Source organism: Spermophilus citellus, assembly GCF_964194105.1.
Source record: "Spermophilus citellus genome assembly, chromosome: 2".
NCBI classification, from domain to species: Eukaryota; Metazoa; Chordata; class Mammalia; order Rodentia; family Sciuridae; genus Spermophilus; species Spermophilus citellus.
Window position 1 is genome coordinate 193,915,250 of NC_138183.1, and position 58,416 is coordinate 193,973,665.

A 58,416-nucleotide genomic window follows, 5' to 3' on the forward strand; every position below is an offset into this window, starting at 1 on the left:
CTGACCCTTGATCGAGATCAACTTCCAATGCTTTGCATAATCTCATTCCAGGCACACTTATCAGTTATGTAACCTTTACCTGAATACTTATGTCAAGTCACTCACTAACCCACAAAGCAATTTATTTTGTGTATGAACAGACCTCAGTTCCATATGGAGAATTTTTCCATATACAAAGCCAAAATCTCCCTTCCCATGACTTGTACCCATAGAGTATGCCCTAAAAAAATGTAATGATTTAGATATGGTTTAAATGTGTCTCCCAAGGGTTCATGCGCTGGAATTGTGGTCTTCAGTGTGTGATTTTGAGAGATGATGGGCCCTTGAAGAGGTGATGCCTAGTAGAAGGTGCATAGGTCACTGAGGGCTTTGCCCTGGGAAGGGATTAATATAGTTCTCTTAGGACCCTTTGAAAGTGGGTTGTTATAAAAAGCACAAGACTAGCCCCTCTCCAATTGCCTGTCTTGCCATGTGGTTTCTCCCTTTCTTATGTGCTCCTGAATGATGTCTTTTGCCATGTTGTGACAAAGCAAAGGGGGCTCTCACCAGAGCTGAGCTTATGCTGGTGCCATGCTCTTGAACCTTCAGAACTGTGAGCTATATAAACCTATTTTTTAAAAAATCCCTGCCTCAGGTATTTCATTATAGCAATAGAAAACAGACTAATACAGAGAATATCCTCATGCTATCATCCCTACTTCACTACCGGACTGCATGATAGATTGCTTTAAAGGATGAGTTCACTCTAACTAAGGACATATAGAAGGGATACATGCATCTATGCTAAAGCATCATCAGGCAAAGAGAAAACAGAATCTCTTAGTTAAAAATATGCCACAGGATAGCAGGTTGACATTTCTCCTCTTACCCTCACCTCTCACATACACACACCAGCAACAGCAGTAGCATGTTTTTATTAGAGGATTCCCTGTGTTATCACAAAGATATGTGGTAACAGCTGGCAAGTGCAGCCATGCTACAGAGGAGAGGAAGAACTCTTCCATGTGAGAATGGGTACTTATGAAATCTAAGGGTCTGGGTCTCCTGCTTAACCCTGACCATCTGGAAACTCTTCTCTTTGGCGCTCAATATCACCAGTGCTGGGGCATGAAACAATTGCAATAACTAGTTCAACTTGGCCAACAGTTCTTCCAGTTCTGGCCGAGCTTTGAACCTTCCCTTGAAGTCTTCTTCAGTGTGCTATGGAGTAGAAAAGAAAATAGGTAGTAAGTACTATGGAGTTTTTAGTTATTTTTACATGCGCAACATCCAAAAAAGAGTCATCAGCTAACTCTGCACAGAATGATTCAGATTTAGCCAACTATTATTGACTTGTATTAGGTACCAGGGATTCAAATTTGAATCAAACTTACTCTTTGCCTTCTATGTACTTAGAGTCTGTTGCAAGAAGACATAATAAAAGGAACTAATGTTATAGATACTACAAACATAACAATAGAAGTGTGTGGTGTATATGTGTGTGTGTGTGTTTGTGTTGCTGGGAATTGAACCCAGGGCCTCATACATTCTAGGCAAGCACTCAACTACTAAGCTATATCCCCAGCCTAGAAGCATTTTTTTTAATGTAAAAATTATCCTTTAATAATAGGAAATATCAGCTGGGCACAGGGGGTGGGACACACCTATAATCCCAGCTACTTGGGAGGCCAAGGCAGGAAGATCACAAGTTCAAGGGCAGTCTCAGCAACTTTAGCAAGACCCTATCTCAAAATTTAAAAATAAATACATAAAAAGCACTGGAGATGCAGCTCAGTGGTAAAGCTCCAATGAATTCAATCCCTAGTACTGCAAAAATAAATAAATAAATAGATAGATAAATAAAAATTACAATAACACTCACAGGATTGGAATGTTTTAAGTTAGCATGACCAGCACATTCTCTCTGTGGACTATGTGCAACCTAAATAACAACCAGAAGCTTAACAAGTATAAGACAAGGAGAGCTGGATGAAGCAATGCCACCAGTCTAACATGACCTGATGTGTCTGTATCATTAGAAGAAACATAATGGTGACTGGACTTGAATATCTAGTTTTCAGGTTAAGGTTCCTGATGTTTTGCTGCAAGTTTTCCATGCCCAGTCAAACCTCCTTCTGACTAGCATTCTTTACTAAATATATTCAATCAAGCTACAGTCAAGCCTTGAAGGTCAAGGATACTTCTCTCTAAAGTACATTTTCCTATTTGTTTTCTGATTTATTATACTATACATAATATCATTTTTTGGTGGTGGTGGTACTGAGAATTCAACCGAGGGCCTCAGGCTTAGAAGGTAAATGCTTACCACTGAGCTACAATCCCCAGACCTTATTATTATTTTTATTTTTGAGGCAGGGTCTTGCTAAGTTGCTGAGGCTGGCCTTAAACTTGTGATCCTCTCGCCTTAGCCTCCCAAGTAGTTGGGACTATAGTCATATGCCACTATGCCCTGCTGTATATAATCTTAAACTATGTTCTTTCCACTATACAACTGCCTGAAAAGAGTTAATTTTGAAGTGTAATGGGTTCCCCAGTAACATCAGGATGATGTGATGGAGATCAGTTCCTATGGTCCATAAAGATCATCCCTGATGCCTCAGAAGAGCCAGAGTGATGACCACAGTTCCTTCCACCAGACTGCACTCCTTTCCTGGTTATTATCTGGGCTACATTACCCACATTATCCACATCTGTTGCTTCTAAAGCCACGAAGTTCCCCCCCACCCCCAACCACCTCCTTTTTTCCCACTGCTGGGAATCAAACCAGCACTTTTACATACTAGGCAAACACTCTGCAATTGAACTATATTCCCAGGCCCATATGTTCTTATCTTTATTTTGGGCAAAAGTAGACCACCAGGGGGCCTCTTTCCAAACTAGCACCTACCTCCCTTACTGACAATCTGACTCCTTCAGGAAGATTGCTTTGGAGTATTTCCAAGAAAATCTCTGCAAATGTAGCACTCAAACCGCTGATCTGCAAAATGAAAGAAGACACTTTAAGGAAGGGTGCTAAAAGCCAGGTGATTGGGCACATATGGCCCAGGCTCAAATGCCAGCTCCAGTAGGGTAAAGATGAACACCCAGAGCTAGTTCTGAGCATGGCCCCTGTAAGATCTTTCTTCCCATTTGCCAAGGTGTTTGCTTGTTTGATTGCTGAGATGGCCAATGACAATATCTGTTCCAATAGACAATGGACGTCACAGCTGGACCAAGAAGTTATCAAGTCAACGCTAACTTTCTGATGCAAACCCAGGTTTACCCACACAGACTACTGACTGGTATCAATACTTGTGCCAAGAATCTAGAAGCAAATCAGATGTGCAGTAGGAAGGACTGAAGGGTGCTGTGAGAACCCACAAGAGAAATACCTACCAACTCAGGGAAGGTTAAAGGAAGCTTCAGGGAAGGTGACATCTGGGTGAAGTCTTGGAAAAAAACAGGATTACAACTGGGAGAATTCAATAGTAGTATGGAGAGTTGTTGAGACAAGGAAAACAACATTCTGCAAATGTGGAGACATACAGAGTCAGGGAATGAAAACCAGTTCCTTGGAGCTGAGATTGTGGCTCAGTGGTAGAGCGTTCACCTAGCATGTGCGAGGCCCTGGATTCAATTCTCAGCACCACATAAAATAAATAAATAAAATAAAGATATTGTGTCCAACTACAACTAAAAAATATAAAAAAAAGAAAAGAAAAAGAAAGAAAACCAGTTCCTTAAAGGCTAAAGCAATGAGATATGAAGAGGAAAAGCAGAAGAATCATAAAGTCACCTGAATGCTACAGAGTTCATACTTTATTCTATGAGTCTCAGTGGCAAGTAAGAGCTATCATAAGTATGCTGCAAATAACTTATTCCTGCTAATCTACAAAAGAATTCTAAATGCTTTAATTGTTTTTTTACATTAGCATATTTAGAATTAAGAAGTTGCCCCTTAGCATTCCTTTTATTACTTTGCTGATACTGGTATGTTTCTTCAGTAGCTTAAAAAGAAAAAAAAAAAGGGAGATGCCATAGAATGGAATATTATTTGGCAATAAAAATGAATAAAGTATTGACAAATTACAATATGTATAAACCTTTGAAACACTATGCCAAATGAAAGAAGTCAGACACAAAAGGCTGTATATTGTACAATTCTATTTAAATGAAATGCCCAGAAGAGGTAAATCTATAAAGACAGAAAATAGATTCGTGGTTGCAAGGGGCTGGAGGGACCAGGAAAGAGGAGTGACTGCTAATCGATACAGAATTTCTTTTTGGGGTGATTAAAATATTCTAAAATTGATTTAGTGATGGATGTGTAATTCTTTGAATACACTAAGAGCAATTTAATTGTATACTTTAAATGGGTAAATTATATGATATGTCAATTTTATAAAAAGGGAGAGTGATGTTAGAGCTGATAAGCTGTGAATTTTTTTTTAAAGAGAGAGTGAGAGAGGAGAGAGAGAGAGAGAGAGAGAAAATTTTTAATATTTATTTTTAGTTCTCAGCGGACACAACATCTTTGCTGGTATGTGGTGCTGAGGATTGAACCCGGGCCGCATGCATGCCAGGCAAGCGTGCTACCGCTTGAGCCACATCCCCAGCCCAGCTGTGAATTTTTAATAATTCTGGGTACCCTCATGGTGGTGTGGGCTGTCACACATCTGTCTCTGCAGGAAAAAACAAACAAACAAACAGGATAATTGCTAGAGTTAAAAGGAAGCCACCACAAGAGGTTTTAAACAGGAAAATGACATGATCACATTAGTATGAGGGTAAAGTAAATGGTTGGATTTGAAAGTTTTAGGAGGTAAAAGCTAAGAAATTTGTTGAATGAATGGATATCAGAGGACAATGAAGGGTCAAGCATCAGGCTCAAAGGTGGGGAATATTGTAGAAAAAGAAAATTTGTCTTTCTACAATTACTTTTGCATACACTGGGACAGAGAGAGCACTGTGGAACATCTAAGTGGAGAAGTCTGGTAGACAATTGGGTATCAGGTATGAAGCTCAGCCAACAGACCAGATGCAGACATATACATATATATCTGAAGGTTATCAGTGCATTATGATGATTGCTGAGGCCAGGGCAATGAGACTACATAAAAGGAAAGATGGAGGGATCAAGAACTGAACTCTGGCGTACATCATTATTCAAGGGCAGGTAAGAGTAAGAAAAGGACACAACAGAAAGAGAAAAAATGAAAAGAGAATAGAACCAGAGAGGTAAATACATTCAGGTCCTCCTAGATTGCCTACCTGAACCACTCGCTCATGGACAGTAAGGACTGAGTCCAGGAACATTTTGCTGCTTTGGTCTTGCACCTGCAATATCTCCATGGTTTTAGTGGGCATCGCATAACTGTGGGAAGAAGAGTCACTGTTGGGAGCATTCATTTATACCAGCAGCACTAATTCAATCAGGGTTGTCTATGCATACAGCCACCTCTGCATGGAGTAGTTTATAGAATCTAGGGGATGCTTATCTTCGCCCAGAAGCAAAGTAACCAGATATCCTTTACCTCTTCCAGAAGTCCCTAAAGGAACTACACTAATACCTTTCTGCATCCCAAAGTATATTTTAATACAACATTATAATGCTATGGATGAATCCTGGTGATAAATAAGCATTCACTGCCACACACGTATAGCTAATTCTAAAAGAATGAAATCTATCATTAGGTATGCTTTGGAGACTAACCTTGGGTATTTCACTTATCCTGGAGAAAGAAATAAGGCATGAAACCCAATTGTTCTAGAATAGGATTTTTCAACCTGAGCAATACTGATATTCTGGACAGGATAATTCTGTGTTGTGTACCCCCACTCTTCTGACTGGATGTCATTAGTGAACCCCAAATAATGACAAAATTATCTCCACACATTATCTAAATATCCCAGGTACAGAACCACTGTTTTACCTTTGATATAATCATCTTCAGCAGACCTACATGCTGCAGTGAAAAGAACACTGGACTTGCAGTCAAGTGTTGGCCTTGCCATTTATAAGCAATACTTACTTAGGTAAGTCATTCTCCAGATTCTTCAGGTATAAATGCAATTACAACCTGGGCTATATCAATACACAATTGTGAGGAATGGGTGTGGTGATGCAAATAGGACTGACAGAACAGGTTATGCAATAATATTGTATTAGTGGTGTTTTCATCTGATCAAAAAAAGTTGATCAAATCAATGACAAATAAAATAATAATAATGATAGTAGGAATCCTGGTTTTTCATGCCTCACAAAGTTTCATCACTTAACAGCAAGGGGCATGGCCCTCTGTAGATAGACCTGCAATGATTTAATAAGATTAAATAAGTAATTTGCTTGGCATACCACATCCATATTCTTTGCCCACATAAACAGTCAGCAAGTGCTGGGTATTGCAACCCCTATCAAGTAGCTTCTCTAAATAACATCCCCTCCCACTTTTCAATACAATTCTGATCTCCTCTTCTCATGATTCAAATATAGTAATTACTCCTGATATGAAAAAATAGGGATACAATCATAGACTACTTATGCTTATAGAAGACCAATAAAATAATTATGTGGAAGCTTTCAGAAAGTTTTTTTTTTTTAAGTACTCTAAAATGCTATTTTTCCTTTATGGCATTCTGCAGACAGGGCTGACTCAGGGCTACAGGTGTAGCTCAGTGACAGAGGGTATGCCTAGCATAGGAGAGGCCCGGGTTTGATACCCAGCATACACACACATATAAAAAAAAAAAAAATTAAAAAATCAGATTGACTAAAGCAGGTGTTATCTATTCTTGTCATTAATCATGGGTTTCATTCTTCAATACTTAACGTAAGATTTCCTTGATTTTTTATTTATTTGATTCAAATGTTTAATTTACTAAGTCTGTTCTGTCCTAGACACTCTGGGGCAAATGCAATCTATGTTTTCAAGGAGCTCACTGAGCATTTCAGAGAGACAGATAAGCACATACATTGGCACTGTAGAAAGACAGAGGCTGTCACAGTATGTGAACAGTGTAGGGACAAAAGGCGGAGAAGTGGGGCTTGTGCAAGGCTTTATCAAGGTGTAAGGAAGGAGCACAGGTGCTTCTGGAGGGCATTCCAAGAAGGTACTGGCAGTATCTACAAAGGCAAAGGACAGGAGAGGCCCTCAAAGAGAGTCAATAGAAAACCAGACATACTTTGATAAAGAAATACTGGGAACTCTGGACATTTCAAAGTAGAACAGACTGTAAGTAAACAGAGTACAGGTAATTTTTCTTCAGGATCTATATATTTCCATACTCTCCACTTTTTCTGCAATAAACTTATTTGGATGATCAGAGAGTAAAAACAGAAGGGAAGAAATGAAATAACAGAATTTTAAGAGTCAACCCAACATGACAAAACCATGCTACCTTTGGGAAATATTACCCAAGAGGGACTCAGGGAACCTACTGGACTGCTGGGCACTCAAAATCTGTGCATTTTATATATAAATCATACTTACATAACAATTTTGAAAAACATAAGTGGATTTTAAAAAAAATAAAAGAGGGCTGGGGATGTGGCTCAAGCGGTAGCGCGCTCGCCTGGCATGCGTGCGACCCGGGTTCGATCCTCAGCACCACATACCAACAAAAGATGTTGTGTCTGCCGAGAACTAAAAAAAAAAATAAATATTGAAAATTCTCTCTCTCCCCTCTCTCACTCTCTTTAAAAAAAATAATAAAATAAAATAAAAGAGGAAAGAGTAGCGTCACAATGAGTGATGCTGAGGGATGCTTCATTCACCACGGGGCACTGGGCTGGTCAGCTTCAGGCATGGAAGCTGCTCCCAAGTGAGAGAGATTTCCATTTCTCCAGGCTGCCCCCAGGAAGGGATGCAGGCCAATTAAGAGGCCCACAGGAGAGGCTCTTCCTCTCGCCTCCATGAGTTGCAGCTGTCACAGGAAGACCATGGATAGAACAAAATCCAGCACACTGCTCACTCACTCTTTAGCCCCATCCCAACTCAAGGTCATAGCTATCATCCCCACCACCACCACTCTCAGCTCCAGAGGAAAAAAAATGAACCCAAATGAAGTGAAAATCAGAAGAAAACAGTCTCATCTCTGAAAACCTGAGCAGTGAGAATGACTAACAATACAATAGGCTGAAAATCTCAATCAATCAGAGGAGTTGTTAAGAACAAACAGTTCTTTATGTTCCAAGCCATTTGGGGCAAAGACAGGAAAGAGGCAAAAAGAGGCGTATCAGTCATTCTACTGTTCTAGGAAATGTCTATGCCAGTTAGAACTCAATCCAAATCAGTAAGTATTTATTCAGTGCCTAAGTGTGTCAGGTACCAGACTAGTTCTTAGGGTTAGGCCAGTAATAAAGATAGAAGCAGTCTTTGCCTTACAGAGCTCAGAGTCTAATAGGAAAGACCAATCATAGTCAAACAATTACAAGGTTAGAGAATGCATGTTATGAAAGGGTAGTTATATACCCTTTATTTCTCCTAAACATATAACAGTGAAGACCTAACTTAATGAGCTTCCCTGAAGAAATACTATTCAAGATGATGCCTAGGAAAAATGTAGAGATGAAGGGTTATAAAACATATTCAAAGGCCCTGAAGTAGAAATCAACAAAAATCAAGACAGTAACTGGAGGCAGAGAGAAAAGGGAAGAGAAAAGTAAGGTAAGGTAAGGGGGCAAACCCAGGCCATGGAGCACTAGCAAGCCAGGGGAGGAACATTTATTTTGATACTAAAGGAGTGGGAAGCCATGAAGTGGGAAGGGAGTGGGAAGCATTTTAAGTAGGAGAGACATTATCACATTTCCATTCTAGAAAGATTACCCCAAATGCTTTGTGGAAAATTTGTTAGAAGAATTGAGTACTATGGGGAGAATGGGGAAGTGGGTTCAAATCCAGACTTTACCACTAATTAGGTATAGGGGGACAATGGACAAGCTTTAATAATAATAATATTAGTAGTCAAGAGTTGCTGGGCAGGGGCTGGGGATGTGGCTCAAGCGGTAGCGCGCTCGCCTGGCATGCGTGCGGCCCGAGTTCAATCCTCAGCACCACATACAAACAAAGATGTTGTGTCCGCCGAGAACTAAAAAATAAATATTAAAAAAATTCTCTCTCTCTCTCTCTCACTCACTCTCTCTTTAAAAAAAAAAAAAAAAAAGAGTTGCTGGGCATAGCCGGGAGCGGTGACACATGCCTGTAATCCCAGTGGCTCGGGAGGCTAAAGCAGGGTAGTGAGTTCAAAGCCAACCTCAGCAACAGGGAGGCACCAAGAAACTCAGCGAGATCCTGTATCTAAATAAAAATACAAAAAAGGATGGGGATGTGGCTCAGTGGTTGAGTGTCCCTGAGTTCAATCCCCGGTACACCCCCCCCCCCGAAAAAAAAGAGTTGCTGGGCATAGTTCTAAGCACTTTAAATATGCTAGTTCCCCCATACTCAGTAGGCTGAGGCAGGACAATTGCAAGTTCAAGGCCATCTGGGTAACTTAGCAAGACTCTGGAGATATAGTTAAATGATATAATATCTCTGACTTCAATCCCTAGTGCTGCAAATAAATAAAAAATAAACAAATATTTAAATAAATGAATGAACAAACTGTTTCCCTTAATTTTCATTATATCCTTTTTTAAAATATTTATTTTTTAGTTGTAGTTGGACACATTATCTTTATTTTGTTTATTTATTTTTACGTGTGTTGAGAATTGAACCCAGGGCCTGGCATATGCTAGGTGAGAGAGCTACAGCTGAGCCACAACCCAGCCCTTCATTATATCCTTTTTAAGTAGGCTCTTTTATTTAACCAGATGAGGAAATTAAGGCAAAAAGAGGTTAAATAAACTGCCAATGTCACCCAGTAAGAATGCAGTAGAATAAGAATAAAACCCAGGCAGGTTGGCTCCAGAATTGATGCTTTGATAAAGTAGGTACAAGGTGCTTGTTTGAATTAAGTAAGACAATAAAAATATTTAGTCTTTTCAAGTGTCTGGATGATATTAGTGCTCATATTCAACATATGTTACTGCCTTCCTGCCTTCTACTCAAATGCAGGCAGGGCTTCTCATAGATGTGTTTTTATTTATTTATTTTTTAAGAGATGGGATCTTGCAATGTTGCCCAGACTGGCCTTAAATACTGGGCTCAACCTCTCCAGTAGCTGTCATCCTAGTGTGGATTAGTTCCCTGAAATATTTTTATTTATTTTTTAATTATAAGTGGACATGTGTCCGCCAAGCACTCTACCACTGAGGTAGAGCCGCAACCTCAGCTGAGTTTTTAAAGGTAACATCTTTTTTTTTATTTATTTTTTATTTTTTTAATACTGGAGGTTGAACTTGGGCACTCAACCACTGAGCCACATCCTAACCCTATTCTGTATTTTGTATTTTATTTAGAGACAGGGTCTCACTGAGTCGCTTAGCATCTTGCTTTTGCTGAGATTGGCTTTAAATTCTCAATCCTCCTGCCTCAGCCTCCCAAGCCACTGTGATTACAGGCATGAGCCACCACACCAGCTTAAAGGCAACATTCTTAAAAAGAGTCCTGATAATTTAAAACAATATTTCAGGGAACTCGGGGCTGGGGTTGTGGCTCAGAGGTACAGTGCTTGCCTAGAATGAGTGAGGCACTAGGTTCAATCTTCAGCACCACATAAAAATAAAATAGAGATATTGTGTCCACTTATAATAAAAAATAAATATTTTAAAAAAACAATATTTCAGGGAACTAATCCACTCTAGGCATGACAGTAACATACTATGAATAACACTTCATGCTTCTTTGCCACCACCACCTCTGAGTAGCTACCCCTAATCCTTGTCAGTTGAAAAAACCCTTCATTAATTATGAATAACAATACATTATTTAGAGTGTTTACAATGTGTCAGTATCTGTGCCAAGTACTGTAGTGTACTATCCTATTGAACTTTCAGAACTCAAAGAAACAGAAAAATTATCATCCTCAATATATAGATAAGGAAACTGAGGTTCAGAATTTCTCAAAGTCATTTTACTAATAAGTGGTAGAGCTAGAATTTGAAGGCAGACAGTTTAGTTCTAGACCTTGTTATTCCAACCATGGCCCATAGACAAGCTGCCAGTGAGCAAACTGTCATCAGTCCACAACAAGAAGTACCAGCCACTAAACACATGTTAATTCAGGTATATTTTAAAATTTATTTTATTTTATTTTTTTGTGGTGCTGGGGATTGAACCCAGGGCCTTATGCATGTAGGCAAGCATTCTGGGCTATATCCCCAGCCCTCAGGCATTTTTTTTTTAAACAGCAAGTCTTTCTTGATGAAGGAAGCAAAGTATTAATATACATTTTGGCATAAACTCCTCAGATCTTCTTGAAGTGGAATTTTGAGAATCATCATTCTAAATTACTATGCTACTCTTCTACTTTGACTGACAATACACTTTATCTTCCATGTACAACCTGCCATATTATAAATATTTCTCGTTGTGTACGTATGCATGTATGTGTGCATTGTGTGAAATCACCCTAGTATCCATCCCTCCAGTGAGAATGTCTAGTGTAGTACCCACCAGGTAGCAAGATTTTTAAAGTAATTAAATCAATCATTTCAATTAATTAAAAGCACTTTCATTAAACTTTAGGAAATGTATACCCCACAGCTGGACAGTGTAGAAGTCATATGCAAAAGTCTGAATGACTCCCACGTGGCAGTCCTTGTACTAAGTGCTGAAGAAACAAAGAACACAATCCCCATCTGGAAGGAATGCACAGTCAGAGAGAAGGGGAACTGACACTTGAACAGATCATTAGAGCCCAGAGCTCTGAGTGACATGACAGAGGTACATGTCAAGTGCTGAAAGAGCAGCCAGCCCTCTGGGGCATCAGAAAGAGATAAAGTACATTTTTAGGCTTACGAGTATTGAAGTACTGTCAGCTGTGAGAGCTAAAGTCACAGCATATTATCAAATCTTCTGAAGAGCACTTTTTGCACTTGCACTCTAAGTTATAAAGGTTTTAAAAGTTCAAATTGGGCTTAAAGACGTAAAATAAGACCCTATATAATTAAAAATATGAAGTCAAGTAGACTCCCATAAATCCAAACAACTTAAGTGGTTCTGTGAATTTTGGCCTTTTCAAATCTCTGGTTTACCCGTCTATAAAATAGGAATATACTAATATTTTAGGTATAAGAAAGTGTAATTTTTGCATATAATTTTTACACATACCATGCAGTGTACTACCTTTCCAGATTGGCAAACTAGATAAACTATTATTTATTAAACATTTTTTAAAAATCAACTCACTATTTTTTAAATATTTTTTTAGTTGTAAAGGGACACGATATCTTTATTTTTTATTTATTTGTTTTTATGTGGTGCTGAAGATCGAACTCAGGGCCTCATGTGTGCAAGGAAAGTGCTCTACCACTGAGCCACAACTCAGCCCAAATCAACTCACTTTTTTTTTATTTAATTTTTTTTTTGTTTTCAGTGGACCCAACATCTCTTTATTTTTATTATTTTTATGTGGTGCTGAGGATCGAACCCAGCGCCCCGCACATACCAGGCGAGTGCGTTACCACTTGAGCCACGTTCCCAGCCCCTCAACTCACTTTTTTAATAAGAAACTTGAGAAGTAAAACAACTTGGAACTTTATGTATTCTTGATGAGAAAGTAAAATGGTATAGCCACTTTGGAAAAGTTTGGAGTTTCTAAGAAATGCAAACATATACTACATTTGCCCCAGCAATCCACTTCCAGAGAAATTACTTCATTCATAATTACAAAAACTGGAAACAACACAAATATCCTTCATTTAGTGGATGGATAATTTGCGGTACATTTTTCAGTGAAAAGCTACTCAGCAACACAAAGGAACAAATACTTAACACAGGCAATGACATAAATGAATCTCAAATACATTATGCTAGGTGAAATAAGCCAGACTCAAAAGGAAAAATGATGTATTTTTCCATTTACATGACATTCTGGAAAAGCAAAACTATAGGGATAGAAAGTAGATAGTAGTTAGCCAAGACTAAGGGCAGAAAAGGGATTGACTACAGAGGCAGGAAGGAACTTCTTGGGGTGATAGAACTTTCATCATATTTTATATTTATTATCATATATTTCATATTCATAATCTTGACTGTGATGGTATTTATTGTGTACATTCGTCAAAGATGATAGAACTACTTACTAAAACACTGAATTTTACTGAATGTAAATTATACCTCATTAAGCCTGACTTTATATTATGACTATAAATGGAAATCAGCTGCTATAAATTGAAGGTTAGTTAAAAATAAATACACAGGGCAGGGGATATAGCTCAGTTGGTAGAGTTCTTGCCTCACATGCACAAGGCCCTGGGTTCAATCCCCAGCACCACCAAGAATAAATACAACAAAAACAAAATAAAGTTGTGAAATTCTAGCTAGATACTAGTGCTTGCCAAAAGATTCCAAGCCTGAAGTCCCATGAGTTACAAAGATTTTGAAGGGCTAGATCACTGTTCAGGACATACCCCCAAACACTCTGGGAATTTCTCCTTGATACAATTAGATTGAATGAGAATTAAAAAGGGAAGAAATTTCTAACCATGTTATTTAATGTTATTTGAGGCAAACCACAGTACATCCTATACCGTTTGAAACACTGAGATAAGATATGTAAAGTCCCTGGCCTGAAGGAAAGAGTAAATATTAGTTCTCTCCTACAGTTTCTTAGGAAATCCAAAGCATACATGAAAAGAAGAACTGGCAAAGAGTACCTAAATAAATGGAGAAAAATACCACACTAAGATTTCAATTCTCCCCAAATTGATTTAAAGATCAAGGACAATCCTAACAAAATTCCATCAGGCAGTTAGTAGAATGAATTGGACATTACATTTCTATGTTCATATATGAATACATGACCAATGTAATTCCATATCATGTACAACCAGAGAATGAGAAGTTGTACTCCATATGTATAATATGTAAAAATATATTCTACTGGAAGGTATAACTAAAAAGAACAATTTAAAAAATTCTATCAGGATCTTTTTCTCTAGAAATCAACAAGTTAATTCTAATTTTAATTATTTATTTATTTATTTTGGTACTGAAGATTGAACCCAGGGATGCTTAACCATCGAGGCAAGTCTCCAACCCTTTTTTTTGTGTTTGTGTGGGGGTTATGGGGATTGAACTCAGGGGCACTCAACTACTGAACTACATCCCCAGCCCTATTTTGTATTTTATTTAGAGACAGGGTCTCAGTGAGTTGCTTGGCACCTAGCCATTGATGAGGCTGGCTCTGAACTCACTATCCTCCTGCCTCAGCCTCCTGAGCTGCTGGGATTACAGGTGTGTGCCACCATATCGGCTCCAATCCTTTTTATTTTTTATTTTGAGACAGGGTCTTGCTAAATTGCTTAGGGCCTCACTAAATTGCTGAGGGTGGCTTTGAACTTGTGATACTCCTGTCTCAGACTCCCAAGCCACTGGATTCTTCTATGGAAAATTAAAGGACCTGGAATAACCAAAATAATTTTGAAAAAGAACAAGGAGTTTCAGTAATCAAGCCAGAATAATCAAAACAGTGTATTAGTGTAAGCATTGATGTATAGAGCAATGTAACAAAGATGTATAAAGCATGTCCAGAAATAAACCTGTACACATATGGTCGATTGGCTGCTAAGAAAGGTGCTAAGATAATTCACTGGAGAAATCTTTTTTAAAAAAAATTTTTACTTATTTATTTTTTTCAGTTGTAGATGGACACAATACCTTTATTTTATTTGTTTTTATTTTTATGTGGTGCCAGGGATCAAACCCAGTGCCTCACGCATGCTAGGCAAACGCTCTACTACTGAGCCACAACACCGGCCTGGAGAAATCTTAATTTAAAAAAAGAAAAGAAGCAAGTGTAGTGGTGTATGTCTATAATCCCAGAGATTCCGGAGGCTGAGGCAGGAGGATTTCAAATTTGAGGCTAGCCTGGGCAACTCAGCAAGACCCTAAGCAACTTGGTAAGACCCTGTCTCAAAATAAAAAATAAAAAGGAATAGGGGTGTGGTTCAGTGATAAAACACCTATAAATTCAATCCCCAGTACCACCCCCCAAAAAAGAAAAAAAATATTTTCAACAAAAGGTGTGAGAACAAGTAGATAACCATATGAAAGAAGAAAAAAGAAGAAGAGAAGGAAGAGAGGAAGGGGGAGGAGGAGGAGACAGACGTAATCTCACACTATATACAAAGGTAATTCAAATGGATCAGAACTAACTGTAAAACTTAAAACAACAGAACTTCTGATCCAGGCATGGTGGTAGGATAGGTCTGTAAGTCCAGCTATTCGGAGGCTTAGGTAGGAAGATTGCAAGTGCCAGACCAGTTTGGGCAATTTAGCAAGACCCTCTCAAAATAAAATATGAAATGAAATTGGGGCATGGTGGCACAGACCTGTAATTCCAGCAATTTGGGAGGCTGAAGCAGGAGGATTGGAAGCTCAAGGCCAGCCTCAGCAATTTAAGAGGGACCCTTAGCTTTTTAGCAAGACCCTGTCTCAAAACAAAACAAAAATAGGACTGTGAACGTAGCTCAGTGTTAATGCATTCTTAGTTCAATCCCCAGTACTAAAAACAAACAAACAAACAAATAAACAAAAAACCCAAAATGGGCTGGGGATATGGTTCAGGGATAGAGTTCTTGCCTAGAATGTGGAAGGTTCTGGCTTCAATTCCTAGAGCCACATTTACACACACACACACACATACACACACACTTTTAAAAAGAGAACAATATAAATTAAAAAAGGAAACTATCATTTTTTTGTAGTTGTTATTTTGATACTGGGGATTGAACACTGGGATTATAACCATGGGATACCATGCCCAGCTAAGAAACTGGTATCTAAATAGATAAGGAATTTTCATAACTCAATAACAAAAAATGTCATTTTTAATAAGAACAAAAGGTCTGAAAAGATATGCCACCATAGAAAATATACAGATATCAAATAAGGACATAAAAAGATATTCAACATCATTAGGGAAATGCAAATTAAAACCACTATGAGATACCACTACATACCTACAGGGTTTCCTTAAATTGCTGATACTGGCCTTGAACTTATGATCACCTTGCCTCAGCCTCTTAAGTCTCTGGGAATACGGTATGCAACACTGTACCCAGCTTAAGGGACTTTTTAAAAAACTGGCAATATCAAGAGCTGACCAGGATGAAGAGTTACTGGAACTCTTAAATTGCTAGTGGAAATACAAAATAGTGAAGCCATTTGTTAGTTCCCTATAAAGTTAAACAATCCAAAAATCACATTCTTAGCTACATAGCCAAGAAAAAAGAAGACATATGGTCCTTGGAATTTTATATGAGAAGGCTTATTTTGGCTTTATTCATAATCACCATTCCAACTTATTGGTGATTCCTCAAGGAAGTAAGCCAAGTGTCCAAATGTACATCAACAGACAAATGGATATGACAGTCTAACCATTTAATAGAATATTACTCAGCAATAAAATACTTGTAAAAATTTGTATACCTATGAGCCAGGTGCAGTGGTGCATGCCTGAGGCAGAAAGGATTGCAAGTTCAAAGCCAGCCTCAGCAATTTAGCAAGGCCCTAAGCAACTCAGTGAGACCCTGTCTCTAAATAAAATCCAAAAAAGGGATGGGGATGTGGCTCAATGGTTAAGTACCCTGAGTTCAATGCCAGGTACCCCGCCTCAAAAAAATGTGATACTTACATTCATAGCAGCATTATTTACAACAGCTAAAACAGGGAAGTAAGCCAAGTGTCCATCAACAGATAAATAGATAAGCAAATCGTGAAATATACATACAGTGGAATATTATCCAGCCCTAAGAAGGAAAGAAATTCTGACATATGCAACAACATGGATGAACTCTAAGGACATTACACTAAGTGAAATAAGACAGTTACAAAAAGACAAATACTGTATGATTCCACTTATATGAGGTAAACAGTCAAAACACAGAGACAGAAAAATAGTATAGTAGTTGCCAGGGGCTGGGGGAAAAGGGGAAAGGAAAATTGTTATTTAATGAGTATAGAGAGAGTCTTCGTTTTACAAAATAAAAAAGGTTATGGAGATGGTTGGTGGTGATGGTTCATATCATTTTTTGGTACTGGGTACTGAACTCAGAGGTGCTTAACAACTGAGCCACGTCCCCAGCCCATTTTATTCTTGACTTTGAGGCAGGGTCTCACTAAGTTGCTTAAGGCCTCACTAAGTTTAAAGCTTTAAACTTTCAATCCTCCTACCTCAGCCTCCTGAGTTGCTGGGGTTACAGGCATGTGCCACTATGCTGGGCAATGAACTGTACATTTAAAATCAGTTAAGAGGTTAGGTGGTAGAGCAATTGCCTAGCATGCATCAAGCCCTGGGTTCAATCCCCAACACTGCAAAAATAAAAATTGAAAAGTTAAGATGGAGCAAGGTGTGGGTGGCACATACCTATAATCCCAGTGATTCAGAAGGCTAAGACAGGAGGGAAAGGTTATGGAAAATAATATTCCCACACGACAGCCCCCTGGGAAAAACGGAGGGACAGTGTGGCTCAGGAGGAGGGAGGGAATTAGCCAAACATTAAACCTCTCCCAGAACCTCCTTTCCCAGTAACAATGGGACCCAAAGGAAAAAGCAAACTTTCATCCCTTCCTGGGTTCATCCCCAGCGTCTCCACAAAAAGCAAACATTCATCCCTTCGCAACCACAGTGGGTGTCCTGAAGAGAGGAGGTAGATACAGAAATGCTGGGCCCTGGACTTTTACCCTTTCCCATTGCCAATGAGTCCTAGAAGGAGAAAAGCAAATAGTGAAGCTCTAGCTAACAATGGGTCTCAGAGGAAGGAAGATAAGCAATGAAAACCCAGTTCTGAGCTATTCCCAGTGACAAACTTTTTACAACTGCCTTCCTGAGTTAAAATTTTAACCTGCACAACTAGGTTGGAACAGCACCTCTGTAGTCTTCAATGATTAATTCACCCTTATTGTAAACTATAAAACTCAAGACTTCTTCTGTAACCCTGGGGCCATTCCGAACCCAGAAAATGAGCCCTCCCAAGCCTGACTGATTGACTTCACTGTAGAATAAAGGAGAGCTTGCTAATCCATTTGAGGTTTGCTTCCATCCCGGTCATTTGTGTTTTCATTATAGTACTGAAGTTGTGTTGGTTATTTTTGCTTACAGGGAGGATCACAAATTTGAGGTCAGTTTTGGCAATTTAGCAAGATCCTGTCTCAGAATAAAAACTAAAATGGGCTGTGGATGTAGCCCAGTGGTAAAGTGACCCTGGTTTAATCCTCAGTATGCAAAAAAAAAAGTTATAATGATAAACTTTATATGTATTACCACAATTAAAACAATAAAAACTTAATCCAAGCTACTTGGGAGGCTGAAGAAAGAGGATTATAAATTTGAGGCCAGCCTCAGAAACTCAGCAAGACTATCTCAAAATAAAAAATAAAAAGGACTAGAGATGTAACTTAGTGGTAAAGCATCCCTAGGTTCAATCTCCAGTACCTCAAAAAATAAAAATAAATTAAAACTTGACACAGAGACAGAAAAATAGTATAGTAGTTGCCAGGAGCTGGGGGAAAAGGGGAAAGGAAAATTGAATAACCATGAATAAATCCCAAACACATCATGCTAAGTCAGAGGCCAGAGAAATAGCTACATACTGTGTGATCCCATTTACATGATATTCTGAAAAAGTTAAAACAACAGGGACAGAAAATCAATCATTGGTTGCCAGGGAACTGAGTAGGGCAGGGGAAGGAGACTGACTGACTATACCAGAGGACATGGAAAATTCTATGCTAATGGAATATAAATTTTGATTGTGGCAAACTATATATCTAAAAAAAAGGTGAATTTTTCTGGGCACAGTGGTGCATACTCGTAATCCTAGTGGCTTGGGAGGCTGAGGCAGGAGGATCGTGAGTTCAAAGCCAGCCTCAACAAAAGCGAGGTGCTAATAAGCAACTTAGTGAGACCCTGTCTCTAAATAAAATACAAAATAGGGTTGGGGATGTGGCTCAGTGGTTGAGTGCCCCTGAATTCAATCCTCAGTACCAAAAAAAAAAAAGTGGGGGGGATTATACTACATGTAAATTATTCCTCAAAAAACGTGATTTAATGAAAAAGATAGAGGGTTGGGGATGTGGCTCAAGCAGTAGCGCGCTCGCCTGGCGTGCGTGCGGCCCGGGTTCGATCCTCAGCACCACATACAAACAAAGATGTTGTGTCCGCCGAGAACTAAAAAATAAAAATATTAAAATTCTCTCTCTCTCTCTCTTTAAAAAAAATGAAAAAGATAGAGCATGCTACATCAAAAACATCCACCCAGGGGCTGGGGATGTGGCTCAAGCGGTAGCACGCTCACCTGGCACGCGTGCGGCCCGGGTTCAATCCTCAGTACCACATACCAACAAAAGATGTTGTGTCCGCTGAGAACTAAAAAATAAATATTAAAAATTCTCTCTCTCTCTCTCTCTCTCTCTCTCTCTCTCCTCTCTCACTATCTCTTTAAAAAAAAAAAAAAAAAAAACCATCCACCCAAAGGCTCCTTTCATACCTTTCCTCGACTTTGATGAAGAGATGGTTGCAGAGGTTATGAACATACTGGGCATAATTCTCTGCCAGGGCCATGTCGTATGCAGTTAAATGAATGTTTAAAACCCCATATTCAGAATCTGTCCCCAAATTAATGGGTCTCACTTCCACTTTTCCTTTCTTCTTCTTGGACTGAACAGAAAACAAAAAGAGAAAGAAAATAAATCAAAGTATTGTACAAGAAATTCCAATCATACCATTTGGATCTTTTTAAAAAATTCAATCATTCAAATAAAATTGTTCATCATTTTTCTCTCAGATTACCCTACTACAAGCTGAAGTTCTCTTGGGAAGGAATGGGTGGCTTCCCTTAACAGTTTGGGTAACAACATCAGGAGAGAGAAAATTACTGGCATTATTTTAACAAGAATACATGTGACTGTCTTCTGCCATTACCTTGTTTTGAGACTCTCTTCCCATTTCTAATTCTGTTTCTCAATTTGTAAATTGATGTATTTATATCAGATTTGTACTGGGGATTAACACAGAGCCTTATACATGCTAAGCATGCACTCTACCACTGAGCTACACCTCTAGTCTAGATTAAAAGATTCAGAATCTAGACTTCATATATGAATTAAGAGGTATATGAATTGAGCCGCAAAATATATATGCAAAATTTTACATGTACATTTTTCTGAGAAGAGAATCCTTAGCATTCATCAAAATCTTGAAGACGTCAACAGCAGGGAGTCCCAGCATTCATTCTCTTGCAGACCTCCTAGTTCTTAGATTCCACAACTGTCTATACATCCTTCTTGCTGAGAACTGAGAGGTAGAATAATTATTTTAGTTCTACCTTTATCCTTCATATAAAGTATTGCCTAAGTACATATCAACTTGTGCAGATTGTTTTTGTTTTTTTTTTAAAGAAAGAGTGGGAGGGAGGGAGGGAGGGAGAGAGAAAGAGAGAGAGAGAGAAAGAGAGAATTTTTTAGTATTTATTTTTTAGTTCTCGGCAGACACAACATCTTTGTTTGTATGTGGTGCTGAGGATCCAACCCGGGCCGCACGCATGTCAGGCGAGCGCGCTACCGCTTGAGCCACATCCCCAGCCCGTGCAGATTGTTTTAAAAAGTTAGAATGAGGCCTGGGAAAAGATCTTTACCACACCATAGATCAGGATAAAGAATGCTTCTTAACTGAAAATAATCTAACCTAAATGTGCATCAAAAGAGACTTGTTAAATAAATTAATGCAGCTATAAGAAGAAATAAGAAACTTTTCTGTGCCTGTAGCACTGGGGACTGAACCCAGGGCCTCAGGTACGGTAAGCAAGCATTCTACCACTAATCTGCATCCCCAGCTCCTTTTTTGAAATTGTTATTTTGAGGCAGAGTTTCACTACATTGACATCCTCTTGCCTCAACATCCAGATAGCTGGGATTATAAAGATGTGCCACATGCCTGGCAGGAATTTTTTTATATAATAATATAGAAAGACCTTTAAAATAAATTAAATGATAAAAATCACACTGTAGAACAGTGTGTTCAAAATATTGCCACACATATAATGTGGGTGGGAGAAAACAGATATATGTATTTGCGTGTGTGTGTATAATTACATATACACTTGTTTGCTTCTATATCCAAAAATTATCTCTAGGGATGTTCAAAAATAATTATATTACTGGCTTCCTGTGAGGGGACTGGGTGGCCAGGCTATAGTGGGAAAAAGAAGCCTTTTTAACTGCTTTTCTTCTATATTTAAAAATTGGGGGCTTGGGATTACTTCCCTAGCATGCACAAAGCCTTGTATTTGATCCAAGCCATTGAAAAAGAACAACAACAAAAAAAAATCTACTACATTTTGGAAGATATTATTGCAACATAACATTTGTACCCCAAAATGCATAAATAAGTATACAGCTTAATAAATTTTTACAAAGTGAAAATATCTGTGTGATCAGTATTCTAGACAATAAACAGATCTTTTCTGGTACTCCAAAAGGTCTCCTCCTTTTCCCAAATTGGTAATCATTCTTCTATTTATATAACCATATGGTTATTTTACCTAATTTTGAATTTCATGAAAACGAAATGGTATGCTGCATTCTCTTTTATGTCTGGCTTCTCTCATTATGTTTGTAAATTTTGTCATGCATTATATTAAACAATAATGGTCTTTCCTTCTCAATGATCTAGCAGTCCACTGTACAGATATACTAAAATGTATTTACCCTTTCTACTCTTGGTGGGAATGTGGGTTGTTTCTAGCATGAGGCCATTATGAACAGCATTGCTGCCAATGTTCTTGTATTTATCTTTTTTTTTTTTTGTAGTTGGACACAATACTTTTATTTTATTTATTTATTTTAATGTGGTGCTGAGGATAAAACCCAGCACCTTGCACGTGCTAGGCAAGTGCTCTACCACTGAGCCACAACCCCAGTCCTTGTATTTATCTTTTACTGAAAGTATATATGTGTTTTTCTTGGGAATATATATGGGAATTGAAATACTGACTCATAAAGTATGCATATGTTCACTGTTAACAGATAGTCTCAGACAGTTTTACAAAGTAGTTTTCAATTTAGTCCCCTACCAGCAGTGTATGAGAGTTCTAGTTGCTCTGCATTCTTGTCAAAACTTAGAAAACAGTACAGTAAGGCTTTCTGGTTGGTTTGTTTACTTTAGTCACTTTGGCGTATATGTAGTGGTAATGCACTGAGGGTTTTTAAAATTTTAAATGTTTATTTTTTTTAGCTGTAGTTGGACACAATATTTTTATTCCATTCATGTATTTTTAAGTGATGCTGAGAATCAAACCCAGGGCCCCATGCATGCTAGGTGAAAACTCTACCACTGAGCCACAACCCCAGCCCGCACTGAGGTTTTGACAAACGTTTCCTTTATGTTTACTGAGCCTGAGTACCTTCCCATGTTTATGGCCATTTGGATATTATCTTTTATTACCTGCCTACTCACGTATTTTGTCCATTTTTATTTTCTGGTTGCTAGGAATTGAACTCAAGGCCCTGCAAATGCTAAGCATGTGCTCTACCACTGAACTAACCACTTTGTTCATGTTAAAAATTGAGTTGTCAGGGGCTGGGGATGTGGCTCAAGCGGTAGCGCGCTCTCCTGGCATGCATGCGGCCCGGGTTTGATCCTCAGCACCACATACAAAGATGTTGTGTCGGCCAAAAACTAAAAAATAAATATTTTTTAAAAATTGAGTTGTCTTTCTCTTATTGATTTATACAAGTTCTTCATATAGTCTAGGCATAATCACTTGCATGTATATGCAAATATCTTTGCTTTCTCTCTAGCTTTCCTTTTTACTATTTTGCATCTTGATGAACATTCTTATTTTAATGTAGTCCAATTTATTAATTTTTTCTTTTTTGTTTATAGTGACTTTATGTCACTAAGTATAGATATTCTTCTATTTTGTCTTCTAGCAGCTTTATTTATTTATTTATTGGGGGGCGGGTACCATGGGTTAAACTCAGGGGCACTCGACCACTGAGCCACATCCCCAGCCCTATTTTGTATTTTATTTAGAGACAGGGTCTCACTGAGTTGCTTAGCACCTCCCTGTTGCTGAGGCTGGCTTTGAACTCACAATTCTCCTGCCTCAGCCTCCCTAGCTGTTGGAATTACAGGCATGTGGCAATGCACCTGGCTCTAGCAGCTTTATTTTAACATTTACACTTAGATCTATGATTGCTATTTTTTTTTTTTTTTTTGGTGCTTGTGATTGAAACTAGGGACCTGTGCAAACTAAGCACATGCTCTACCACTGAATTACACCCTCAGCCTATAATCCATTTTAAGTGATTTTTGTTTATAGTATGAAACAGGAATCAAGAGTCACTTTTTGCCAGGTGAAGAGGTGCTGGTAATTCCAGCAGCTCAGGAGTCTGAGGCAGGAGGATTTCGAGTTCAGAGCCAGTCTCAGTGAGACCCTGTCTTTAAATAAAATGCAAAAAAAGGGCTAGGGATGTGTCTCAGTGGTTAAGTGTCCCTGAAGTTCAACCCCTGGTATAAAATAAAAAAAAGATCATTTTTTTTTCCCTCATAATCATCCAGCCCAAATGACGGAGTACCACTGTACTGCACTAAGTGTCCTAAGTGTCAATAGATATATGGATCTATTCCTGTAGTCTTTATTTTATTCCCTTGGAGAATTTGTCTATCCTGAAACAATGCCATATATTTTTAAAAAATATTTATTTTTTAGTAGTAGTTGGACACAATGCCTTTATTTTATTTATTTTTTTGTGGTGCTGAGGATCAAACCCAGGGCTTTGCATGTTCTAGACAAGCGCTCTACCACTGAGCCACAACCCCAGCCCCTGAGACAATGCCATATTGTCCTAATAAATGGAGATTTATTTAGTCTTACTACTGACAGAAATACTTTTTTAAAGAGAAAATGGGCACTGGGGATGTAGCTAAGTGATAAAGTGCATGCTCAGACCTTGGTTTCAATCCCCAACACCTAACAAAACAAACAAACAAACAAACAAAAAAAAGCGGGGAAAGAAAAAAAATCTGTCTCTACTTATGTCTTAAGCCACCTCTATCTAGGAGCCAACAGCCTACGGGCTGCCAGAGCATCTGGAATGGTCTCTAGCAGCCGAAGACAGCAGGAACCCAGTTTGCACTAGCACGGGGAAGACACACAAATATTCCATTCACAAGGCTAGTAATACTGACAATAGACCTGATCTCGAAGGGATGTTCTGAGAATTGAACAAAATACTATATGTAAATCTGTGACACATATTTAAACATTCAATAAACATTAATTTACCCAGGGTTTGAGACCCAGTGCTGGGGAGAGAGGAAGATGGAGGGTGGGGTGGGAGAGAGAAAGAGATTTTTGTCCTGGTTCTTCATTTTGTGTGGACAGAATATAAAGCCGTGAGAGATTGAGAATGTCTTCCAGAGTCACACAGGCAGACAGCATAGAGCCCAGACCTTTTTAACACATCCTCTGAAGTTGGTTTTTTGTTTGTTTGTTTTGCAGAGGTGGTGGGAAGGGGTAGCCAGGGGTGTTCTATTATTCAGCTATATCCCCACCCCGCCTTAAAAAAATTTTTTTTATAGTTGTAGATGGACAGCATGCCTTTATTTGTTTAGTTTTGTATGCGGTGCTAAGGATAGAACCCAGTGCTTCACACATGCTAGGCAAGCGCTCTGCCACTGAGTTATGGCCCCAGCCCATCCCAAACTTTTTTTATTTTTTATTTTGAGACAAGGTCTTACTAAGTCGCGGCGGTTGTTCTGGAACTTGCAGTCCTCCTGCCTCACCCTCCCAAGTTTCTGGGAATACAGGCATGTGCCACCACACCCAGCTGTATTAGTAAAGTTTTTAACAATGGTGACCAGACCAGGGTGCTAATTTCTAGAGAGTTCAGTCATCAAGGTGCAGGGCCTTGTTCTCTCTTGTTCATAGCCCACTACGCCCATGGCCAAATACAACAACAGGACTTCTCACTGTGACAGCACTGCAGTTGAGTCGTGAAGAATTCTAAAGTCTGAATGCAATGGGGAGAGGCTAAAATTTTCCAACAGAGAGGAGAGGAACTTCCCTGAAGTCCTAGAAGGCTTTTCTAATTAAGGAAAATCCCAGGGCTCTTCAATGGTATTGTTTTGGGTGAACAGAGAAAGAAAGCTGATTCCAGTACCCCTCTGGACATCTCACTTGCTTTTCCATGATGGCCTAGATTTGTCTGGACTGATCTACATCATCAGGAGCTCATTGTTATATTATTATTGCTCAGTTCTAAGCCAGGGCACAGCATAGCCAGCAAGAGCTTAACTGCATATAACATCAGGTTCTAGTTTTTGTAATTTTACCTGCACAAGTTTTCTCACATTCATCCCCTCCTTTGTTCCTACTGAGTTCACACCTTCATGAATGCCACAGGGAGTTATTAAAGATATTTTTGCAAGGGATGTACATGAAACAGGGCTGTGTTTTGGGAAGCCCACACTGACTGCATATAGAAGACAGCCAGGCAGAAAAGAAGGAAGGCTAGGAGAAAGGTGGTAGGAAAGATGGGCTACTGTCCACCATCAAACCTTTGAATTCCTATGACTGGCCTGGATTTATTATGGGATGGCCTATGGTAGCCATTCTTAAGACCCTGCAGTATTATATTATGGACCTCTAAATGAACTCTGGGATAAATTACCACTTTTATACAGAAATGTTCACATTATTTTACACACATACACACACGTTACAATATATAAGTATATATGTGTACATATATAAGGTTACAATAGTAAGGAAATGGCAAAGGTAACCACTTTATGTCCAGTCAGGGCTGGAAAGTGGGTCTGTAAACCCAACCCCTGACACTCTCTGATTTCAAAGTGAAAGATGAGAGTATGTCTATTACTATTTTGTCTCTCTCTCTCTCTCTCTCTCTCTCTCTCTTTGTGATACTAAGGATTTAACCCAAGTCCTCCTGCATGCTAGGCAAGTACCCCAAGTATTCTACCACTGAGCCACATCCCTAGCCATAGGTGGCACTCTTTAGGGTGAGAAAATTGGAAAGGAATTGCATCATCCTAATCCTCAGACCAAAAGCCTGATATGCCGTGCAGCATACTCAGTTTCCAAAAGTTTTGGTGATAAAAATTATAAAATTTACAATTTGTGACTTGAATGATTTGCTGATGGCACTCTGAACAGTCCATAATGAACTGTGAGCATGTTTATGACTCAATGTCATACATACATATATACAGAAGGCTTGGCTCTGATTGGGGTGGCAAAGTAGCACAACTTGTGGCTGCATCAAGAGCACCAGACTCAGATGGAAGCCAAAGAAAATCTGGACTCAAATCTTAATTATCTGCTTAGTCACTCCATGACACTGAGTGGCCACCTTAGACCTCAGTTTCTTCATCTGTTACAGCAAAGGTTATTGTGAAGCTAAATATAGTGAATTAATAAATAGAAATAGCATAGACATTAGATGGATTCTGAGCAAATACTAGTTTTGGAAATCACTAGTCATTTGGGCAAGTCATTTCATCTTGCTGCATCTTAGATTCCTCAAACAGGGACTTTAACAATCATAGAATATTCTGAGGATTAAATTAAACATATTGGGCTGGGATTGTGGCTCAGAGGCACAGCACTTGCCTCACACATATGAGGCACTAGGTTTGATCCTCAGCATCACATTTAAAAATAAATAAATAAGTAAAATAAAGGTATTGTATCCATCTACAACTAAAAAATCATATTAAAAAATTAAACATATCAATTATAATAGTGTAAAATGAAATGATGTTTTTAAAGCCTGGCACATAGTAGTTACAGCACCTGGTATATAATACTCAATAACTGAAATTTTAAAAATAGCAATATACACAGTTGGGCATGGTGGCTCATGTCTATAATCCCAGTGACTCAGGAGGCTGAGGCAGGAGCCTTAGCAATTTAGTAAGGCCCTAAGCAATTTAGGGAGACCGTGTCTCAAGATATAAAATAAAAATGGTGTAGAGATGTGGCTCAGTGGTTAAGTGACCTTGGATTCAATCCCTGGTACCAAAAAAAGAAAAAGGAAAGAAAGAAAGAATCACAAATAGCAAAACCAAACCACGTTCTTTTTAGTGTGATAATCTGGCCTAAGGACAAGATTGAACTCTTACAGAAATATCTCAATCTGGATAATCCCAAATTACATAATGAGAGAACTAAGAGACAATTCCCCTTACTTTCTAGTTCCAATATTACCCATCCTGTGCATATATGATCTTCAAGTCTTTGCAAAGGCTGCATACCCCCCTTTTCTAATGGACTCTCCTTACCCCTTACCTCTGGTTCTTTAATTAGGTGCTTATATCTTCCAATCCCATGGGTGGGCTTTGTCTTATAGTGCCGGCTGGTAGTCAGTAGAATGCCACCTAAAAGAGAAAAAATAAAACAAGCCTATTTCTAAGCTCTTCCAAGGACTGACAGATCATATGATAGGAGGCAAATTATCCACTGAAGGACTGAAAATATTTGGGGCCAGAGAGCAATTTGTTTGTTTAAATAACCATAGGTATTTCTTGATTCTAGACAAATTCTATTTGCCCTCCTTTTCTCCCCTTTTAGCCCATGGAATATATCCAATTCCCACCACCCATCTTTCTTTTGAGAAATTCTCTCCTGCAAAACTCATTGGGGATAGGAGAACAAAATACATTTTCATAGGGCTCTCATCTCTTCTTGTTCCTTAACAGGCAATAACCTTTTTGGTTGGGACTTTATAGATACAGAGGCAAGTAGTGAAAATGTTCAGCAAAGAAGAGAATCACCAAGTTCTATAAAATTTATAGATTTTATAGAACTGCTGGGATGTAGTTCAGTGGTAGAGCACCTACATAACATGCACAAGTTCCTGGGTTCTATCCCCAGCATCACAAACAGAAATCATCCAATTTGCATTATTTGTGTTAATATGTTAAGTGAACAACAATAACAAAAGACTTAGATACAGAATAGTGTACATGCATGCTACTACTAGGTTAAAAAAGGAGGATCCCTAAAACGGGAGAGGTGGTACATGTCTGTAATCTCAGATTTGGGAAGCTGAGGCCAGCCTAAGCAACCTGGCAAGACCATCTCAAAATAAAAAAGACCAGTGGTAAAGCACCCCTGGGCTCAATCCTCAGTACCAGAGAGAGAGAAAGAGAAAGAGAATATCCCTATATACATACTTATTGTAGTAGAGAGGTGCCACCAAAATTTTCCTTTAAGGAAGTACTTGCTGACCACATCTTGCTTCTTGCTTTCATATAAACACATTACACATACAAACATTCCCTTTTAATCTTATTATCCTCATTTACAAATAAAGAAGCAATGGTAGCTCAAAAAAACAAAATGACAAAATGACCAGCAAATGATCCAGGAAGAAAGAGACAGAACTGCCATTTAAATCTAGGTTTATCTGACTGCACAGCCAGTGTTCATAACCATTAGATTAAAACAACTGAATTTCCAGAATACAAAATCTGGCTAGATCTGACCTTTCTTGGCTCTGGTCTCCATTCCTTATCTCTCCCCATTCACTGGAACTAGCCATGCACAGGTCTGCTTGTCTGCCTGTCTTTTCTGTTGTCTCTACTCTCTGGAGAAGTCCTTGTCCTAGGTTCCTGCTTCTTTTCCTTCTGGCTCCTGTAATCCTGTCCTCATCTCCTCAGGGTCATCACTCTATCAGGTGGTAACAAAAATGATATTGAGAAGTCTGACATCAAGTGAAAAGGTTTCTTAGGTCCCTGTTTTTTGTTTCTATTGTTGTTATTTGGTACCAGGGATTGAATCCAGGGGCATTTAATCACTGAGCTACATCCCCAGTACTTTTTATTTTTTATTTTCAGATATGGTTTCACTAAATTGCTGAGGCTAGCCTGGAACTCATGATCCTCCTACTGCAACCTCCTGAGTCACTGGGATTATAAGTATGCACCACTATACCCAGCTAGGCGGCTGTTTCCTAAAATGGGCTTCCAAGGAGGTCTGTTCTGTGCCAGGTCAATCAGAGATAATCCTGGTTTCAAGGCTTTCTTGAATTTACAATCTACATTCTTTTATCAAGATATCCCTTGGTTCCTTTCCATGATTATGGACTAGTCCATATTTACAATTACATGCCAACAATTGTGTAGACACTGGGACATTACAAAGGTAAATAAAATATGCTGTTTTTTCTTGAAACATTCAAGGTCTCCTCAGGAAGGATGAGGATTTGTATACCTTATGGTATACAAATTATTTTTTAAATATTTATTTTTTAGTTATAGTTGGACACAAAACCTTTATTTTATATATTTATATGTGGTGCTGAGGATTGAACCCAGGGTCTCACACGTGCTAGGCAAGTGCTCTACCGCTGAGCCAAGATACCATCCCTACAAATTACTTTAATAGAGATGTGCGCAATGTTGTAGGTACACAAAGGAAGGGACAATTAACTTTGCTTTTGAGGTAGGGGTGCAGGGTGCAGGGGAATAGGTTCAGAAGACATAATAGCTGTGTTCTTAAAAGAGGAGCAAGAGTTTACCATGCAAGAAGAAGGAGATCTTTCTTTCCTTGCTAAGCTGGTGAGCTGGCTTCAGACTTGGACCAGCTTCCTGAGTAGCTGGGATTACAGGCATGTACCACCACACCAACCTGAGGGAGGTGTTTTCAGCTAGAAATTCCCAAAGAGTAATGAACATAAATGAGGTATGTCCTTGGCTGTTGCCCCAATTGTATCTCTCTGAACATAAGACCTTTGAGGCTTTGAGCTCTAGATCCTTCAACCTGGGGCCCCACCCAAGAGGCTGATATCAAAATTTCCTTAATGGGGACATGATGATCCTCAGATCAGAACCTTGAAAATGAGTCCTATCTAACATAATTTGACTATCTCAAAATATGACATCCTAAAAAGCAATGAACTCTCTAAAGTATGTTCGCTCACTCAATGAATACTTATTATTATGCATCCAGGTAGCCAGTAACAATTGTACCATCAGAGCTATGTAAATGATACACACGAATTGTGAAACTATGCAGTATACAACTAACCTACTATGTGTGGAGATCTGACTGGTACCAAGCACTACCCCAGAAGCCAGAGTTGAAACAATGAACAAAGTCCATGCAATACAGAACCTATCATCTAGGGAGACAAAGAGTACATCAATGTCGGGTAATAAGGGCTATCTACGATAGGACCTGCACATGCAAGGAAGGAGCACTTTAGTTGATGAGGGATCAGGAAAGGCTACTTGGAGCAGATGATTTTTAAGTAAAACTTGAAGGACAGGAAGGATTTAGCAAAGAGAAAACAAGGTAAGAGAGGAGAAGGACCAGAAAGAATTTCAAAGCAGAGCACGAGGAACAGGATGTTAAAAGATGAACTTAGACAAATAACCAAGGCTTAGGAAGAGTTTAATTATTGAATACTTATGATATTGGATACAACAGTGAACAATGCCAACAAAACTCTGTTTTTAGAGCTTACAGCCTAGTGGAATCACTAGTGGAATAGTCACAAAATAAATATAAGATACAAATTGTCAAAAGTGATAAAAAAAGAAATCATAGACAGCTATGACAACACAATAAACATATCTATTTTAGAATGGAATATCAGCAAAGGTTTCTGAAAAAATGACATTTGAAATGAGACCAGAATTCAGAAGAAAATGGTTAACAGTGATTATCCTCAAGTGGAGAAAGTAAGTGGCTAGAAGAAAAAGGAGACTAACTTTTTAGTTTCTTTTGCACCTTTTAAATTTTGTTCCATGTAGATGTATTATCTATTCAAAACAATAAAATAGGGGATTTAACACGCAAATAGTTTATTGAATAAAAAAAATGGAGGATGAAATTTTTGAATAACAGCATGTGAAAAGACCCTATTATGGGACATAACTAGGCATATTCAAGAAGTAAAAAGGCCATCAGTGTGACTGAAGCAAAGAGAGAGGGACACACCAAAGAGAATAAAGTGAGTGGTGGGTTGGAACCAAAAATGCTGGCCCTTATTAAGCGTTTGGATTTCATCCTGAAAAGAAATAGAAATAAACAGGAAATCTTTATGCCTGGTATGCTTTACAAAGATCCTTCTGGTTACTGTGTGAAAGGAATGAGGAAAAGGAGTATAAATGGAAGAGTTGAGAAATTAGAAACTGGAGCAAAGTAATTGTTGTGGATCTCCCTGTACCCACATGCACCCCATTCCATCCCCTACAACTGACAAATTCTTCTAAAATACAAATCTAATTATGTTGTTTCATAAATTCAACCACTATACACTGCACATACATATTTTTTAATTTTTTAATATTTATTTTTTCAGTTTTCGGTGGACACAACATCTTTATTTTATTTTTCTGTGGTGCTGAGGATCGAACCCAGCGCCCCGCGCATGCCAGGCGAGCACGTTACCGCTTGAGCCACATCCCCAGCCTGCACATACATATTTTTAAAGTACTTAATATTTGTTTGACATTACAAAAATAACAATGAATGAAACAGAGGTAGTCTTCGCTATATTTTTCAATGTTTGAATGTTTGATGGTTTTCCACTACCCAAAGTGGGAAGTTTTAGGTAAGCATTTAAGAACCTTGATTCTAAGGTCTATTTCAACTCATTCTCCTACTCTCCTAGATCTTTAGAATCCTGTTCTTCAGCCAAAGAGCTACACTTGTTACTCTTTATAAAAACTGAAGTTTTCTTGTCTCTTTGTCTTCCTGAGCTGTTCCCTTACTCAAGGATTGTACCTCTCTAACAGTGAAATTCTACACAGACTCTGAGGTCAGCTCAAATGTCACCATCTCTGTGAAACTCTTCTTCTGCCCTAACCATACAAAGATCAAGAGTTTACCTCACTATAATAGCTCTCATGCCTGAATTACATAATAAAACATTTTGTGTAAACAGAAAAGAGAATTCAAGCAGGGCATGGTGACACACACCTGTATTCCCAACAACTTAGGAGGCTAAGACAGGAGGATTGAAAGTTTAAGGCCAGCCTCAGAAACTTTGCAAGGCCTAACCAACTTGGTGAGACCTTGTCTGAAAATAAAAAGGGCTAGGGATGGGCCTGGGATTGTAACTCAATGGTAGAGCGCTTGCCTAGCATGTGTGAGGCACTAGGTTTGATCCTTAGCACCACATCAAAATAATAAAATAAAGGCATTCTGTCCATCTACAACTATAAAAAGGGCTGGAGATGTGGCTTAGTGGTTAAGTGCCCCTGGGTTCAATCCCCAGTACAAAAGGAAAAAAGAATTCAGAGTTGCTAGTCACCCTCTTTAAGTACATAAAAATTCAATCATCCAGTGATTTCAGAAAGCAGAAGGAAAACTGATATTTGAGATAATGATACATCTGAAGTTGAAAGGGCCGCAAATGCTTGACTCAGTCTCATCTGCAAGAATTCCTTGGCAAGGAGACATTTTCAAATTCAGTTTGGGCAATTCCTATAATTAGAGCAGCTGGTTAATTAAAAAGCTGGTTCAAACCACTGTTAAATTAACCATTTTCCCCCTTAAATGAAAGGTTTGTTTCAAATTACCAGTGGTTAAACTGTTTAATTAGCCAGTTGTTTTAATTGTAAAATGTGTAAGTTTGAAAGCCTCTGATTTCCTGTAAATTCAACTGGATTCTTTCCCCTTGCTTGAGTCATTAAGCTGGGTTTCCTTCAGTCACTTTAACATTGCAACCTCGTGAGAAAAAAGAGCAATCTTCACTGACAAAGACATAAAATCTCATATCTCAAAAAGAGGCTTTGAAAAACTTTCAGTTACCACAATTACAAGATACTGATTTCTCCCACTTGGCTTCTTTTTCCTGTATATATGCCAGAGAGAACTGTCCTTCAATATCCTTGTTTTCTAGACTAAGAATTAAACCTGTCAATCTAGAATGGGAATAGACAACTTTGTTTAATTATTTCCCTTTCGAAAATGGAACAAACAATTTTAGATTTTAGCAGGGCTATGCAGGTAGGGAAAGGGGGAAAAAACTGGGATAGCCCCAGCCAAAACTCTAATTACAGGATATTCTCTCTATCCATTAGACTATAAGTCCCTCAAGGGCAGAGAGAATGCAAGAACCTGGCAAATGATGTATGCTGTTAGTATACATTAAAATAAATAAATAAATAAACAAATAAATAAACACCATGAATGGTTCTTTTTACTTCTATTGAGCACGTATCTTTATTTTATTTATTTGTTCGTTTGTTTGTTTATGTGTTGTTGGGAATTGAACCCAGCGTTTCACACATGCTAGGCAAGCACTCTACCACTGAGCCACAACCTCAGCCCCCATAAACGGTTCTTGAGTTAGTTTAAGAAGATAATCTGCAATGATTTGCCCTTGGCAAATTTCTCCCTGAAGCTGCCCACTTTTTTCCTTCAAAAATTATTCATACTCCTTTTAGTTCTAATGACTTGGATTTGAATATACCATGTCTCTCTGACTCTACCTTTTTGCTCACACTGTGATAAGAGCACCCTAAGTACTACTCATTTTTAGCCTCTTCAGACCTTTTTTAATATATTTACTTCTACCTGTCTACTGTGCTTAAATTAATAAGAAAAATATGGTTATCAGTACCAGGCCTATTTATGGTTTAGATATGAGGTATCTCCCAAAAGCTCCTGTGTTCATGCAATAATGTTCATAGATAAAATGACTGGATTGTGAGCTGAAATCTAATCAGTTCATACTAGTTTGAATGGACTGACTGGCTGGTAACTGTAAGCAGGTGGGGGGTGGCTAGAGGAGGTGGGTTGCTGGAACCCAGGAGTTCATCTGCCTTCGGCCCCTACCACCCTCCTCTTTCTGCTTCCTGGATGCCATGAAGTGAGCAGTTTTCTTCTGCCATGTCTTTTGGCCCTGACCTGCTGCCTCTTCTTAGGCCTAGAGCTATGAATTCAGACATCTATGGATGACACCTCTGAAACCATGAACCCCCAAATAAACTTTCTCTCCTCTAAGTTGTTCTTGTCAAGTATTTGGTCACAGGGGCGCAAATCTAACTAACACATGGCCCATCCATGTGCAAACTTAACTATCCACGTGGCCCATAAACAGAGGCAGCAGGAATGGTACCCACGGCCCATATATACACAGAGTAGATGAATAAATGTAAAATTAGGATACTGCTCTCTACTCTTCTTTTCTGAATATCTTGTAATTCAATTTGAAAATTTCCGGTGTTAAAGATATCCTAAAGAACATAGGGGCTGGGGATGTGGCTCAAGCGAGTAGCACGCTCGCCTGGCATGAGCAGGGCACTGGGTTCGATCCTCAGCACCACATAAAAATAAAACAAAGATGTTGTATCCACCGAAAACTAAAAAATAAATATTAAAAAAACTCTCTCTCTCTCTCTCTCTCTCTCTCTCTCTCTCTCTTAAAAAAAAAAAGAAAGAAAGAAAAAAAGAACATATGAAGGGGCTAGGAATGTGACTTAGTGGTACACCACTTCCCTAGCAAGCATGAGGCCCTGGGTTTAATATGCAATATCCCCGCCACCACCCTATGCACCCCCTGCCAAAAAAAAATGTATATGAATATATATGAAAAATGGCAGGGTTGGGGTAAAACAAATAAAAAAGCCAACAATGCTATCTTCTCTCAAGTAGAATTACCTTGGCAAGCCAACAGTGGTTAAGTTATTCTGGGCCATAGGGCTGGGGTTGTGGCTCAGTAGTAGAGCACTTGCCTAGCAATGTGAGGCACTAGGTTTGATCTTCAGTATCACATAAAAATAAATAAATAAAGATATTGTATCCATCTACAATTAAAAATATTTTTTTAAAAAAAAGTTATTCTGGGCCTTGAAGCCCTCTAGGGACTGGTATTTCCTGAGCACAACTTAAAAAGAACAAAAAAAAGGATAAATGGCCAGTACTATATGTTGAACCAACTAATAAGTAAAGGCACACAAACCACAAATAGTCTTTTAAAACTTATATTAGTAAATATTAAAAGTAATAATACTCAGTGTTGATGAGTACATGAAAAGATTCTCAAAGTAATATTAAATGATGCAATCTTTCTGGAGAACAATTTGGTACTATAAATCAATAGTTCTAAAAATATACATTTCCTTGACCCATGAGTTCTACTTTTAGAAATGTATCCTAAATAAATCAGACAAGGGCACAAAAATTAGTGTACAAGGATGTTCTTCATAGTGTTGTTTACACAGCAAAATCTTGGACATAACTTAAATTTTTCCAAATAGGAAAATTTTGAGTATATTATGCAATTATCCCCTACCTTTATTTTTCAAAAGAATCCCTATTAGATTTATTTCAATGGCACTTTACATGCCATTTGATCTCAGCTTTAAAAACAAAACAACTGGGTGGTAGAATGAGATAGACTAGATAGATAGATAGATAGATAGATACACACTATATATATATATATAGATAGATAGATAGATACACACTATATATATATATATATACACATATATATGTATATATATACACATATACCCTATATATATAGAGAGAGATATATATATACCCTATATCTATATCTATATCTATATATATATATATATATATATACCCCCTATATACATGTATGAGTACACTACTGGTGTGACTCAGCACCATGTACAGTCAGAGGAATGAGAAATTGTGATCCATTTGTGTACAATGTGTCAAAATGCATTCAACTGTCATGTAGAACTAACTAGAACAAATTTTAAAAAATAAAAAATTAAATAAAATAAGCAAAAAAAAAACAACCTCAGAATTAGGTAGCAAACAGATACTAATATATACAACAAAACTATGTACAGGGGGCTGGGGTTATGGCTCAGTGGTAGCACACTTGCCTGGCATGAGTGAGGCACTGGGTTTGATTCTCAGCATGACATGTAAATAAATAAAGGTCTACCAACAACTAAAAAAATTATTTTAAAAAAAGCTATGTACTGTAACTAACAAGCAGTTTGATACTGACATCCAACATACAGAACAATGAAACAAAGTTAAAAAATAGTCCCAGATCTATATGAAAGCTTAGTATATAATAAAGGTAATTCTTAAACCAATAGGAAAAAATTGAATAAATGTTGAAACAACTCACTACCCATTTTTGGGGAAAATCTTCTAATTCCAGATGGACCACCTATTTAAAGGAAAATAAAATACCAGAAGATAAAATGAAAGATTTTTTTTAAATAATCTTGGAAATCAAAGATTACCTCTTAACTATATAAAAATGTAAAACTTCGGGGCTGGGGATGTGGCTCAAGCGGTAGCGCGTTCGCCTGGCATGCGTGCGGCCCGGGTTCGATCCTCAGCACCACATACAAACAAAGATGTTGTGTGTCCGCTGATAACTAAAAAAAAAATATTAAAAAAAAAATTCTCTCTCTCTCTCCTCTCACTCTATCTTTAAAAAAAAAAAAAATGTAAAACTTCTACAAAAATCAAAGTGAAGGGAAAGTGGCTGGCAAAAATATAAAGCATATAAAAGATAAAAATAATAATTTCATTAATATATAAAAACTATATTAAAAGTTCTTACAAATCAAAAATTAAAAAGTAAACAGTTCAATAGAACAATGGGCAAAAAATATAAACAGTCTGGCCTGGGGTTGTGACTTAGTGGTTGAGTGCTTGCCTAGCATGTGTAAAACACTGGGTTCAATTCTCAGCACCACATAAAAAATTAATAAAATAAAGATATTGCATCTATCTACAGCTAAAAATATTAAATATATATGTGTGTGTGTGTGTGTATATATATATATATATATATATATATACACACACACACACACACACAGGCAGTTCACAGGGAAAGAAATTAAAATTAAAATGACCAATAAACATATGAAAAAATGACAAACTCTCAAAAAATGCAAATTAAAACAATGTGACATGGGGCTGGGCTGGGGCTCAGTGGTACAGCGCTTGCCTAGCACATACAGGGCACTGGGTTCGATCCTCAACACCACATAAAAATAAAATAAAGGTATTGTGTCCAACTACAACTAAAAAATAAAATATTTTTTAAAAAACCCAATGTGACATAATATTTCACAAGCAAAAAATTAAATAAAATGCTTTGTAAAAGTAGAATTGGGCCACAAAATACAAACATAAATTAATAGTTTTTTTTTTTTTTTTAAAGAGAGAATTTATTTATTTATTTTTTATTTTAGTTCTCAGCGGACACAACATCTTTGTTTGTATGTGGTGCTGAGGATCGAACCCGGGCCGCACGCATGCCAGGCGAGCGTGCTACCGCTTGAGCCACATCCCCAGCCCCAAATTAATAGTTTTCTAAAGAGCAATCTTGTAATACTTACCAAAGTTCTTAATTCATAATCCATTGACTCAGAAATTGCAGTTCCAGGAATTTATCTTATAAATATAGAGACACAGTTTACAAAAGTATATGTAAATGGTTGTTGCAGCATATATTGAAGTAGCAAAAAACTAAAAATAACCTAAGTGTCCAGCATTAAGACACTGTCATACATAGACACAATATACATCTTCACATGTGCATTAAACTTTCCTGAAAGACATACGAGAGGGACTCCTGAGTACAGTCAAACCAATGGGAAAAAAAAATGAATAAATGTTGAAACAAGTCACTACCCATTTTTGGGAAAAAACTTCTAATTCCAGATGGACAACCTATTTAAAGGAAAATAAAATAGCTCAGTGGTAAAGTACATGCTTAGAATGTGCAAGATGCTGGATTCAATCCCCAGCACACACATACACAAGATATATAAGAAACTAATATCAGCGGCTACTACTGACTGGGAAAGACAAAGAATATTTAATTTTTCATCTTATTCTGTTTTTGTTTCATTTATATTTACTTTTACCACGCATCCATTTCATATTTTTAAATTTGTTCTAACTAGTTATATATAACAGAATATATTTTAACACATTGTACACAAATGGAGTATAACTTCTCATTCCTCTGCCATGTAGGTGCTGACTCATCCCAATATTGTGATCATACATGTATATAGGGTAATAATGTCTGTCTCATTCTATCCTCCTCCTTCCCATTCCCACTGCTCCACCCCTCCCCTCATGCCCCTCTGCACAATCCGAAGTTCCTTCATTCTTCCCTACCCTTCTCCAATTTCATATTTTTAAAAGTTGATAATTTAAATAGCAATTTTTTAAAAAATCCTTCCTCAGAATATTTATTTGTTCCAAACAAAGTTTGCCTCTGGTTTAAGGATAAGAGATGAGTCTAAGGAAAGGGAATAAACAAGATTTGAATATAACCCTTATTGTTTTGTTTTTAATTCAAAAATTAAAAAAGACAACAAAAATCTGACAAAATGTTAATAGTTCCCAATACAGGGGTTTTTGAACATATGACCATTTTTACTTTTCTACAGATTTAACTTTCAAATTAAATTAATAAAAACAACCACATGCATGTGCATGCAGAGTGCGCGCGCGCGCACACACAAACACACACACACACACACACACACACACACACACACATCCTTCCCTCAACCCCCATATCCCTCTCCAGCTCCTGAATCTCTTTTCCAATTCAATCTCACTTCTTAACATTGTTTATAGTGGCTTTCTCTAATTCCTGAACTTTCATTCACTTGTCAACTCATTCCACCCATTCTATCTAAACAGACTGCTCTCCCTAAGGTCACCAATGATCTCTATGTTGTTAAAATGCATACAATATCTTTCCTGGTCTCTCAGCACAAGAAATTGAAACTGTGACATAGTTGACCACTCTTTCCTTCCCAAAACACTCCTCCTGCCTGCCGGGAAACTATACTATCCTGGTTTTTTCCATCCTGGTTTTTTCCATCTTTCTTCATTAGCCATCTTTCTCAGGATCTACTAATCCATCCTCTGTCTTTTCTCCTTAGGTAATGTTATTCACTCTCATGGCTGCAATTAAAATCAACAAAATGATGACTTCCAAACTTATAGTTTCAATCCAGACCTACAGTTTGAACTAAGAATCGGCATTTCCAGTGTCCTACTTAATACCCTCAAAGGCATTCCAATTCAACATGTTCAAACTCAAAATTTTGCCCCCATTCAAATGCAGCCATTCAAAATAATAATGTAGATTTTTTTTAGTATAAATATGTTCACCAAAGTGAAAAATAGAAGATTAGGCTGGGCATGGTGGCTCATGCCAGTAATCCCAGCCGCTTAGGAGGTGGAGGCAGGAGGATCACGAGTTCAAAGCCAGCCTCAGCAATTTAGCAAGGCGCTAAGCAACTCAGTGAGACCCAGTCTCTAATAAAATACAAAATAAGGACAGGGATGTGGCTCAGTGGTCAAGTGCCCCTGAGTTCCATCCCTGGTAGCCCTCCCCCGCAAAAAAAGAAGGTTATAATAATGTTTCCATTATTATAACACACACAGAGAATAAGGAAAAAATATAATATGTTGTGACAGAAAAAGAGCAAGCAACCTGCCAAGATATATGCCAATTGTGGTTCATTGGTAGATCGCTCGCCTAGCACATATGAGGCACTGGGTTCAATTCTCAGCACCACACAATAATAAGTAAATTAAATAAAGTTATTGTGTCCATCTACAACTAAAAAAGTATTTTTTTAAAAAAGATATATGACAAAATGTTACATAATAATCTTCTTTTCTAGTTTCTTCCTGAGTGTGGTATGGGTGCGGATGTGTTCTCCATATTCACAAAAAGAAATACTTTTTACTTTCTTTTTTTTTTTTTCATTAATGGCAATTGAACCCAGGTGTGCTTTACCACTGAATGTTATCCCCAGCCCTTTCTACATTTTGAGACAAGGTCTTGCTGAGTTGCTGATTCTGGCCTCAAACTTATGACCCTCCTGCCCCAGCCTCCTGAACAGCTGGAACTACAGTGCCCCCACACCTGGCTGCTTTTTATTTTTATTTTTTTTAATATTTTTTTAGTTTTCGGCGGACACGACATCTTTCTTTGTATGTGGTGCTGAGGATCGAACCTGGGCCGCACACATGCCAGGTGAGTACGCTACCTCTTGAGCCACATCCCCAGCCCTGCTTTTTAATTTTATAATCATATATTCTCAGTTTTTAAAAATTCTCCTGATAGGATGCAATATAAAATTCAGAGTATCAGCTATGATGTTTTCTTTCTAAAACGGTTGGAACTGAAGCTTTTAGATCTAACTTCCAGTTTGTAGGAAGGGGGCAGAAGGACATGTTATGCCATGCTATGAGAAAATAAATAGACAAATCAGAAGAAAGGATATTCTTTAAGATAAATAGTCAAGTCTCATCAAAAACATCACTGTTGGAGTTGGCATGGTGGTACATGCCAATAATTCCAGTGACTCTGCAGGCTGAGGCAAGAGAATGGCAAATTCAAGGCCAACCTGGGAAACTTAGCAATACCCTGTTCAAAATAAAAGCTAAAAGGACTGGGGATGTAGCCCAGTGGTGGACTGCCCATGGGTTCAATCCCCAGAACTGTTTAAAAAAAAAAAAAAAAAAAAAAAAAAAAACCACTGCTGGGCTGGGTGTGTACCTTAGTGATAACCAGAACACCTGTCCATCAGGTGTAAGGCCCAAAATTCAATCCTCAGTATTAAAAAAAAAAAAAAAAAAACACTATTATCAGAGAAGAAAAGTGGCAGAACTGTTTTAGATTAACAGTGACAGGGCTGGGGATGTGGCTCAAGCGGTAGTGCGCTCGCCTGGCATGTGTGCAGCCCAGGTTCGATCCTCAGCACCACATACAAACAAGGATGTTGTGTCCACCAATAACTAAAGGAAATAAATATTAAAAAATTCTCTCTGTAAAAAAAAAAAAAAAAACAGTGACAAATGGCAAAATGCAAAGTGTGAAATTTCAATCTCTTTTGGTTAAAAACAACACCCAGAAAAGAAATTTGAAGGACAAATGAGAAAATGGATAGAATGCTAGATGATATTAGGGATGAAATATCATATCTGATAAGGAAGGTTAACATGACAAAATATTGATAGCTAAATCTAAGTGGTGGGTATTGAAGTGCTCACTGTATTATTCTTGAGAGAAAAAATATTTCTTTTTTTTCCAAATTTTTTTAGATGTTGATGGACCTTTATTGTATTCATTTATTTATATGTGGCACTGAGAATCCAACCCAATGCCTCACACATGCTAGGCAAGAATTCTACCACTGAGCCACAACCCCAGCCCTAAGATTATTTCTTACAAGACTGTAAGATTCTAAATGGCAAGAAATAACTATATCCTTGCTTTTTGTTATTGTTTTTGTTTTATTTTTTTAGGGGTACTGAGGATCAAATCCAGGGACTTGCACACGCAAGGTAAGTATACTCCAAGTGAGTATACTACCATGCTACACATCCCCCCAGACCATATCTTCTTCTTCCCTTTTTTTTTTTTTTTGTGTGTGTGTGTGTGTGTATGTGTGTATGGTTCTGGAGGTATTGAACCTATGGGTGCTCTACCACTGAGATACACCTCCAGTTCCATTTTTTTTTTTTTAAACAGGTTCTTACTAAGTTGCTGAGGCTGGCCTCAAACTTGTGATCCTTCTGCCTCAGCTTGCAGAGTCATAGAAGTACAGGGATGCACCACCATGCCCAACCCCAGCCCATATCTTCTTAATTTTGTATCCTTACCACCTAACAAACACCTTGGTACAATGTTTACTGAGAGAATGAATAAATAAAACCCGTATTTTGAGATACTGGGCTTTGGGTCCAGTAGCAGTAGTGGTTCCTCACACATTTTTACTATCCTTTAAAATAATTAACATGGACTGGGGTTGTGGCTCAGCAGTAGAGCACTCGCCTCACACAAGTGAGACCCTGGGTTCGATCCTCAGCATCATATAAAAAAATAAATAAACAAAATAAAGATATTGTGCCCATGAATAACTAAAAAAATAAAATAAAATAATTAACATATTGTAAAGCCTCTTACACTGTCTTGCCTAGCAGGCACTGAGTCAGTCAGTTCCCTTCCTCACTTACACATACCTTTATCTCTAATACTATTCAGTCATATGACAGATAGCATTAGACTCTAACAATTGCTTTGAAATTTGCCACATGCTACACAGTAAAAATGGAAAGTAAATGGGTTGACACAGAGAATGAAATTAGCTGAGCTGGGAATATGGCTGTGATAGAGTGCTTGCCTGGTATGCATGAGACCCTGAGTTCAATCAACAGCATGGCAAAAAAAAAAAAAAAAAAAGAAAGAAAGAAAGAAAGAAAAAGAAAAGAAATTAGTTGAATTGGACTGGAGATGTAGTTTAAAATGGTAGAGCACTTGCCTAGCATGAGGTCCTGCCCTGGGTTTGATCTCTAGCACCACAAGAAAGACAAAAAAAGAAGTTAGTTGAATCAATCACATTAAATGGACATTAGTTCTAGATAAAATATTTTAAGAAAAACCTTAGCTGGTAGATTGTGGGCCTCAAAGATAGGTCTGAAACAGTAACATTATTAACAGTAATAATGTTACTATAGCACACTCACTCTTAACCACTACTTCAGGTTTTCCTTCATGGTTCATTCTATGCAAGGGGTGGGACTTGGTCTCTGCTACTATTCTCAAATATGTGGTAGGCATCCTTCTAGGCAAAATTATTATAGAATGCTAGAATAGAAGGTCATTAAAGTAGGCAGACCATACAAGGAAATAACCACTTACCTGCAGAATAAGTGGGATTCTCTCCCAAAGCTCTGAATCTAAAGAGAAGGAGAAAGTATGTTTAATCCAATTAGGTATCCACATTTATTTGTAAAGTTACCAAAACTTCTATGCTCCTCAGGATATGCCAATGCTAGATATTTCCTTATTCCCTCCTTCTACAAACATTATTACACTTCTATCATTATATGCCAAAGTGGCAGCTCCTAAGGATGCAAATATAAGTAAGATATCTCTGTGTACGTGGGAATGATGTATGGACATAAATGCGAATATAGTACTGATCCAGAACAGAAACATGGACAAGATTCAGTACAAGGACTAGAGAGATGTGGCTCACTGGTAGAGTGCTTGCCTAGTATGCACAAGACTCTGGACTCAATCCCTAGCACTGAAAAAAGGAAAAAAAAAAAAAAGATTCAATAGGACACACAAAGCAAAGTATGGTCACTTCTACCAGGGAGGCAGAACTATTTGAATTGAGTTTTTAAAAATGAGGAACTATGAGTGGAGTGGCACAGGCCTGTAATCCCAGTGAGTCTAAGGCAGGAAGATCCCAAGTTCAAGGGGCAGCCACAGCAATTTAGCAAGTCTCTATTTCAAAAAAAAATGAAAGGGCTGGGGATGTAGCTCAGTGGTTAAGCACCCCTGGGTTCAATCCCCACTACCAAAAAGCCAAAATAAAACAAAAATAAGGAACTATGGGCTGGAGGAATAGTAGATCACTTGCCTACCATGCGCAAGGCCCTAGATTTAATCCCCAGCACAGAAATAATTAAGTAAATAAAAAGGAACTGTTGTCACTGGGCGCAGTGACTCATGCCTATAATCCCAGCAGCTGGGGAGGCTGAGGCAGGAAGATTGCAAGTTCAAAGCCAGCCTCAGCAAAAGGTGAGGTGCTAGGAACTCAGCGAGAACCTGTCTCTAAATAAAATATAAAATAAGGCTGGGGATGTGGCTCAGTGGTTGAGTACACCTGAGTGCAATCTCTGGTACCCACCCCCCCAAAAAAAGAACTGTTGTCAGTTATTTAGCATTGCAAGAAAAGCATCCTAGGCAAAAATATGAAAGGGTATGTTTGGGGAACAGCAAGCAGCAGGATATGAATGGAATTTAAGCAGTAGGGAAGGAGGCAGGGTGAAAAGATAAAATTGGAGAGGTATTCAGAGGCCAGGTTATGAAGAACTCCATATGCTATGCTAAGGAGTTTGGTCTTTACTCTCTATAGGCAATGGGATACTCTTGCAGATTTTAAGCACAGGAATGATATCGAGCTTGAATTTGGAATAGGAAGCAGATGAGTGATAGAATAGGAAGAAAGTAATACTGAGTCAAAGAGAACAAGTGAGGTGGTTCTTGCCATCGCCCATTATTAGAACAGGCTGAGGGAGGGTGTGGTTGCATACACCTGTGATCCCAACTACTTGAGAGGCTGAGGCTAGAGGACAGCAAGCTTGAGAGTGGCTCAGGCAATTCAGCAATTTAGGGAAACCCTGTCTCAAAGTAAAAAAGGGTGAGGATGTAGTACAGTGGTAATCCCCAATACTGCAAAAAAAAAAAAAAAGTAATGACAGCTGAAGCCAGACTATAGGAAAGAAAATAATTTGGCTGTGATTGGCTGACTAGGTAACGGGAGTATTTTAGTTCTACCACCTCCTAGGAGTTTTTTTTTTTTTGTTTTTGTTTTTTGCTTGTTTGTCTATCTTGTGGTCCTGGGGATTGAACCCAGGGTCTTGTGCATGCAAGGCAAGCACTCCACCAACTGAGCTATATCCCCAGCATCCCTCCTAGGAGTTTTAAAACTAAATTATGGTATAAATTGAAGAAAAGCAAATCTGTGACTGAATGCTGACTCAACCATTCCCAAACTGAGACCTTAGGCAAGTTGTTTAATATCTCTGTAACTCAATTATCTTTTCTTCACAATATAAATAATAATAGTACAACCTCATGGGACTGAAAATTTATCTTAAGCTCTGAGTCAGTTTCCTCTATTGTGAAATGACAATATTTATATCTGTCCTGTTAGTGTTTTTGAGAAAGTTAGATGTAACATGTAAAGTGACCAGCATGGCCTTAGTAAGCGCTTATCAAATAGTAGCTGAATGACTAATGATGAAAAAACAGATTGAAACAGAAAAGAAATAAGAAAAAGGATTCGATAAAATGTGAGGACTCCTAAAATCATCAAGTCTTGCGAATGTCCAGAAAGATAAGGAATTCATTGTTTTACATCCTCTGCCTACTACTCATAAGACACTTGATAATTATCTGCTGAATAAACTACCAAATGCAGTTCATGAGCATCTAGAGAAAAACAATGGGGAGGATGTACTCTATAAGCAGTTCAGTAAAACAACAATGTGGGTTTGAACCCTAATTCTGACTCATATTAGCTATGTCATCTTAGAGAAAGAGATTGACTTCTCTGGACCTCAATTATTTATGTAAAAAATTCAGATACTATCACCCCTTTTACCAGGTAAACATTTAACAAATATTTGTTAAATGTTCACTACCAGACTTCATTCCAGGTCTTAAGAATTAGGCAATAACAAAACTAATGAAGACTTTATCCCAATGATGTTTATATTCAGGGGAAGGGTACAGAGAGTTTTTTTTTTTTTTTTAAAGAGAGAGTGAGAGAGGAGAGAGAGAGAATTTCTTTAATATTTATTTTTTAGTTCTCGGCGGACACAACACCTTTGTTGGTATGTGGTGCTGAGGATCGAACCCAGGCTGCACGCATGCCAGGCGAGCGCGCTACCGCTTGAGCCACATCCCCAGCCCCGAGTTTTTAAAAAATTATATGTGTAGAATACATTAAAGAGTAATATCTGCCATTAAGAAAAATAAAGCAAGGTAAAGGGATAGAGACTGATAGAGGTATTTTACATACAGTGTAACAGAAGACTTCTCTGATGAGATGACGTTCAGGCACAAATCTAAATAAAGTCAGAGGGTGAGTCATATGGATATCAAAAGAAAGAATCTGCAAAAATCTGGGGTGGGAAAGTGCTTAGATCATCCAGGAATAGGAAGGCACCAGTGTGGCAAAGCTGAATAACTAGCATAAAATGAGGGAGCAGATTACATAAGGCCTTATGGGCAATGGTAAGGATCATAGATTTTATTTTGAGTAAGAGGAGACACCACTGGAGAATTTTGAGCTGAAGAGTGGTAATGTAAGCTAACTTGGTTTTGAAAGAATCACTCTGATTTTAGTGTGAAGAAGAGAAGTTAAAAGTAAACACAGGGAGATCAGTTAGAAAGAAGAGTGATGGTAGCAAAAGTGATGTGAAGATAAAGAGCTGCTCCCCAATGGTTTAGCAAAACAGAAAGCATTAGGCTAAAAACTGGAGGTCAGAAATGGCTTGATTTAGCTGGGCACCATGCCATATGCATGTAAACCTAGGAATCTGAAGACAGGAAAATTACAAGTCTGAAGCCAGCCTCAGCAATTCAGGAAAAAAAAAAAAATTTTTATAAGGGCTGGGGATATGTAGAGAGCCCCTGGGTTCAACACCACACACACACACACACACACACAAAAAAAAGTCTTCAACAGGTTTTGTTGAAGAATTGGGTATAAAATAAGAGAAATAACAGTGACAAGGATTACAATCAGATGACTGGAACTGCCTTTAACTGAAAATGGGGAAGAAGTAAGATGGTAGGGGATTAAAGATGCTTAATAATCATAGAAGCAGACATGAAGAAAGAAAAATGCTATGTGAACTATGAATGCTACTGTTAGCTATATTTGTTACTAATATCCTTACCTCAAGTGGGAAAAGCCTTGCTTAAAAATGGTATTGTTCCGCAGGCACAGCACCTACAGCAAAACAGCCATGTTAGGACAATCAACCTTGCACAGGACTTCAAGTACCTCTTTGCAAAGAGGCTAGAAACCCCCAGTACACAAACCAAAACATAGTATCCAAAGTTTCTTACCTAGCAAAGAAGATAGCCTACAGTTAATGCCAAACATGCAAGCAACCAAAGTAATCATCTTTCCTAAATGCTGAAAAACAAAAGTCCTCTCCCCTTTGCTTTCCCATCCTGTTTCCCCTCTACAATTTGATCCATGTTTTTCTAATATCATCCAACACATATTATGCATCTACCATAATAAAGAGGGGCTTTTAAAAATCTTTAATTCTCAAACACTACAAGACAATTTTATAAATGAGGCAATTGAGGTCCAGAAAGATTATATTCCAAAAAAATTATGGTTGATAAAGAGGCTAAGAGGACTCTCATTCCAAAGGCTATGCCTCTATTACAGCACATTGTCTCTTTCAAAAATAATTATAATAATAACAATACTGAGAGGTGACAGTAGTAACAGCTTTCCTCCTTTATTTAAATCTCACTCTGGAGCCTGGAGAAATGGCTCAGTGGTAGAAAGCTTGCCTAGTATGCACAAAGGCCCTGACTTCCATCCCCATCATACACACACACACACACACAAAAAAACAAAACCCTCATCCTGCCCAGCTAGCACTCATTTGGAAGATCAGAAGTATTCTTTTTTGATACTGGGGAATTGAACCTGAGACACTCTACCACTGAGCTACATCTCCTCAGCCCTTCCCCACCGTTTTTTGTTGTTGTTGTTGTTGTTGTTTGTTTGTTTTATTTTGTTTGTTTGTTTTTTGATGCCAGTGATTCAACTCAAGGTTGCTTAACCACTAAGCCACATCCCCAGCCCTTTTTATTTTATATTTTGAGACAGAGTCTCATTAGATTGTTTAGAGCCTCGCTAAATTGAAGTTGGCTTCAAACCTGCAATCCTCCTGCTCTCAAGTTACTGGGATTACAGGCACGAGCCATCATGCCCAGCCCCTAGCCCTTTTTGTTTTTCACTTTGAGACAGAGTCTCATTAAGTTGCTGAGGGCCTAAATTGCTAAGACTGGCCTCAAACTTGTGATCCTCCTGTTTCAACCTCCTGAGCTATTGGGATTACAAGCATGTCCCACCACACCTGGATCAGTAGTATCTTTACTAAAGCAATATTTAACATATAGGAGGTCTCTTTGTGAACTAGATAACAAATACTAAATGTCTATCCTTAAGGTCCCATAGAATAAAGAGAAAATTCTGCCCACTAGGAGAAATAATTCATTCAACATGTATGTGTGAAAAGCTCATTATGCAAAAATGAAAAATCTGAGAAATTTTTCTAGTCAAGTGGAACCTAAGAAAACATGATGACTACATATAATATTCTAGATGGGATCCTGAACCAGAAAAAGATAATTTTCAACTTAGGAAATCTGAATAAAGCACAGACTTTAGTTAATAATAATATATCAATATTGGTTCATTAATCATTAAAAATGTATCCTACTAATGTAAAATATTAATAATAGAGGATACGCGTTATATATGAACTTTACCATTGTTGCAGCTTTTCTGTAATTAAAAACTATTCTAAAATAAAGTTTGTTTTTAAAAGGCTTTTATGTGTCAACTACTGTGCTAAGTTTTTCTTTCTTTCTTTCTTTTTAGTTGTAGATGGACACAATACCTTTATTTTATTTGTTTATTTTTATGTGGTGCTGAGGATCGAACCAGTGCCTCACATGTACCAGGCAAGTGCTCTGCCACTGAGCTACAACCCCAACCCTACTGTGCTCAATTTTAAAGAGAATATAAAAACAAAATGTTAACAACATGAATGAACTTTGAAAACATATTAAATGAGAAGTGGGGCATAGTGGCACATGTCTGTAATCCCAGAGGGTAGAGAGACTGAGACAGGAAAAGTGCATGTTTGAGGCCAGCCTCAGCAACTTAGTGAGGCCCTCAAGAATTTAGTGAGACTCTGTCTCAAAATAAAAAATAAAAAGGACTGGGGATGGGGGCTGGGGATGTGGCTCAAGCGGTAGCGTGCTCGCCTGGCATGCGTGCGGCCCGGGTTCGATCCTCAGCACCACATACCAACAAAGATGTTGTGTCCACCGAGAACTAAAAAATAAATATTAAAAATTCTCTCTCTCTCTGTCTCTCTCTCTCTCTGTCTCTCTCTCTCCCCTCTCTCACTCTCTCTTTAAAAAAAAAAAAAAAAAAGGGCTGGGGATGTAGCTCAGTAGTAAAGCATCCCTAGGTTCAATCTCCAGTACCAAAAAGAAGAAAAAAACTAAACGAAAAGAGCCAGTCACAAAGGACCAAATATTGTATAACTGCATTTCTATGAAATATCAGATGAGACAAATGTATAAAGAAAAGTTGTATATAAACAATTGTCTATGGCTAGAGAGTATGGGAGCTGGGATGACAACTAAAGGGTAAAGGGTTTCTTTTTGGAGGGATGAAATGATACCCTTGTTTTAAAGAGTGAAGCAATACCACCTATTTTACGTGCAGTCAAAATAGGTGACATGCCCAGTTATCCCACTCCTCAGTTTATAACCAAAGGACTTAAAATCATACTATAGTGACATGGCCACATCAATGTTTATAACAGCTCAACTCACAATACCTAAACTATGGAACCAATCTAGATGCCCTTCAACAAATGAATGGATAAAGAAAATGTGGTATATATACACAATGGAATATTACTCAGCTTTAAAGAAGAATGAAATTATGGCATATGCAGGTAAATGGATGGAGTTGGAGAATATCATTCTAAGTGAAATAAGCCAATCCCAAAAAAACGAAGACCAAATGTTTTCTCTGATAAGTGAATGCTGGTCCATAATGGTGGGGAAGTAGGAAAGAATGAAGGAACTTTGGTTGGGAGAGGGGAGTGAAGGGAGAGGAGTGGGTGTGGGGTGGGAAGGACAGTGGAATAAGATGGACATTTTATTACCCTATATATATGTGTGTACGTGTGTGTGACTGCACCATGTACAGCTGGAGGAATGAGAAGTTGTGCTCCATTTGTGTACAATGTGTCAAAATGCATTCTACTGTCATCTATAACTAATTAGAACAAATTTTTAAAATTAAGAGGAAAAAAATTGATGTCATGAACAATGAGCACATGTGGCATAATATCCAGGTGGAGATAGCAGAAGTTCTTAGTTTTTGCAGTGTTATAGACATAGGTAAGGATCTGCTCAAAATCATGAACCATCTTCCTAGACAAATGCCTATAGCATGGTTATATAAAAAGTTCCCATATTACTTCAAGAAATTCACTGAAACTCTTAACTTCACCCAAGGATCTCTATGCTACACTAAGAGACACCCACAGGCAAGGGTCACCTCTCAGGCAATGGTGCACACTCAATCAAAGTTTGTTTTGGTAAAGAGATAATTAGAAAGTAGTAAATGAATAATAATCATTGCTACTATTTACTAAGCACCAATATCTATTTTGTTCCTAACTTAACTCTATCTATGAATCATAATAACCTTAAAAGAAATATTACTGTCTCCATTTTCTAGTGGAGGAAAGTGAGATTAAGTAATTTACTCAATTAATTTCCTATCAAACCTATGTAGGATTATCAGTTTCTCTGACTCCAAAGTCCATAATTTCTCCTCTATTTTATACCATCTCTCAAACAAATGAAGGGGTGATACTTAGGAAATCATAAGGGCAAAAGATCAAACTTAAGAAAAGTCTCTCAGTGAACGTGAGGCCATTAGAATTGGGAAGGACATGAACAGATAGAATGAAAGGCAAAAAGCACAGATGATCCAAAAAAGCACAATTAAATGACAGACCAAAGACTTTTCAAGTGTGTGTGCAATATTTTTACCTCCTATTAACAAGCATAACCCCTTGAGAGCCCCTGGAGAGCACAGGTGGCTGCCCCATTACAGGCCACACTTCAAAGTGACAACAGATAACTCAAAAGTCCCTTCAGGTCCAAGACCATGACAAACAGAATAGAAATCAGAGTGAACTGAATATATATTTTAAATGGGTCATTTTATACTGAAGAGGCACCGTATAGAAAGAGCCAGATGAGTCTGCTTTCTCCTCATTTTAACTGTTCAGATTTCTGAGTCTCTAGCTAAGGATATAATTATCTAAAAGCTAGACTTAAACAGTTGACAACTTTCTGGAAGACATTCAAATTGTGGTGTGAACTCTTCAGCTCTGGGAAATGTGCTTCCTTCCCTCTGCTATGCTTGGCATTATTTATTAGGACAAAAGTAATCTATTTTGAGACTGAATCCACAAATACTTCCTCCCCACAATCAGCAGATGAAGAGCAGCTCTGGCTCAGCAAGTGGAAGAAGAGGTTTTGTGATGCCAGTGAATGAATGAACGAGGACACAGCTGCCACAGTGGGTTACAAAAATAGTTGTACCATGAGCTCTGCAGCCAGGAACCAAGAAAGGACTGCACAGCTACCAAAAACCAAAGTCACAGGACAAAATCTATAGCATGTGGGTATCTTCAAACACTAGAGCCTACAGGGTGTCATGAATACAGTGGTTCAGGGGTCCTCTGGGCCAGCAAATGAGAGATGTTTTATGAGTATTAACAGAATATATTTGTGTTTTTTTAAATATTTATTTCTTAGTTTTCGGCGGACACAACATCTTTGTTTGTATGTGGTGCTGAGGATCGAACCCGGGCCGCACGTATGCCAGGCGAGCGCGCTACCACTTGAGCCACATCCCCAGCCCTATGCCAACCTTCTGACTGATGCAACTAACAACTGCTTCTATTAAGGAGAAAAAAAAATAAAGGTAAGTTGCCCAAAGTCATAGGGTTGGTAAGAGGTGCCAGGACTTTAAAACCAGATCTGCCTAAATCCAAAGTCCATGTCTTTCATTCTGCCACACTGCCTCCCAAAACAGTGACATCAACTCACACTAGTAAAATTCATGTTAATATTAATAGCCTCAATAATCCTACCATTTGTTGAGGACCTGATGCCAAACATCCTCTTATTTAATCCTCACAACCATTCGGGAAGTAGATATTTCTACCCTTATTTATAGTGAAGAAATCAAAGCTCAGAAAGGCAAATTAATATACCTAATACACACAGCTGATAAAGGATTGTGTTCTAGATGACCCAGCAATTGAGAGTCTTTCCTCTAGCAAGTTCTGGTATTTCATGAAGCTTTTATGTTCTTCCCTGACCTGAACAACATCTTGATCTGCATTCCAATTTTTGCAATGGCAGCATCTTAGCCATCCTTGAAAACAATAGTCCCTGTCGGGGTTCATCAGAAGCTTCAAGTTGACCTGGGCCCACTGGTGCACACCTGTAATCCCAGCTACTTGGGAGGCTGAGCCAGAAAGATCACAAATTTGAGGTCAGCATGGGCAACTTAGTGAGACCCTGCCTCAAAAAAGAAAAAGGGTTGTTGATGTAGCTCAGTGGTAGAGCAACCTCAATTCCCCAGTATGGTTAAAAATACACACACACTGGGCTGGGGATGTGGCTCAAGCGGTAGCTCGCTTGCCTGGTATGCATGCGGCCTGGGTTGGATCCTCAGCACCACATACAAACAAAGATGTTGTGTCCACTGAAAACTAAAAAATAAATGTTGGAATTCTCTCTCTCTCTCTCTCTCTCTCTCTCTAAAAAAATACACACACACACACACACACACACACACACACACAGAAAAAGCTTCAAGTTGAGCTGAGGTGAACACCTATAGTCCAAGCTACTTAGGAAGCTGAGGAAGGAGAATCACTTGAGACCAGGAGTTTGAGGCAGGCCTGAGTAACATCTCAAAACAAACAAAAAGATGGTACACACCTGTAATCCCAGGGTCTTGGGAGACTGAAGTAGGAGGATTGAAAGTTAGAGGCCAGCCTCATCAACTAAGCAAGGCCCTAAGACTTAGCAGGATCCTGTCTCAAAATAAAAAATAAGTAACTCCACATCATGTACAACCACAAGAATGAGAAGTTAGGGGCTGGGGTTGTGGCTCAGTGGTAGAGTGCTCGCCTAGCCTGTGTGAGGCACTGGGTTTGGTCCTCAGCACCACATAAAAATAAACAAAATAAAGGTCTTGTGTACACCTACAACTAAAAAAAATTTTAAAAACAAAGACTGAGAAGTTATACTCCATGTGTGCATGACAGTCAAAAATGCACTCTGCTATCATATATACCTAAAAAGAACAAATTTTTAAAAATAAAATTAAATTATAAAATAAAAAGGGCCAGGCACAGTGGCATAAGCCTGTAATCCAAGCAGCTCAGGAGGCTGAGGCAAGAGGACTGCAAGATCAAAGCCAGCATCAGCAACTTAGCAAGATCCTAAGCAACTCAGAGTGACCCTGTGTCTAAATAAAATATTTTTTAAAAGGACTGGGGATGTGGCTCAATGGTTAAGCACTCATGAATTTGATCTCTAGTACCAAAACAACCCAATCACACACAGAGAGAGAAAGAAATCCAGAAGCTTTAGGTTCTTTTCATAATCATGAGTTTCCACCACTACCTGTCTTACACAGAGGAACAAGGCTAGCCCCTCTGTCCATAATGATCCATCTGCTACTGAAACCTATCTGGACCAGAACTGAAACATCTGCAGATGTCACATGTAGAAAACCCAAACCAACTTCCCCAATAACTTCCATAGTTTGAACCTACTTCCCCACTCTGGTATGACACATAATAAGTTCAAAGCTTATTTTTCACAGGAGCACCTCAAGTATTTAGAGGCAATCATCATTGTTTCCAGCTTCTCTCTTCCTAAGTTCTTTCAAAATGGCTTTTATTTCTTGTTTTTTCTTTGGCTATACTTTTCTTGAACATGTTTATGTCAATGATCTAAGTCTGATGTTTTATATATTTTATTGCTACATAATAATTATAAATAGTAGCAGGATTCATTAGGCAATATTCATACATACATATAACAATTTGATCAGTCTCATTCTCTAGCACCTCTAGCACCTTCTGTTTTCCTTTCCTTGTCCCTCCCTCATCAGTTTGCTCCACTCTACTGATCTCCCGCCTATCATTATTTTAGTGTGTTATAATTATATTATTGTGTTATATGTATGTATATATGTGTGTATGTGTATATGGAACTCATTATAGTATGTTCATACGTGGGCATAACATAATTTGGTGGATTTCGTACTCCAATACTTCCCCATGTCCTTTCCTCCTCCCTCCCTCTTGATTCCCCTTCCACTACTCTATTGGTCTTCCTTCTGTTTTTCTGAGATCCTTTGTTTTAGCTATTTATTTTTTTATGTGGTGCTGAGGATTGAACTCAGTGCCTCAAGCATTCGAGACAAGTGCTCAACCACTGAGTTACAACCCCAACCCTATGAGATCCTTTTTTAGAAATTCTTTTCCCTTCCCACCCTCCCCTCTTCCACATAAGAGAAAAATATTTGACTCTTGAATTCCTGGGTCTGACTTATCTCACTTATGATGTTCTCCAGTTCCATCCATATACCATTAAATGACATTTCATTCTTCTTAATAGCTAAATAAAAGTCCAATGTGTATATATATATATATATGCCACATTTTCTGATGAGCACCAAAACTATGTATGTATGTGTATATATATATATATATATATATATATATATATATATGCCACATTTCTGATGAGCACCAAAACTAATTCCATAATTTGACTACTATGAACTGCACTGCTATAAATACTGTTATACAAGTATCTCTACAATATGCTGATTTAGTGTTTTTGGATAAAACAAGGATAGCTAGGTCATATAATGGTTTCACACTTAGTCTTTAAAGGAATCTGCATACTGCTTTCCAAAGTGGTTGTAATAATTTGCAATCCCACCAAAAAAAAAAAAAAATGTGCCTTTCCCCCATATCCTCACCAGCAATTATTATTTGTATTCTTGATGACCACCATTCCAACTGACATGAGATGAGTATTCCTTTGGGTGTAGTTTTGATTTGCATTTCCCTGATTGCTAAGGATGTTGAACATTTTTTTCATATATTTGTTAGCTATTTGTATTTCTTCTTTCAAAACATGGAACTTTATTTATTTATATGCAGTGCTGAGAATCAAACCCAGTGCTCACACATGCTAGGCAAGCACTCTACCACTAACCCATTAGCTTTTTAATTTTATGACATCCCATTTATTGATTCTTGGTTTTATTTCTTGAGCTTTAGGAGTCTTATTAAGGAAGTCTGTACCTGTGCCATTATGTTGAAGTGTTGACCCTATGTTTTTTTCTAGCATTTGCACAGTTTCTGTTCTAAATCCTAGGTCTTTGATTCATCAAAGCTTGTCTCTGCACAGACCCTTCTGGCAGTTAAGAACACAAGTTTTATAATCACACTGATTTGAGTTTCCTTATCTCTTGTGTCTGCCAGGATTATCTCATAAAATTGTGAAGACAAAATAAGATCATGCAATTGATAGCAGTTTATTAACTACAGAATATCAATATTCTTGCTTACATTATCCTTCACACCTTACAAAGTACCTACTCCTACTAACTTTATCCTCTAAAATTTTGACAACAATTCTATGTGGTGGGTATCATTATCTATATGCAATTCATAGAAAACTGAAGCACAGAGAGGTTAAATAACCTGCCCAAGGTCATATAGCTAGCAAAAGATAGAACCCAGGTCAGATGTGAATCTCATGAGATTTTTCCATAAATGTAAAGGATGAACTAATACTTTAAGATAGCCCAAAGTAAGGATGGTCACAATGTTAAGGGACAGTTAGATAAGAATGGCTGGAACATAAGGATAAGAGAATAATTCTATAAAATGGGCCCACTGAGTCAGTCACTGTGGCATATGCCTGTAATCCCAGGGGCTCAGGAGGCTGAGACAGGAGGATCACAAGTTCAGAGGCAGCATCAGCAAAAGCAAGGCTCTAAGCAGCTCAATGAGACCCTGTCTCTAAATAAAATACAAAATAGGGCTGGGGATGTGGCTCAGTGGTTGAGTGCCCCTGAGTTCAATTCCTGGTACCACCAATAAATAAATAGGCCCACTGTTCTGACCCCAAAAGTAATTTGCCTACAGCCCCACTTAGTCTAAGTGGACAGGATGTGTCACATTCCTCAGTAAACTGAGGCATGGACAAAGGTCAGAAAGTCAGCATAGGTGATAAAAGGATGGGGGTTGGAAGAGGATGACATCTTTTTTCAAAGAGAGAACAATGGGTTACTAACAGTTAACCTCAGTGCTCCAGCCTTTGGTCAAGGACATGGGGGAGAAAAAAAAGACAATAATTAAAGAGGGGGTTCTGTGATTTATTAGAAAGCAAGTCTCATCCTTTTTGTTTTGAAGGCCCCACTTCTCTTCAGAGAAGTCTGTCTCTATCTCCCTTTCTCAAATAAAACTTGCTCTCTATGTTTGCCTTGGGTCTGGGGTGTTTATTCTTTAAAACTGGGGAACAAGAACCTGTACCCAAGATCAGTATCAATAACACCACACACAATCAGGTGTCAAAAGATAATACTAGCTAGGAGTTCAGAAAAAAATGGGCACTTGAGCCAGAATGGTCAGAAAGGTTTTATGGAAAAAAAGAAATGTGAGCTGGGTCTTGAAGAATGGAGATTCCAATAGGTGGTGCCAAGGAGGAGGATACTCAAAGAAAGAAGGAATCACAAGATTAAAAATCAGGAATTCAGGGTTGGGTCTGTAGCTCAGTGACTGAGTGCTTGCCTAGCATGTGTGAGGCACTGGGTTCCATTCTCAGAACCACACAAAAATAAACAAATAAAGGCCTTATGTCCATTTACAACTACAAAAACATTTTTTTTAAATCAGGAATTCAGCATTTGAAAAATAATGAAAACCAGGCAAAATGGTCCTCTCCTATTGTCCCAGATACTTGAAAGACTAAGGCATGAGGCTCACTTGCAGCTGGGGACAAACCTTAGCAACACAGTGAAAATCCTTCTCAAGAAAGAAAAATAATGCGAAGTATAGCTGGTCAAGCAGAATGGAAGAGTAAAGTAAGTAACAAAGGAATCTGGAAGGGATCAATTAGACTTGGAGGAGTCCTTGTATTTGTTAGATTATGGCCTTAAGCGCAGATTTCCTTAGGCTCTTTTGGAGGAAAGAATGGAAAGAAATTGTATTCCTTGAAAAATGAGCAGGCAGACATTCCACAGAATCAAGGCAAACACAGCAGAAGAGTAGTCACCAATGTGACCATCTGTAACAATGGAATTTTCAAACTTTCTGATTATCTTACATTAAACTTACATCAGATCTGGCCAAATTCTCACAAATTGGCTGAGGTGAACAAGTGAGTCAGTTCATAAAGAATTGAGTAAGGGAGGGCCTCTAGAGAAACTCAAACCTAGAGACATTCAGGGGCAGCCCCTAGATAACTACACACAGATCATGAACAGCAATGAGTATGCTGACTTGTGTATTATGGAGATCCAGTCTCTACAACTTAATGCCTAAATTTTTAATGCAAATTTCAAAACAAACACATTAATCTAAGCAGCATGATACAACTGATAGAGCCCACCCAATTGAAACCTTAAATCTGTTAAAAGAATGGGCAAAGCCAAGCCAGTGGTGAATGTGTTATTCCAGTTACTCTACAGCTACTCAGGCGGCTGAGATAGGTCTGCAAATTCGAAGACAGGCTCAGCTACTTAGTGAAACCCTTTCTCAAAAATAAAGCAAAACAGGGCTGGGGATGTGGCTCAAGCAGTAGCGGGCTCGCCTGGCATGCGTGCGGCCTAGGTTGATCCTCAGCACCACACACAAACAAAGATCTTGTGTCTGCCGAAAACTGAAAAATAAATATTGAAATTCTCTCTCTCTCAAAAAAAAAAAAAAAGCAAAACAGGGGCTAGGGATGAAGCTCTGTGTTAAGAGTACCTTAGGTGGAATCCTCAACATGGAGGAAGGGGGAATGAAATGCAATTTTAAGAATGGAGTTTCAAACGATTCTGCAATAGCCACTTAAAGTTTTGAAACAAAAAGTGCAGTTTATCATTACTCTTCCCTTAATCACCAGGTAGCTTCACATCCCAACCAATTCAGCAAGACAAAAAAAAAATTCAGCAGAAGAATTCTGTAAGTTGATTAAATGCAAAATAAAATAAAATGACCTGCCCAAGCTCAGAATATTTTTGGTAACCATATATCGGTGTCGGCTTTCTCTTTTGGACTCTCCCCTTCCCAGGCCCAGAGTGGCAAGTGTGGCAAGTGGAAGGGGCGTGGCGTAGGTCTGTGCAGCCCAGGGAGCCCAAGGCCGAGGAAGCAGAACATCCCCTTTGACTGCGAGCCCGCACAGACTGCTGGGAAGGGCCTATTTCTCCTCAGGTCTCATACCCGGATGTCTGCAAGCCTCCGTCCCCAGCTCTGCTCTCTCTACTCCTTTCCCCAGCGCCCTGCCTGGAATCTGTGTTACCTTCCACAGGGTTCCGTTCATCTTTTGCTGCTGTGACCTCTAAAAGTGTAGACCGAAGATCCGCACCAGCAGCCGCGACCCCTTTGCGTCTGAAAACGCTGACGGAACGGCCTTGAACAGGTCCGGTAACAATATCCCACCGAGAATCACTCCACTACCGCAGCACCTTGGTTCCGGCAGCTTCCGAGACTCAACATCAGGAAATGCCCCCAGACTCCACTTCTCGCTACAGCTTGTGTCACCTCCACTGCTGTTTTTCCAGGCAGAATCAGTTGTCATCTCTGTGTTAGCCGGGTGTTTTGCACACAGTTCTGGCATCTCCTCTGCTGAACTATATTACTTGTCACCATCTCTGCCCCATATTTGA

The 58,416-nt window shown here is 38.4% G+C and overlaps 1 protein-coding gene across 2 annotated transcripts; it reads right to left on the reverse strand.

The window, feature by feature from the left end:
- Positions 1 to 895: 895 nt before the first annotated feature.
- On the reverse strand, positions 896 to 58,205 carry MRPL48 (mitochondrial ribosomal protein L48). Of its 2 annotated transcripts, XM_081279312.1 has the most exons (8): positions 58,050 to 58,205; positions 46,544 to 46,596; positions 42,762 to 42,799; positions 27,398 to 27,486; positions 19,571 to 19,740; positions 5,251 to 5,353; positions 2,888 to 2,977; positions 896 to 1,200 (listed from the first exon to the last, which is right to left on the reverse strand). In XM_081279312.1, exons 1-8 carry the CDS (start codon positions 58,068 to 58,070, stop codon positions 1,126 to 1,128), a joined length of 639 nt encoding a protein of 212 aa, XP_081135438.1. In that variant the 5' UTR covers positions 58,071 to 58,205; the 3' UTR covers positions 896 to 1,125. The 2 variants fall into 2 exon arrangements, with proteins under 2 accessions (XP_081135438.1, XP_081135439.1); XM_081279313.1 differs by lacking the exons at positions 5,251 to 5,353; positions 19,571 to 19,740 and having other exon boundaries at positions 58,050 to 58,204.
- Between the last annotated feature and the right edge of the window lie 211 nt (positions 58,206 to 58,416).

What these genes read in the sequence shown, in the direction of transcription:
- MRPL48 (XM_081279312.1), bottom strand. Translation starts at nt 58,070, where the DNA reads ATGAACGGAACCCTGTGGAAG. An exon ending in ACCTAATTAAAGAACCAGAG is followed by an intron (nt 19,741 to 27,397) that starts GTAAGGGGTAAG and finishes TTTTCTGTTCAG; the next exon opens with TCCAAGAAGAAGAAAGGAAA. An exon ending in TCAGATTGTCAGTAAGGGAG is followed by an intron (nt 1,201 to 2,887) that starts GTAGGTGCTAGT and finishes TCTACTCCATAG; the next exon opens with CACACTGAAGAAGACTTCAA.